Below are 60,205 nucleotides of genomic sequence, written 5' to 3' on the forward strand. Positions count from 1 at the left end.
GAAAAAATATTGAATAATTCATGTGGAATTAACAACCAAGGAACGTCTTTATGCTTTGCAAAATCATAAACTGAAAACCAAAACATTCTACACTTCAAGTAGTTAGCAAACAAAACTATTTTTCTTTCCTTCCTATAAATCATTAAATATGTTTTCTGTACTCACACGCTGACATCTCAATTCCCTTTGACAGCCAAAAGTGACAGAATTAGGTCACTACTTTAGGAATATAAATGAGAGTAGCTAGATTAGGGGAACTCAGGCTCACAAACTTGCTTTTTAGGGGAATGGAAGAGAAAGCCATCGGTATGCCATTAGTTTGAGCATTCTGACCATATATCAGGCAGTTATCCTTGTTGAATGGCTCTGGATTCCAAATGACACATTCTTCCTCAACGTACTCACTCCATCACTGGCTGAGCAGTCCACTCTGGAGACCATTTAAAAACATGCTGTTTGTAATAACCATTATCTATCTTAGCAGCTAGAAAGGCAAAACAAAAGTTAGCATATAAAACTATCTTTAGGGACTAGGGCAGAATACTAATTCATGAATGAGAAATATAATGACCAGAGTAATTTCTCAAAAAGTATAATGAACACATCTGGTACTAAGGAGTTGGCTTTGTTTTTAAGAAATAAAAAAAATTTCTAAATGTCTTTTATTCAAAGTATGGTCCAAGTACCCTCTTTCCTCCTCACAACTTCTATGTTTGAAGTGGCATTCCAGAAGTGTAAGGAATATAAAATATCATGGTTAGGTGTTCGCTAAACAGGAAGGCGAGCCAGTGAATTTATTTACACTGCCCAATTAAATAATAAACGTTGGAATCAATATGCCTTCCATCCCAGAAAAGAAAAGTTCATGGATGAAAATCAGACACAGCAACAATTGCTTCTGATGCCAGATTCTAACTGCCAAGGGCAAGAGGGACTCGTGTTACCTACTCTTAACTTTACAAAGAAAAAGCAAAATTCAGTTTAAAAAAGAAAAGGCTTTGATATAAAGCAGAAACTAACACACCACTGTAAAGCAATTATACTCCAATAAAGATGTTTAAAAAAAAAAAAGAAATGACCATTTAGAATGATCTGAAAAAAGCTGAGAAATTTTCATAAAACAGAGTTTGAGAACAAGCTGTGTGAATGCTAGGCTCAATGCTTCTTAGTTTGCAGTTAAAAAGTAGTATTCAAAGGGAAGACAAAATGTACATGTAAGTTTCTTTTCAAAGTAGGACACTGCTCAAAGCGAAGCAATGGGGCGAGCACTTGTGTTAAACTGGTATCTGGAAATAAGGCAAAAATAAAATACGGTTTGTTGCAGGGTTGAGATGCATCCTGGATTAGATTCGTTAAACTAAGAGCCATGAGTTGGCAACAGCAGACTTCTGCTCTTAAAGACATCCTAGTTTGTAGTATTTTGTTCTTGTTAACAGTCAACAATTTAAGTTTCAGGGTTTGTATTTTGAAGCTGGTTATTCTGACATCTATACTACAAAACACTTCTACTGTTTATATTTCAAATCCTCTAATATAATCTAATATACACAGCTTCACTGACATCACAACTGCTCCTACAGACTTAAGAGGGGAGGGGTGGGGGGAAACTGAGAAATGTAATCATTATACCTGTTCCATTGTATCAGTTGAAGAGACTAAAGCTCAAGATATGGAGAACTAATTATTTTTTGTTTCTCTTCATGCCTGGTTTATAATAAGTTGACCACTGGACCTAAGAAAAAGTGGAGGTCCTAGCACCAAGTTTTCATCACTCATTTGAAGTAAACACCAAGGATATTGGCTATCTCACATAGAAAGGTGCTTATAATCCCTCACTTCAAAGTTAAATTACCTGGAGCTATGCATATTTGTGTTCTCCTGTAATAGTGTAAATAATCAAGAACCACATGAGTCATACCCTAGTGATAACAGCCATATTTTTTGGCCCACAACAAATGCAACTACACTTTTAAGTGTTTACATGTTTCTTTAAAATACTAATTTCGAACATATAAAATGAGTAACATTCTTGTTTTATTTAAACCCAATATTCAGTGTCCCTGACTGAGGTGGGCTCAATAACTGGTCTTTCAAAAACCGTACAGTTGATTCATATATATTTTAAGTATAGCTGCTAGCTTGGTCCCAACACTTCCACTTGGTTCTCTCAACTTGGTTCTCTACTCAAGGACAAAGCCAAAAGCAAAACTGAACCTGTAGACTAGGCCTTGTTAACACTGAGCCAAGATGGCCACCAACTTTAAAGAGGCAATCTCTCCCAATTTGGGGATGCTCTGTACGTAACTATAAACAAAGGGTCAAGTGTTAATTATGCCCACGAAATGGAGATTTCCGTAGCCTCAGCTCATGAAAATTCATTTTAAAAGATAACAAGGCGTTACGAATATTTTAGTTGTGAAATGTGAAATATCAAGAGAATAAGAAACCAAAAAAAGAAGTCTTGAGCATAGTTTCAACTTTTTTTCTATATAAAATTTCCTGATAATCAAAAGCCATCAAAGTGCCTTTCAAGAAGCCTTATCCTCTCCATTGGCTGATGATGGTGAAGGTGATCACATTCGTGAATATTTATAGATTTTTCCGTTGGAGATGCTGTTGGTCTTGGACTGAATGCCATCAGAGCCACTGCTACCTGGATAGAGAGCATCTGCTGTAGATCTGTGTCTCCAGCCTGGCTTCCTGTTTTTCCCAAAGTGCATACTTAAGGAATGAAACACTCATTTCATGTTAGTTATAAGTAAACCACATAGGAAGCAAATCAGACTACAGATTACTTAATAGTTACTCATGTCATCTCCTGCCTTCCTAATGCTGACCCCACTACTCCATTTCCTGCAACCTCCTCTCTATTTTCTTTTTTTTTTTTTTTAATTTAAGAAAAAAATTTTCCCCGTGTAATTCTCTTCTCCCAACATTTGTGGGCTTTGCCCACTCCCCTTTCTTCGAAAAAGACATTGAGCTAAGTTCTTGGAAATTTCAGGAAAAAAATCAGTGTTAAAACTAAAGGCAGAGTAAAGAGTAAGTACTACTTTTCATGTAAATTATTAACAAGAGTCAAATTAAAAAGGTGGCAGTTAACCACTTCTAACTCAAACTTCAAAGAATAAGAAATCCTAAATGTGTCACTATCTTAATCATTGGCCAATCAGTTATTACACTCTCCCCCTTTCATGAAAATACTAACATGGGCACTCTAATACCATCATACACAACTCCATTAATCAAGCCCTTATTTTCCTATCTAAATTAAACTTTCAAGTCACTTTTTAAAAAATGCTAAGGCAAAGAAAACTAGAAAATCTGTATTTGAATGAACTTTGCCAGTGACTGTGATGTAACCTGGAGTGTCACTTTTAAAAATAAACGGACATAATATTTCTAAGCGTCAATAGCCACACTTTTATTAAGTTTCTCCTTGCTTTATGAAATGGGTCAATTTCTAGAAAATCCCATGAATAAACATAAAATTTTGGGGAATTCCCTGGCGGTCCAGTGATTAGGACTCCCCGCTTTCACTGCCAAGGGCCTGGGTTCAATCCCTGGTCGGGCAAACTAGGATCCCACACGCCACGTGGCATGGCCAAAAATAAATAAACAAACATAAAATTTTTATATACCACATAAATTTCCCACTTACAACAAACTAACTCCAAAGATGCTTTAAACATTTATTTCTGATTGCTATCAACCAGCACCTTCTCCTTCCCTCCACTAGTTTTTTTTCCCAAGTAAATTCTCCAACAGACTAATGGTTCTACCTGATACCTTGGGTGAAATTCCCAATTTGATCTTGCTAAATTAGGTTACTATAAATAAGATGTAAAATGTGGAATTTTAAAAAATGTATTATTGGGAGTTCCCTGGTAGCCCAGTGGTTAGGATTCCGGGCTCTCACTGCCGTGTCCCACGTTCAGTCTCTGGTCAGGGAACTGAGATCCCTCAAGCCGCGCGGCCAAAAAAAAAAAAAAAAAAAAAAAAAAAGAAAGTATTCTTTTTCTATAGCTTTTTAAAAGACTGCTATCAGAGCCTGGTTCTCAGAGATTCGATTATCAAGACAAAGAAGAAAAAGAGAGAATGTGTATTATCCATACGTAGAAACTCATGTTCTCACTGACTTTGCGGAAGAACCTAGTCCTTTTCATTCACTGCGAAGTTCTACTTCAAGTAAATGGAGTTTAAGCAAACTTCAAGTAACTCCAAGTAAACAAATAATTGCAGACATTTAGTTTTCAAAGAACACCTGTTTGACAGAAAAATGTGTTAAAATTTTTGGTGTCACTAAATTAAAAATTTTAAATGTGTAGCATACCTTGTTTCTAAATTAAAATAAAGGATGTTTTAAAACAACTTTATGAGCAGATAAATGACTATGACAATTCCAAGGTTTTTTGCTCTTCCACAACTTCTAGTCATAGAAAAGAACTTGCAGGGTTCACTTTGGCACACCTGGCTCAGATATGTGAGAGATACGATATGGGGTTTATATCCACTGAGGCTTCTGGGGAAGAAAGCATTTCGGACAGAACAGCAGTAAGGCCTGATTCCAATAAATCTAAAATGTTAGTTTTAGATTAGTATTTGCTATTCACTTTACAATTAAGTAGCTCAAGTACTGCATAAAATTTCTCACAGAGGGGAAATAAATTTCTAAGTACTTCCTAATATAACATGAGACCACCTTTTTTGACCTGAAGGATTGAGAACTGATATATGTTTATAAAATTAAGAGAATCAAAATATCCATAATCGTTTTGGCAAAACCTATACCACTTAAATTGTTACGTAAATATTTTTCAGATTGAACACAGCAAGTATGCAACTAAAGGAAAAAGACTTCATAACCCTAATGTAGAAAATGTTCCATATTATACTTTTTACCTATGTCCTTCTTCAAGTCTGAGGGCTCCAATACATGCTAGTGAAAAAAAAGATCAAAATTAGCATTAGTGTAAGGATTTTCAGTCAATACTACAAACAGAATCACCAGGAGAAAAAAGTCAGAATAAAGAAAACTCAATTATGTGACTTAATGAGAAACTCTTGAGACATACAAAATCAAACTGTATTACTTACCAAACCTCTACACCATCTCCTGACAAATATCCAGGGAAAAAATGTGGGAGATCTAAAATGTATCATAAACATGCAGAGAAAACACTTTAATAGCTCTCCCCCTAAAAAACATAGTTCAAAATGAAAAATTTCAAGACAAGACATAGGTCAATGAAGTATAATTATTTTGAAGTCTTTTATAAAATTTCTAAACTTATGAATAAACTTCCAGTTTACTGCTCCTGATGATGCTGAAATAGTTTGAAAAGGGAGGGGAAAAAAAGTTTAAAATGTGGGGGGGGGAAAATTTACACAGAACATGGGGTAGAGGTAAGTTGCAGGGAGGAAAGGAAGAGAGAAAACACCAAAATTAAAAATAAAATAAAAACCTTTCTCTACAACATGATGGAGCTCTATTTTTTTTTTTTTTTTCTTCTAGTTTATTGAGACGCAGGGCTCTATTTCTGAACAGATCAGTTATTCAGTATTTGAATCATGGCTCTACTACAAACATTCCTGCCTCTCAATGTCCTCATCTGTAAAAGTGAAGCTGTGAAGAGAACACCTGAAAAGCACTTTGAACAGTACCTGACACACAGTAAGCACTTAACAAATGCTAGCCATCAGCATGAAACAGAGCACAGATTCACCTAAATTTTATTTCCTTATCAACTATTATTTTTATTTTTCCAAGGGCAAACGCAGGGATCTCCCCGATGGGCTCCCTTAATGGCTGGAATTTGAGTCCAGGTCTTGCCAGTGTATCTAATGATACTTAACTTTCAGAACAGCTTCAGGCAAATTCTTTCAAACGTTCTTTACGTAGAAATAGCTGATCCAAATATGAGGTAACACTCTTCTTGCCTGGCATCAATTATTATTATTGATATTAGGAGGATGAAGGCAGTATGCCCTTATATATATAGTGTTATACGTATGTTAAATGTGGTGAACTAAATGTTCAAGTTTGCTGGGAGGATAATCAAAGTGGTCGGACTCTACTTGCAAGTATAAAACCAACTTAACCTCTGGGTATCCCTTTCCCCTACAAAACTAAAGCTTTTGTGTATATATATATATAAAGAAGCAAACATGTATCAATCACAAAATGTAGAAAAGAAAATATTCTATGAGGCTAAGAGCAGGGCAATAGAAGCACACAATAGCAAATTAAATTTTACAAATTTAAACCTTATATTCTAGAATAAACCTTGTTTTTAGCTTGTAATTCGAAACTCCCCACAATAAATCTAACCTAAGAAACTGCTTTGTCTCTAGCTCTAAAAAGCAAAATATATTTCCAGAGAAAGATAAAAGTGAAAGTTTTTAGCTCGAATACTTGCCTTATTACAAACTAGCTGTACAACCCTGGCGATGTCATTCAGTCCCTCTGGGCCTAAGTTTTCCCACTAGAAATAGGGATACTAGTGCCTAACATGGGAGTTATTATGAATATTAAAGATAATATAAAGCGCCTAGCTGCACGTGACTGGCACACAGCAGGAACTCAAAGAATGGGAGCTACTGCTTGACTACTGTGAGAAGGGTTGGATATCAAGTCAAAAATTAAAAATATCAAGAAGTCTTTCTTTTTGTACTTTAATTTCCCCAGGAAGAGACAGCTAGAGCATGGAACATAGGAAACAGGTCTAACAGGCTTTGTCTAAGGGAGTCTATCACCATGATTAAAGTACAGATTTAAACAGTCTCACTCACAGTATGGATGACTACCGCAATATGGACATGTACTGCAATAATATAACAGTACCTTTGCTTTCAGAAAATACAACAGCATGTGAAATTCGATGTACCCACCTATGTAATTTTTAGGCCAAGAATGGCCAACTAGGCTGTTTTTCTGTTTGGTCTGTGTACTTTTAAGAAGTGGAATTCTGAAAACTGTAAAGCAAAAGATTGCTCTTTACCTGTCAAGAGAATTTTAAGTTCCCTGTGAGTCACTAGGTTCATCCTCAAAACCTGATGCAAACTCTCATATCCATATTGACTAAATCTAACCCTTCTGCATTTTCTACTTAGATTTTGTTACCCACTGCATCTAGATAATAAGTTTCAGTACAATTTTGTTGTCAAATTGCCACTTAAGTGATTCCAAGTGCTCCCGGAAGTGGGCCACTGGTTGGAGTCTAGAAATCATTTTGTATATAGCAATTTTCATAGTATAACCATATATTCCTGTTATTTCATGAATGATAACACATTCCAATCCATGTCTTTAAAAAATGGAATAATCTCCAAAGTAATTGCTAGGAAGTAATGAGTTAAAAGCAAGGTGGACAAAGGCAGTCTAACTTTCCTAAGGTTAACAGTAAAGGTTTAACTAGAATGTCAGAATGGGAAAGGAATAAAAAGGTTGGAAAGGAAAGATGCCTGGGAAGTATATAAGAGGTCTCAAATTTCAAGAATTCAGATCTGACACCATGATGTGATGGGAATATTGGTATTTGTATGACAATTATTATGGCAACTGTATAGGACAAATAGAATAGTGAGAGAGATCAGGTAGGAAAATTAGGAGAAGAGTTGTAATAATCTAGAAATTGACTTGTAAGACACAAAGCAATGCCTCCTAACCTGTAAGTCTTAGATTTGGGGGTACATCAAGCCAACTTAATGTGAATTTTCTCCCTTAATAGAATATTAGCTCCATAATGGGAGAAGACTGCCTTATACCCACAGTGTATTTTCAGACCCTAGTACATTATTTAGCATAAAGGTGGCTCTCTAAAAGTACAGTCTAAATCTGAATGTAAATGTTGTTGTAATTAATAAAATAATTCACTTAAAAAGTATTGCTGAATTCCTAGAACCTTTTAATACAAAATTTCCAATCAACAGAAGTAGTGAAGTACAACTGTCAGTTCTTTTTTCAGCCGCCCTCGTGTGGAGTGCGGCATGTGGGATCTTAAGTTCCCCAACCAGGGATCCAACCCGCGCCCCCTGCATTGGAAGCACAGAGTCTTAACCACTGGACAGCCAGGGAAGTCCCACAACTGTCAGTTCTTATGGTTGGTCCGATATTTTTTCCTACACTGGTTCCAAGTCATTTTCCTGCAAGGTTAAGAACTCCCACCCTAGGATAGTAGATTAACTAGAGAAAGTAAGGAAAAGCCGTTGTAGAAGAATCAGTATGACTTAGCAGAAAATCCAACAGGAGAACTATTAAGATTGCAACCCACAGGATCAAAATGTGCTCCCAAAACACGTAATTCTTTCATGGCTATGTCTGTAAGGTTTTGTTCCCTTTGCCACATGCTGCTCCTTGTATCCCCAGTGCCAGGAACACATGTACTCACTAAACGTTTGTTAAATGACTGGTAACTATTTTTCAGCATTATCAGGTTTCATGTGATCTGGAGGTACATATGAGATTAGAGACTGAAAGAGTGGGGTTAGAGATATAAAATTCAGTAGGCTTAATAGTGGTTGAAGTCCCTACAGAGGGACAAAAGACACAGGAAGAGGGCATTACAAGGGACAAGGAAATACACATACTGTGGACCACAGCCAGCCAAAGCCAGAAAAGCTTTGAAGGTTTACTCAATTGTGTCAAAAATAACAAGACGATCAAGGATAATGATTGGGAAAAAGGGCAATTGAAATGGCCTGAAGATCATTGCTGTCATTAGCAATGCTGGCTTTAACTGAGCAGCAATTAAAATGATCTGTAATTATGAATCTCCTAGACAGGACACAGCTGGATGGAACCTCAAAGCAACCCAGGGCACCTTGGTTTGTCAGATACCTACCTACTTGGAATTCTGAACCTGGTCTTGGTGCTAAGTATAACTAGAGCCAGCCTGACTTTGATTAATACCTTCCAGGTCACAAGTCCCAACTCTGATATTGCGAAACTGTTTATTCACCAGCCACATATACATATATGTATATACATATACATATCAGTTACTATCTGAGAACTGATTTTCCCGAAGTTCACAGGCAATCAGGATGCCATTCAACTTTGCTTATGCATACTACACACAGGCTTCTTTCTCCAGGAATCAAAGTGAGTGGAAAACAATAAGGCAGTAAGTTCTGGTTCTGCTCTATCTTTAGTCTATGACCCTAGCCTAGGCAAACCATGAGTTAAACAATAATGCCCTACTTCGAAAACACACACAAACAAACAGAACGATAACAATTGCAGGTGATCAGAAAGATGTTAAAAAAGAAAAAAAAAAAAAAGATAATCAACACTACACAAAGCCGGGTTATATATGCACCCATACTTCATGACCTTCCTGCAGCCACTTCAAAGACATGAAAGAAAGCCAGGGAACGTACAAAACAGGGCAGCTAAGAAGTGTTTATAAAAATAAAGTAGCTTTTACCTTCAAAGAGTAAGAACTCCAATCTGGAAAGAAAATTAAGATGATAAAATTGAATTCCATGTAAAATCGTAGTGGTTGCAGATAAGATACCACAGCCTGGCTCCATTTTATTCAAAGTAATTTAAAACAAATCCTGAAACACTAACTAGGAAACGTTTTACAATTGGTAAAAAGAAAAATCACAAGATGATTAGTAAACTTGTGACAAAAGCCACAAATACAAAAAAAAGTTTAAAAAGAGAGTAGTTAACCATAAATAGGTTTAAGAAGGTTCAATTAATGAAGGCTACACTGATAGCAGTATTTATTTACAAAAGGGAAGCTTCTCAGCTATTCAGAGGCTATCATTAGTCTTACCATCACAACACAAAATAATTCTTACGCTGTCATTTCTATGGAACTAGTCTTTGGCCCCACCTATAGTTCTGAGCTGGGGAAACTAACAGTCTAACCAACTAGTTAGTAATACCCCAGTTATTCAATATTTCAAAGAAGCCTAGTGACATTTACCAGATAAGACTGCACACAGCAAGTAAAACCCAGAAGGCAGTACAAAGAGTGGTGGTTAAAATGCGAGCTCTGGCATCAGACCAGCCTGGGGTCAACTCAGGATTGGCCACTTCTAGTCAGGAGGACCTTGGACCAAAATGTCTCCGTCTCAGGTTTCACATTTACACTTATTTACGACAATGACAGCCCATCGGAAGGAAGCATTCAGTATTAGTTCTTCTGCCAAGTTTGTCTTTGACTGAAATTATAACCACTTCAACGTGTTAACCTCAGTTCTCTCTCGTTGACTAAAAGTTCTGGCTAACAATTATAGGTCTTAGAACTTCTTAAAAGAGAAACTGTGCATAGGTGAAACACAGAAATAACAGTGTGTATTATCAGACACTAACCAGTTTTGTTAAGCCATCATGGAGTTTGAAACAGCCTGACCTCATGAGGGGCCCTCATGAATTACAGGGAACGGAGAAACAAATTAGTTTTAGTTAATCTACTCCATGTGAACAAAGCAACATCTGTAGGTCTGTTTCTCTTCAGGGAGGTAAGAAATATCTCAAAGAACTGCCCGTTGTTTCAACCCCGACCAGGGATTTCTCACTTAAAGGCGCAGTTTTCAGTAAGGGAAAAGTAGATACAAACATAAGGAAAGCTACCTTCACATTTGTTCTTTCAAATTCATATGGTCACTCCATCTTTACATTTTAAACTTTGAGCTGTACAGTGAAAATTCCTAAAATCAAGTTACTTTGATCATATCCAGTGGATACTAAACAATTTTAGTTTAAAAAATTCATGATATATACATTTTACAAGCTCTTCTCTCTAGGAGTAATCCAAATCATACACGTTATTCAGGTACTCCAATTATAAGCTGAATATTTTATTATGAGCACAGAACCCCTTTCAAATTTCCAATGGTGTTTTTTCTGGAAGATTTGGTTTGATGATCCCTACTATTTATAAATCTATTATTGCCTCCTGGAATCTCTTCTAAATTCTTTGAGGATAATGATGACTTACTATTTTGTATTTCTAACTCCTGAAAGGTAAAACACTCAATGGTTGTAAAATGAAGGACAACATATCAATTATCAATGTTAGGTATAGACTAGACTTACTAACCTTTTCAATAAATAACTGACTTTTAGTTGATTATCTAGATTTGGTTGATAATATACAAGATGAATCTATTTGATTATATCCCTTCCTACGCATTAACAGGTTGATCAAGACGTTACTGTACTTTCTGAAAAGAAAAAGAAAAGTTAATTACTGTTATAATACTTCTCAAGGACAAAATCCAGTATGGGGAATTTTTGGTAGTTCTTACTGTCATACTGAAAGCCCGCACTATGGAGAAAACGACTGTATATTTTGCAATCTTGTTAAGGTGAAAAACATGTTACATTAATAAAAATAAGAGTAAAGTTAATAATTTTCAACACCATATGTCATGATGAAGCCTCAATTTGACTTTGCTATTTATTAGAACTATTTAAACATTTTTCCCAAATATTTATTGGTAAGCAAGATCACATAAATTATATGCTGAGAATTCATGTCAGTGTTCAGCTGCTGGAATACAGTTAGTCAAACTTCTTTCTTCAAGACTACTATACTATACATCTATAGACTTAAATATTCTGCCCCAGACAGAATCTTTGGGTAAATTTTAAGAAGCACTCATCATTGCTTTGACCTACTTTGCAGATTTAAATATAAAGCAACGCTAAAGCTGATATAAAAATATTATTTTTAAAACAGCAATGATAGTGACTTTTCAGAAAATACTGGCCAGATCCTTTATTAATGTAATATTTCAAATCATTAATCATCTCCTTCTGGGAAACATTTAGTCTACACCAAACAAAACTAATCATGTGAAAATCCGTTAAGGAGAGAGCTGGTTTTCTTAGAGCCAGATCAACTGATCAGTTATAAACTCAAAGAAATGACTTAAGTTTAGGTATCATAAATAAAAAGTCTTCAGCTAATCCCTTACAGCATCACGTTACCATCACGGTGACTTAAATTCAGGACTGCTGAGTACTGGGAATCCCTGAATCTATTCTGAAATACCCAATTATTTTAACCAATGGACCAAATTACATAGAATTCTAGAAGCAAGACATTACAGTCCTTAAGAATTAATAGGCTTTTAACAAAAATATTGATATCTGTTTACCTATATACCATTTTTATATAGCTCAGATTTTCATGAAATAGAACAGTAGAGAAAACCCTGAATCATCTAAAGCCATAATTTTTTTTATTTAAAAAAATTTTTTTACAGACCACCTTTCTTTCTGCATCAGGGAAGGAAAATAGGTTCTCTACATGACCAATTTTACGGCTGAGTATACTAGTTCCTTTTATATGCTAATTCTGTATCTTGCGTGTGTGTGTGTGTGTGTGTGTGTGTGTGCGCGTGTGCGCGCGCGCACACGCACACACACACTCACTGAGGTTTGGTTTAAGTGAAGGCCTTTAACAAACTTTTCTACCATGTCCTTGAAAAATGTAGAAGAACTGAAACCAAATGTTAGATAGATGATGGGGATGGCTTAATACAACAACACTTTAAAAAATACTTAGGACTTCCCTGCTGGAGCAGTGGTTAAGAATCCGCCTGCCAATGCAGGGGACACGGGTTTGATCCCTGGTCCGGGAAGATCCCACACGCCGCCGGAACAACTAAGCCCGTGTGCCACAACTACTGAGCCTGCGCTCTAGAGCCCGCGAGCCACAACTACTGAGCCCCCGAGCCACAACTACTCAAGCCTGCGCCTAGAGCCCGTGCTCTGCAACAAGAAAGCCACCACAATGAGAAGCCCACGCACCGCAACGAAGAGTAGCCCCTGCTCGCCGCAACTAGAGAAAAAAAGCCCATATGCGCAGCAACGAAGACCCAACACAGCCAAAAATTTTTTTTAAATTAAAAGAATTCAATTTAAAAAAACCCAATACTTTAAACGCTAGTACAGACTAAACTCAGGGATGAAGATTAATTTGGATTTTGTGAATAAAATAAGTGAAATTTTAAAATTTTAAGTAAAAAAAAAATTTTGTTTAAGTCAATCGGAAAGTGGCATTCCCTTTCCAAATCAACTGTAAGTTTGCTTAGTTAAAAATGGCTTTTCTGGAGACCAAAGTCCAATATGATATTTTGGCCTAAACTTTTATAAATGAATAATGGAAGAAAAACAACACAAATGGCAACTGAACTATCAACATCACACAACACACACACAACACACACACACACACACACACACACACACACACTCCTTTTAGCAATCCATTTTAATCTAGGACTTTACAGTTGACCCTTGAACAACACAGGTTTGAACTGTATTGGTCTACTTACATGTGAATTTTTTTCAATAGTAAATACTATATAGTACTATATGATCTGTGGTTGGTTGAATCCGAGAATGTGGAATGGCATACACAGAGGAACTGTGCATAAGGAGGGCCAACTGTAAGTTATATGTGAATTTTCCACTACAAGGAGGGCCGGTCCCTGTAAACCCTGTGTTGTTCAAGGATCAAAGCTACTCTAAATTCAAATTAGTGTGACTTTATTTTAGGCATGAGTTAAAGAGCTTTAAAGTAAACATAAAATTAAACATTTAAGTCTAACCTGACTTACTAGGCCTATTCCTAACCTAGTAGTTATGAGTGTATACTCAGTCAGGCAGAACAGGGTTTGAATCCTGGCTTTGCCACTTTATGGAACCACTAGCTATGCAAAAAATATTACTTAAATCTCAATCTCTGAGTTCCTCATATTTAAAGTAGGGACAATACCACCTACCTTAAAGGGTTGTTGATTACATAATACACAAAATATAAAGTGATTCCTTCAGCACAGTGCCTGGTAACACAATACCCACACAGTAGTTAGTATTATTAACCTACCATTAAAAAAAAATGCTTGGCATAAGGAAACAGCAGAATATTTCTTTTCCATACTTCATCTATAATATTTTTTTATTTTTCAAAATAAAGTTTTAGAGTTGAAAGTAAGATATTTTATCAGTTCCCAGGGACTACATCCTAGTCCCTCTTTATATAAAAATGGATACCATTTTTGATATGGATCCTGCCATTTCTATTCTTTACATTTCCCATCTCTTGACCTTAATCCATATAAATTATTTTTAAACTCATCTTTAATGATTTTCTTCCTTAATCTGCTTTAATTTTTCACCACCAAAGGCTTACTTTGATCTGATTAATGAATGTTAACTTTTTTTTTTAAAGTCAGAGATTTCAAGAAAAATACCACATGGCTATTTTTTGTTACCTATTAGCCTTCCCTTCCTGAGCTGTCAGAAGTTATTTTTATTTTATCTTCTATGACTTTTTGTATCTGGTTTCTGATGTAATTCCTAAATAAACATGCCATGACACTTTCTCAGCCACCTAGTCTTTTTTGCTTTTTCCTTCTTATCTTCCATCAGTTCCCTAAAACTATTAATGCCTAATTTTCTAAACTCATTTCATTTTCTTGCAGATTATGCTCTTAACCTTTCCTTGGGATCTAAACACAATTAACATTTGTGGTGGCCATTACCAAAGTTTGTAATCTCCAACTAGATCCCCCTAGACCAACCATCCTACAAACCACTGTAAACATCTGTTGTTGGTATCTTTTCTACTAAGGTCTACTCTCTAAAAAACCCCCAAATGTGATATAATCTATGACCATGTTATTTATTCAAAGTGTAATTAGGGACATTGACATCACCTATGAGCACGTTAGAAGTGAAGATTCTTGCTCCGTCTCAAATTATTGAATCAGAATCTGCATTTTTAAAAAATCCCCAGGGATTCCCATCCACATTAAAGTTTGAGAAACACTGTTGAATGGTGAATTGTGACCTAAACAGTTTAACTAAAAAGTTAAAATAATCACCAGAAGTTCTTGCAAAATTATTTTGATAAATGCAACAAATGGTCTCATTTATCTTTTTCCCACCTTTGAAAAGTCAAGTAAAAATGACATTACAACTAACAAGCATACTTACATTACTCTTCAGGATTTAAAAAGACATTTCAATAACAATATTTATTGTTGGTTATATTTAAATAGATCAAATTGTTTTCCACACCAATTCTACATAGATGATACTTAAATATTATTAATCGGATAAGGTTATATACTTCTTAACAGGAAGCATGGAAAGAAAGTTTCAATATGATAAGCCAATGCTAAACATGTACCATCTAACCAAAATATTTAGTTATACCTAACTTGCCAGAAGTATGCCCAAGTCGTTCTGACCAAAGCAATTGAGGTACTTGAACATAACAAAATATATAAACACATACCATTATAATCAATAGGTTCAAATAAAAACAAGATTTGTCTTGATAATATTTTTCACTTTTTTTCCCACAAAATTTCAAAATAGTGATTTAGCTGATAAACAGTAATGGCCTTTTAGAATATATTAACCTCTGCTTAATCTACTTAAAAACCTAGGCAACTGAAATTTGCAGATTTAAAGGATTCCTGGCGGAAGCTTGAAATTAACACCCCGAGAACCACCTGTATAGATGTCTCCGTCTCCAGATTCTATTAAAAAGTGCTCAATATAGTACACGAGATCTCTAATTATGCAATATTTTCATATTTAAGGAAATGTCTTCCCCTTTACATGTTTGAAAACTGAGGCTGAGCTCCTTTTTCACCAGTCTTACTATACTTAACAATATTGGTCCTCACCTTTAACCCTGTGGGAAAAAACTTTTAAGTGATCAAACCTCGCATTATTTTAAAAGGCATGACTAAGTTGTACAATTTTATGACTACTTTAACCTCCTGTCCTCTTAATAAATGGACAGCTAGGCCTAAAATCACCCTTAGGGAATTTTAAGTAAATAGGTGAATAAAACACTACTCCTGCCTATTAGTTTTTTGAGGAAATGTCTATACATGATTGTGATTTCAGTCACAGATTTCAAGTCTAAATAAACAGAAATGTGATTTCTTTCACAGCAACAGGAAGATATTCCCCTATGTGAATAAAATATACTCCATAGGGAAAATACTTAATAAAATCTTATTTCTAAAAATAAATAAATTTAGGGCTTTAGGTAGAGCCAAAAGACACCAATAGAGCCTAAGCCTAAAATGATCATGAAAAATCAACCTCCTTTTATTTTTGGAAAACATACACCATGAACCTGTGAGCTGCACCACCCCTGCCCCAATCCGCCCCCATCCCCAGCTCTGCCAACTCCTAAAGGTGTCCAAGTTTAGATATTTTTGCTGTCAGAACATTCCTTACTGTCTCAGTGAGTGACCTCTTGATTTGGGGGAAAAGGAAAATAAAAACAGTAAACTCTTTCTGGAAAATACTGACCAAAGAATTTTGTCTACTCTTTCTCAAACAATAGGGTACACTTTTTATTCCCCATAGCTCACATTTACTTAACAGTCTTCATTTAAAAGAGACAAGGCAGAATGTATTACTACTCCTTCTGAATGGCTTCTTACTCGATTTATTTACAAATCATTAGGTCACTTTCCTACTAAATCCTTATTGTTATTAATGGTACAGTATTCAGAGGAATGAGCACATTACTTCCAGTAAATTTCCATTCTGAGTTGCAGAGCTTCTACCTTTTTGACTGGTAAGGAACTAAGTACACCTTCAAGGAAAAGAAGTCACAAGAAATACTACTAGATTAGGGCTATCTTTCAGACAATGGGATCAGTATGAAACAGAGAGCCCTCTATATGGTATTTCTTACACACTGGAGATATTTCCCAGTGATGCACCTAAATCCTCCAACATAGCCTTTCTCAAATATTCCCTCACTTCTCCTCCACTTGCTGAAATGTCATGTCAAGGGGTCAAGGACACTGGGAGAATAAAATGCCTACTGAAAGCACTGTACAAGTGTTTCCCTTTGCCCAACTCTATGTTTTCTAGGATCATCTCCAATGTGGATATGCCACAATTTCATCAGAGAAGCTTTATAAGTAGCCTATTATGCCAAAGACAACAATCCCATCTGACACCTGTAGACCCAGTTCTAACCCCAGTAAAGCTACTTCTTGATACTCTAACAAACCCACTAGAGTTCATTCGGTACTTTTATTTTTACTATCCCACTCCTTCACTACCTTCACTTGAACAGGTGCCCAATATCTAGTACTAAATTTGAGGAAAAGAACTCCATTTGACTACAAAAGTCTCAATTATAGTATTATTGAATCTTTTTTGCACAATTGAACCCATCACACCCCACCCAAAATCACCAACACAACACTTTGAACATGTTAGATTTTATTAAAAATATTTAACATTGTACAAATATTCCAACACAGTTATGATACCTGAACACTGTACCAAAAGCATTAATTTTTATTAAACTGCTGATTAAATGGTCTTGCAAATGTTCCTATTTTAATATTCTCATGTTACTGTATGCGTATCAGCAATGTAATGTTTGCAGGAGCTTTCAGCTCAATTATAGAAATAGCCTTATAACAGTACTAAACATCATAATAAGACTCATTAAAGTACAATTCTATCTATGTTACTGAACAGGGTAGAGAAGTCCCCTTTGTCCAACCATCATAAATAAGACATCAAGATACGCAATGTTCATGGGATCCTGACAAAGTTACTACAGAAAATGAAAGCCCTTTTTTATATTTGAGGAATTTAAGTTTTCCCCCATAATGCTTCCTTCTTTTTTGGTCCCATGAAATGTATTTTATTGTTAGTGTATAAAAGCCAGCAAGTTTACACTGCATTTTCCTTAAGTTATATGAACCCCTCAGCACTACTTGAGTGTTCCTATTGCTAATTATAAAACTTCCCTAGGATAACACGGTATTAAGTGCAATCTAAAAGTTCAACACCCAAATCTTTTCTATCACTGATACATGCATAAAATGTGTCAGAAGAGAAACAAGTACTTTAACACAATGATACAATCACTGCAGTTCTTAAAGTATAATTTCATTGTAGTAATATACAGCTACTCTATAGCAAGCTTACAGATAAAGGTTTACATTCATGACACTGACTAGCCCATTAATACCTAGGAGATTCTCCCTAGACTGATATGCCCAACCAACAAAGAAGGCATTAAGAATACTGAGGAGGTTCTAGGCATGAAAATTCATAATTACTTTTAACCAGTGCTTATGTTATATACAATTACTTTTTATGTGGTAAATAGTCAGAAATGCCTAATTATTACATTTAATTTCCTCAATTTATACTTTACCATCATAGAATCCCCTGAGTACGAGATTTTGCTCTTCAGTAATGACCTAAAAATCTACTCTAATTCTATCAATATCTACTAATCCCATCAGCTGTCCTGGGTTTCAGACGAAACACAAGTTGATAGATTTGTGTTACGGCTATATTCAAGGCCCTAATATTTCAGTTATGTAATTTCCTCTTGACCTAAAGTCATCATATCAAATGTACCTTTAAACTGAGCCCACTCTTGTTTGTCAAGTTGCTAAAACTTTTAAGTTTCATTTTATAATATTAGTATCTCTTTTGGAGGACTTTAAAAAATAATTTATCCTGGTGTTTAAACCTTCCATTCTATTAACACCTTCCTATTTTTTACTAACATTCGTGTGCAATAAATATTTTTAAAGGTGCATTATATGCTCATCTACCCCATAAAAATGTAAATATAAGGAAAATATTAGAGGGATTGAAATCACATAAAACAAAGCAAATTTACTGTTTCTCCAAGAGATTTATTTAGAGTCTATCTTGACCACTTAAAATATACCCTGAATATTTCATTACTTCATACTTGCAGGCCTTTCCTGCTAATCTACGAATTTGAGAATAAAGAGTATGAAGTACTTATTATATGTTCCTATTAAGAACCAAATTACCTAATATTAAAGCCTTATTTTTCTACAAGGCTGACATAAATGCCCACTTACAGAATATGGGCATTCTCCCAAACTTAATGACCCACTACTGACAAAAAAAAAAAAAAAAAATAGGAAAAAAAAAAGTTCTTACCAATAATTCCACTGGTTATCGTCCCCAGCGAACCCCACCTAGCAAGTCGACATCATGACATGTCAGGTCAGGGCAGCCTCAACCTCGCTTCCCTGATAGTCAGGTGATAAAAGGAAGGAGTTAAAACAGGAAAAGTACACTTGCAGATTTCTGGATAACATCTGAAAATGATTAAAAAACAGAAACAAAACAAAAAACCCAGAGCTTCTGGTAACCTCTAAATAAAAAGTATATATATATATATATATATTTAAAAGGAAAAAAAACTTTCCTAGAAAGATTAATAATGATCACTTCCAATTAAATATTTCAATTACTGACCAATACATTAAATATGCAATATTTTTAAAGTTTAGTGTTTGCATTTCAAAAATAAAAACTAATCAACAAACTTCTAATGCAAAAGTAAACATGCCTGGTCAATGGATTTGTCATTCTGGATTCTCTAGTCAGTCACCCAGTCCACTGTCTTAGAACAACTAAGTTAACAGAAGCTCCCATTCTCAGAGAAACATAAACACACTTATAAATCCAGTGCACTCTTTCTATAAGGCTTTTTCTTAGCTGCTCACTTAAGTGGCTTCACATAATAAAGGACAACATTAACAATTCTTCTATATACTTTGGTTGGTTTTAAGAATACTGGATAGTTCAATATAATAAAATTCTCTTTGGAAAAGTCAAAATGGTAAATTTTAACATCTTCAGAAGTCTTTTTAATTGACAAGCGATAGCCTTATAGCAAGTATTTACTGGAAGGGTTTGATTTTACAAATAATACACAATTAATAAAACGTAGGTATGATTATCCAAATGGGCAGGAGGCAAATGATGCAATGAGTTTCAAGAATATTATATGGCTTTATGCTAGGAATGGAATTTTACGTCCCTTCTCTTCTGGAATTTAATATATATAATTTATTTTGATGCATGCTGACCTTTTTAAAAAGAGGGTTCAACTCCTAAATCACATTTCAAAGTCAAATGAGAGAAAAATTATCTACTAACAGAAAGCATTGGGCTTTCTTATGCAGAATAACCCCAGTAACTAGAATAACTGAAAAACAATTATGCTGAACTCTTTTGCTTAAAAAAACTACCTACAGAACCATAGTAACTCAATTTCCACATCAATTAATCAAATAAACTTGGAATTATTAAAAATCTGGCTACTTATTAGAACTTTTTTGCTTTTAAAAAATTAAAACACCGTCATATAAATACATACATTTAAGCAACTGCTATAAATGAGTGATCAAATAAAAATTAGTATTTCATTATGGGGAGGGGGCGCATATATGTCAATCTCAGGAGGGTACCTACAAAGAAGAGGTCATCCTCAACATAAAGTAAAAATCTTTCCCAACACACACGTTACTGTAGCAGGCTCAGAAATAAAACCAAATGAATTAGGTTGGGGAACAAAAAAGATGGCAGAAGAGTCGGAAATCAGATTTCCCAGAACTCATAATTTGTGCCTATTTAAGAAAAAACCTCATGCAAATCTAGAATAAAAATCTCCTCAACTGACATTTTTCAGGTTTGTATATTATTTAGATTGTTAAATTTACTTCTGTGAAAATTTCAGCTCTGAAGCTATTTTCTCATAATAGCTTACAAGAAGACATCAACAAGGGAAAAGCTCTAGAGTGAGATTTAATGCTTATAAAGTTTTGTCTGTCTGTTAAAAAACCTATAAGGCAATATTAGAGGGACACCTCTATAGATATATTTTTAATTGGTGAGAGCGAAATATAATTTGTAATTAAAGAAAAGGATTTTGACAGGGAACCTAGGTTTGATTCTTATGTTCTTGCTAGGGTTTATATTTTAGGATGGGCGGGGGAAGCACATATATTACTTTTTCAGAATCACTTCTATTTCCCATTCCTAATTTTGTTCCTAAGAACTTTGTAGCTGGTAACATCTAAATTGTAAGAAATACAAACAATTCAAATTTTATTTCTAGATCCTCTCTTCTTTCCAAGAAAAATCAAGGTTTTACTTAAGTCTAATTTAGATTTATAGTTATAGCTTCAAATTGTATTTTCAAAGTTTAAAGGCAGAATTTAAAGAATGTTTGGTGTCTTTACTTGCATACATGGGCATAAGAAAAACAACCAGATCTAAGCTTCATCGAATAGATACCCATGTTAACTAGACACTACTATACACAGCAATTATATATAATTCCTTTATCAGCTTCCAAAACACAAAAGGAATATTAACAAGGTCTGTTAACTTACTGTACTATGTAATAAGTGTACTTTTAAAGAGAAATCAGATATATTGACTTTCATCAGCAAATATTCATTTTCCTCCTCAAAGTCAAAAGAGAAGCCATGAAACCCAAAATATGATCTACCTGAGCTCACAAGGAATTAAGTGGCTTATAATTTTGAAATCTAATACTCCTGTCATAAAAGACACCAAACAAGAACAAAACACAAAATAAAGGTGTGCCCACTTTAATTATTCTCCAATGGCTTACTTTTATAATTTAAAAACATTTTAGATCCACCTAAGAATAGAATAGAAGGGAAAATTTTATTGGTAATTTGAAAGTGATAAGAGTTTTCTGCACTGTTAGGGTCAGATTCTTTTGTTCCTTTTATTCTCAAGCAAAAAAAAGTAGTTACAATAAATCAGAATTTCTAAAGGAAATGGAAATAGATGCTATGACTTGGCCAACAAAACTTTAGCCATTCGAGTAGTAAAAAAAATTAAAATAAGAGGTTATTAACAGAAAGCAGAAGTAGGACTACTGGATATTTTTAAGCCTCTCTTAATAAGGCATGAGTGTTTCTCAGAGTAAATTTACATAGCAATAGGAAATTATATTCCTAAACCAGTAACTGAAGTGGTAGTCACAATCATGTATACTAAAAGTTTACATGAAGTTTAGTCCGCAGAGCAATTGACGCCACAGTACTAACATTTTTTCCTGTTATGTACATTCACTCCAGCAAATAAGGTCTTCAGACAACAAATTATCCTTTATAGAAAGAATGTGGGTCAAAATAAATTGCAGTCTGCTTCCCCAACCCCATTTTATTTAACGCAAATTATCCAATGCCTGCAAGAATGTTCAAAAGCCTTTGAACCTGTTTTTAATAAAAATAAAGGATAAAATTGCCAAATCAGAAAAGACTATGAGAGAACATCAATCAGTGCAGTGCTATTTGGAATAAATACTAGAATTTAGTCTAATTCTCAGTCTGATATCCACGATACATACTGGAATAGACAAGAAATTTTGCATGAATTTGATCACTCACATAGGCAGTTATAGTTTGAAAACAATATTCCTTGCAAGGATTACGAATAAAATAATGTTTTAGGACACAATTGAATTTGAAATAGGTAATGTTTTGAATAGATTTTTGAGTTTTATTGAAATCTTACATGAACAAGAAATTGGAAATACAATCACATCAAAGAACAAATTGTCACGGCTTTGACGTTTAAGCCAAACAAATTTTGTAGGGCAGATTTCAAAAAGGTGTGAAGTTATAACAATTTAAAAACACAGTTGACCTACTTCTAGGAATGCAAAACATACAATCATAGGTTATTTTCAATACAAGAAAACTTAAATTTGTTTGCTTTAATTTCTTAAAACTACTAAGACAAAGCACTAGCTTGTATTTTTATTTACAGCATACTCCATACTGCTAGGTAATCTATCCCAAATCCAAAAAATGAAGCTGTCCAAAACCAAAGGTTCTGCAAAATCATGATTTAACAGTGTGCTCAGCTTGTTTTGAAGCTAAAATGAAGCCTGAAAGGATAAAAGCATTGTAACTCCCAGAATAAGGGAACTCTGCAAGCCCAATAATGTCCAAGAGCATTTATGAAAAGAGGAAAAAATAAAAAGACTTGAGTATATACACAATAGTGATTTCTTCAGCCCAATACAAATGGCAGCAAATTGCTACTTAAAGATGAAACAGATAAGCCAATTTTTTTTTTGAAGGATGTAGATCTAGAGCCAATCGTATCTTGCCAGTATCATTTTCAAGCCCTCACTTGTCTATTTCCACTGTTGCCCATAAGTATCCTGATAAAATTCCTGGTTGTCATTATTGTAACCATAGTTACCAGAATAGTCACCACCTTGCTGAAGCGGCTGTTGAGCGATGGGCTGGGAACCCCAGTTCTGTTGGTTGTTGGTCTGACGGCGCTTGGAATCAGGTTGGTTGTACCCATCTGCCTTTCTCTTGCCTCCTACATTGCCCCCACGGTTGCCCCGAGATCCACGGGAACCACGGCCTCTCTGCTGTTGTGCAGGACCCCCTCTGCCACCCCTAGAGCCTCTTGGTGGTCCCAAAGGTGCCCCCCTTTGTGAATAGCCAGCTCTACCTCTTGGAGGTGGTGCTCCCCGCCCCCTTGGTGGTGGTGGAGCACCTCGCCCTCCCCTTCCTCCTCCTCTTCCTCTTACTGCATAGCCATCATCATAGCCGTAGTAGGGATCTTCATAGCCTCCACGATAGTCGTGATAATCATAACCATAGTAATCATCATAGTAATCTTCATAGCCATAGTAATCTGGAGGGTAGCCATATCCACCTCTCCCCCCACCACGACCCCGACCTCTAATTGGAGGTGGCATACGAGGAGGAGGGTGATAGTAATAATCTTCATACCTAGCAATGGAGGGAAGGGAGAAAAGAAAAAACAAGTTAGTTTGCTTCAAGACTCTTCCTGACTTTTTAAATTACCTGATCTCTGTTATCAAGTTATTCTCTGTTCAAAGATGTATTTACTAAAATGTAGACTCACGCAGTGCTTCTGGAGGCCTGTCTAGCAGCTTGGCGCTCTTTCCTTTTCTTGTCTGGTGGCTTGGCTAAGACTATTTCAATTTCTTCCCCTTCTATTTCTTTGCCATTCATTTCATCCATGGCCTATACAAAATTAGGAAATAAATTTACTTTACACATAACAGTACTTTAAACGTAACAAACATATCTGTGCCATTAATACACTTGATAAGCAATTTACTTCACAACTATTTTAATTTGCAAGATGAATATACCCACCAAGTTAAAAAAAAATACACAAAGAAAGTACTTGTTCCCCTCAATCTTACATTCTTATGTGTAAATTATGTTGAGAACAAAACTGATGTCCCACCATTATATTTAAAAAGATAAAAGATTGGGGCTTCCCTGGTGGCGCAGTGGTTAAGAATCCGCCTGCCAATGCAGGGGACACGGGTTCGAGCCCTGGTCGGGGAAGATCCCACATGCCGCGGAGCAACTAAGCCCGTGCGCCACAACTACTGAGCCTGCGCTCTAGAGCCCGCGAGCCACAACTACTGAAGCCTGTGTGCCACAACTACTGAAGCCCAGGCGCCTAGAGCCTGTGCTCTGCAACAAGAGAAGCCACCGCAATGAGAAGCCCGCACACCACAACGAAGAGTAGCCCCCACTCTCAGCAACCAGAGAAAACCCGCGTGCAGCAGCGAAGACCCAATGCAGCCAAAAATTAAATAAATGAATAAATAATTTAAAATTAAAATAAATAAAAATTAAAAAAAGATAAAAGATTGCCAGAGAGCTGCCTGTTGCTGCTACTTAAATCCAAAAACTTAACTCCAAATAACTTCCAAGCTTAGCCAAACCAAAGCAGCAAATTCACATCTGGAAAAAGTGCCAGTAGTAACAAACTTTTCAGGATTCAAATTTTTAAACAAACATGTGGCACTCAACATGTAGGTCTTAAACTGTTGTTCTATAAAAATTTTAAGGATTTGAAACATAAATGAGGTTATCAGTGAAATTCAATAAGATACTGACCAAGAAAAGCGCCACAATGCTTAACCTGGAACATACTTTGCCTGAATAGTTAAAAGCACAAAGCCTAGCAAAGGCCTGAACTAATGAAGATTCAAGTACTCACCTGGAAAGCAGTAATCAAAAGTATTCTAGGCTCTAGTTTTTTATTTATGTAGTTCCACCTAACAGCCTCTGCCATAGGGTTCAGGGTTCAGGTAACTCAGTAACAAAGTCTCACCTCCTCACCACAGCTTTTCTGTTCCCTATACAACCTTTTCCTCTCTGGATATACATAATAAAATGCTCTATCCATAAAGAACATTTAGCGCTTTACACGTATCTAGACAAAGATTAAATCAGTATCTTCCTCTAACTAGTTTTTCCCCTTTACCACCTTGGCTTTTGGCTGCTTCAACTGAAGCAACTAGATGAGTCTATAAAAGCTTCCTGGTATAAACAAAAGAATGGAGCATCTGTCTACTCTCCCCTCTGGCCATCCTCTGATTTCCAGTTACTGAGCTAGAAATCTTACAATTTCAGAGACTTCTTTGGCAAACCACCCTTGAAAATTATTTTAAATTAATTAGTTATTTAATACCAACTGATTCAAAAGGAGTATTTAGAAGGTATATAAATGTATTAGTTATCTGTCCTTCGTACCACTGGCAATTCAGAAGCCACACATTAAATTCTGTATTAAGCTGTGAATTTTATAAGCAATATTGTCTCACTAATTAGCTTCCATGAAAAAGCAAACCAATAAATTCTAACTCGTCAAAGATTCTGTAAGGCACATTTTAAAGCAGTACCCTGAGCAGGAAACAAAAACTGCTCAAATTAGAGGTGGCATCGCTTTAACCGACAGAACACGTAGAAAAAGAACCAGGCCTGAGTCACCAAGGATTTCAGATCTATCTCCCCAATTACATAAAAAAGCTTTTATTTTGCCTTGTCTTTTGTTTTGTCATCCCCCTCCCCTCCACCCCTCCCCCGCCTTCCCCCAGAAAGGAGAGAGGAACAAGAGGAAGAAGAAACCTGAAATTTCACCCACTAAGGATGGTGCTCATCCATTATCATCAGAAAGCAGCAGAGTATTCGGGTTATATGTTCTAGACACCGTATGAAAAGACTTTTTGCACACTTTTCAACACTATCATCAACAAATAAATTAACTATTCCATGCAAGAAATATTTCTAAAAACTACTGAAACTGGCAAAACACAGTCAATACTATGAGAATTCTAAAATGACTAAAGAAAGGCAAAACTATGAAGAACTAACCATTCCCTCAGAGCACAGCTACTGAATTAAATGTGCTGTACTCGGTATGAAGCCATGTACACTGCTCAGTTCCATTCATAGGTCCACAAACCAAGGTAAACAAAGTAGTGACAGTACACTCATTACCATTTTAGTATTTACACCAGCTAATTACTATTCCTTGTAACATTTCCAAGGTATCATGCTATCAAACCTTAGGCTTACAAAAATAATACAGAGATTAAAAATAACTTGCCTGAGATCACAAACCCAGTTAGTAATAATCAGGCTTTGAAATATGGAGTCTTACCTGTTATACTACTACCACTTCACAGAGATTATTAAAAGAAAGTTCCAGAGTTCGGTAAAAGCTGAAAACAATTTTATTTGTTTTTAAAGTCACTTTATGTGTTTAGCAAGTTTCAACAAAATTCAAGTATCAAAAAACAAAATTTTAAATTTTCTACCTTAACAGCTGCTCCTCTGTCTTCGAAATGAACAAATGCATAATCTTTCAACTTCTTCACTCTTTCAAGTTTTCCAAATTCAGAAAACGACTTTTCCAATATTTCTTCTGTCACTGTAGTAGCCAAGTTTCTCACAAATAAAACTTTCACCTAATATAACAAATATACAAAATGGCATTGGCTACTTAATTTTAGCTGAAGTCCTATATTAAAGTATTTCTTCTTATCTTCATGGCATAGGCTCTTCTTCTCTAAAACATTAAGTGTTAAAAGTGCTGTGATCTGGTAACTGACTATACTGCTAAACTGAATAAATAAGCATTTTCAGAACTCTAATGGAAAACTGATGAATTCATAAAAGTGCTAACAAAAGATCAAGATGAAAAATAAATTAATTACATGGGACTGAGCGAACTGATGAGGATGATTATAATTTTTGTGACTTTCTGTTTAAATAAAAAAAAAAGAAAAAAAAATCCCACGAGGACTGAGAGGCAAAAAGTATACAAATCAATTTTCACTGCAAAGTAAAGGAGCTGTTACAGTGGAGGATTACTGGGGACTGAATGTCAATATTATGACATAGTATGAGTGTGTTTCGTGTTTGGTAATTGCAATCATTGTTGCTTTTGTTGTGGTCATCCATTTACAATGCTTCGTGTCAGTTTATCTCTTGTAAAAATAAAATACAGTGTGTGTGTGTGTGTGTGTGTGTGTGTGAAAAAAAAGAAGTATATTGTAACTTGGAGGCTAATGATACTGTGCTACTGTATTTCTGTACACTATTTTTAGTAAGGTAAATGGTATATAGATTAATGCTTAAAAAAAAAAAAGTATACAAAACTGTTCAACGGTATTGTAAATCTACTAAAATGTTAAGATTATAAAGAAAATAAATGGCAATTTATGGAAGTGTTAAAAAAAAAAAAAAGTGCTGTGATATAGACGTGAAGAACAGACTTGTGCTTGCCAAGGCTGGGGTCGGGGGGCGGGGGGAAGGGATGGACTGGCAGTTTGGGGTTGGTAGGTGCAAACTATCACATGTAGAATGGATAAACAAGGTCCTACTGTATAGCACAGGGAACTATATTCAATATCCTGTGATAAACCATAATACAAAAGAATATTTTAAAAATTGTATATATGTGTATAACCGAGTCACTCTGCTGTACAGCAGAGACTGGCAAAACATTGTAAATCAACTATACTTCAATAAAAAAAAAAAGTGCTATGATAGAAAGTATGAAAAGTACCAAGAAAATGATTCTATTAGTTACCAATTTATATAAATTATCAGTTCCTTCTCCTGCCATGTCGTTAAAAGTAACTAATACTGTGAACAGGACCTTCAAGGAACCAAAATATATTTATTACTAAGTCAATTTACAAATTTAATATGGTCCCTAAGTCCCCCTAAAACAACAAGTTTTTGTTTTTACCCCCCAGAACTGGTTGTGCTGGTTCTAAAGTTCATATGAAAAACTGAACAAGCAGGAAGAGCCAGGAAAAAAATAAGAACAAAATTTAGAGACTAGCCCTACTAGACATAACAAACTCTATCAATTCAATGCTTAAATCATTTAATCAGTATAGTGTTAATCTGAATAAAGATGAAAATTGGATTCATACCTCACATTATACACCGGGATAAAGTCCAAATAGATAAAAAATTTAAAAGGGGGAGATGTTGAAAGCATTAGAAGAAAATAAAGGCAATTCCTTTATGTAACACTGCACTTGGAGAAGGCTTTGTGACTTAAAATCTATAAACTACGAAGGACTGAAAAATTCAACTACTGAAAAGAAATGACTTCTACACAGTAGAAAAATACCATAAGCAAAGTCAGAAAACAACTTATATCACAAAGAGTTAATCTCTTTCATATCAGAGCTCCAGAAAATAAGAAAAAGATCAACAGAAAAACAAAATGAATGGAAAGACAGGCAAAATTCATGAATATATGGTTCATACAAAGAAACATAAAATGGTCCTTAAATGTATAAAAAAGTAAACTCACGCATGCTTAGTAAAGAGAAGCAAATCATAACAGCTTTGAGGTACCATTTGTTATGAGATTTGGCAAAACCCAGAAGTTTGATCCTATCCTCTTTTGACAAGGATGAGGAACATCAGCCTGTTGTATTCTGCTGGTGGGGAGCAGAATACAAGTACACCTCCTACAGAGAATATGGTCAATATCTTAATAATTACAGATGCATTTACCCTTTGGCCCACAATTCTATCCTCAACAATCTATCCTACAGATATATTTGCTCTTGAATTTAACTGAAACGATATAAGCTTACTCATTGGAGTACTATAATAACAAAAGATTAGAAACATCCAATGCCCAGCTGGTTGAATATACTATGGTACACCTACAAAACGGAAAATTACGTAGTCAAAAAATTAAGAAGAGCTCTAAGAGCTACTTTGAAAAAAATGCGAGGATACACTGTTGCTAAGATTTTTTTCCCCATTTTTATACCTCCAAATAGGGATCCAATTTACAGTCAATGTGACAGATAAGCACTTGTCATAGTTTAATTGGCAGCATTTTATAATTTCTTAGTGGTACATAAAATAACGGTATACTTCCTTAGAGATGAAATATGACAGTGAATAAAGCAAACATAGATCATTAATACAGCTACCTGTAGCCATTTGTGCAAGAAGTAGGGAAGGAAAGAATATATACTAATATTTGCCTGTGTTTGTCCAAGGAAGCACTAAAAGGACAAACCAGAGACCATTAACACTGGATGTCTACAAGGGACAAGGAGGACATGGTAGATGGGGCTAGAGGTGGAGGTAGGACTTCCTACTTAGGATTTAGGATGAATTTCTATGTATAATTTTGATTTGTGAACTAAGGAAATACATTACTCATTCAAAAAAAAAAAATTAACACACCTACCAAACAAATTGTCGCCTCAGATAAAGGGCTATCTGAGTAAAAAGGATTTGGGGAGAAGACATTAATTCAAGGGAGGAAAGTTTTCCACCTCTATCATTACACCCTTTATCTTTCTCAATGTTGTCATACTGAAGTCTAATTCTACATTAGACAGGCTTCCAATTGGTTTATTTACCTTTTTTTTTAAACTCAACATGGATCTTTTATTCTTTTCTGAGATGAAACCAAAGCATCCTATATAAAAATTACTAGTTACTAGTTGAAACTGTGTTTAAAACATTCAATAGGAAAAAGGTCCCTTTAAGAAAGATATATTTATGTACACCTGAAACTAACATAACACTGTAAATCAAACTATAATCCAATATAAAAATAAAAATTAAAAAAAAAAGAAAGATACATCTAGGCTCTTTGGTTCTGGTTGATTATAGAAATGACCCAACTTGGCAAAAAAATCTTCAATGAATGATAACACTGATACAGTGAATCAACAGCAGAAGCTTTATACTATTGGGTATACTCCCCCTTGCCCAACCCCGGAATAGAAAACAATAAAGGAGCATTATTCAGTCAAGTTTATTCAAATCGGCATTGTTCAAGTTTATAGAGGCTTCCTTTTCATTCTGAAACTTGTTTTTGATCCAGGAAGAATAGTTACTAGAATAAAATCATGAGGTTTTTCTAATCTTATAAAAAGATTTAGGATGAATTTCAATCTGAAAGGTTACCAGAGGTATGTGAAAAGTGGTCGAATAAGCAAATTACTGGCTATACTTCAGATATTCTGGGGATGTCATTCCCCTCTCAATCTATAAGCTATTTTTAAAATGTTTTTATAGGAAATGCAATACAGGCTACAGTCAGTTTCTACAAGGTAGATTCAAAGTTGTAAGAGATCTTGTAAAGAGATTTATCCAACTCCAATAAAATAGATAACATCCAAATTCAGTAAGTTTGCTCAAAGTCACAATTGTATTAGGAGAAGAAACAAGTGGAATTAAAATCAAGCTAGTAATAAATAAAAATAAAAAATCAGGGCTCTTTAGATTCCCAGTCCCTTTCCTTGACACCTATCTACTCAAAGAATATGAGAAAAAGAGTGAGCGACACATCTGAGTCTCTCCAGTTCATTCTCAATGAATCTTCTTTGCTTAATCCAAAAATGCTTTACTTTTACCATGCTAGTATAAACCAGGGCTCTCCTCCAAACTAATCAAGAGTGAGGACTGTCTCCTCAGAATCTGGAATAAAAAGCTTGAGGAAAAAGACTTCTCAGTCCAGAATAATCCAACCACTCATTTATCACCATCCATAGAGTTGCTGCCTCCGAAAAGGAAAGAGACACACACCAAAATACTCGAAAACTCACTAAAAGCAGCAGAGATGCAACTTCAGATGTGTCCCTTCAACCCCAGGAGTCTCCCAGAGGAAAGCCTAAGAACCAGAACCCTTGGAACCATCCTTTACCAGGCAAAGATCCTGGCAATGCAAGTACAGGACTTAGGAGGAAAGTGAGGGCCCACTACAGGACTTGCCATGCATATTTTGCCACTACTGTATAACAGCAAACGTGATAACCCTTTGCCTGTCTTCATGGAGACAATACTCTAAGGGAGCTTGATCATTAAAAAAGAAAAGCTTTAAAAAAAGAAAAAGGAAAGTAAACTATAAATCTCAATGAAATATAGTTCACGGCCATGTAATAAAAGTCATAGTATGGTCAATGAAGATTATAACTCATAATCACCAGAACATTACTTCTCTCTTTATTCAGTAAGACCTTGTCTTTTTTCTTTTCTTCTTAACTTTTTTACCTTGTATCTCTCATAGTGCCTAGCACTAAACAAACACTTAATTGAAGGGATTTTATTTCAGTTCCTTTTACACATTTAATCTGCAGAAAAAGGAATGGTTAATGGAAATTGCTGGATACCAAGACAGACTGTTAAATTTGGTGTCTAAATGGTTAAGATCAAGGGCTACAATTTGTATTTACTGTAAAATTTGAAATATTCGAGCATTATTCTGAGTACAAAATTTAAATGACAACCGCACCCCCAACCCAAGCAATTGCATTTACCTTAGCCATGACTTCTGGATCTGGTTCTTCCACAGGGTCAGCCCATTCAACTGTAACTACATTTCCCCATACTTTTACTTTTCCACTCATCAGCCGGCGTCTGGCTTGTGCTGCTGACTTGTGATCCTCATACTCAAGGAAGCAGAACCCCCGATTCTTCTTTTTGTCATCGGGTTGATGATAGAGAATAACGTCCACCAAACCCTCTGTTAAACCAACAGCCAGATATATAAGCCAAAAGCATCCACCACACATTTAGCGATTAGGCAGACCTAAATCCACTTGCCGAAGAGCAAAAAATAACTGAAGAAGCCTCAAAATGATTTGCTAATTACCTAGTAGACAATTAAATCAGCGTTATTAGATATGGAGCTAGGGACAGTATTTTATGTTCCCTTTTAAATTTTAGGGATCCTGAAGGTACAGCCATGAACAAATCCAACTACTGTATTCTGACATACAACGTTTTAGAGTGTTTGACATAACGTGAGCTTAAAATTTATGAAAATACTACCAAGGAACTTAAAAACCAAATTATAATATAAATCCAAGAGAACACTCAACAACTAATCATGACCAAAAATCATCCTTGAATCTAACTTTTTAAAAGTTACTATTTTTACCAAGAATAAAAGTAATTGCTTAAAACTGGTGTACCTCTGGTCTTAGTCCTGTACCCTCATCTTTCCATATATGTTCTTTCTAGGTGGTCCCTACTTTTAAATACCATCCATATCCTTAAGAGTGCTTAGATTTTACTCCTAGCAGCAAGATCCAGAATGTGATTTGGATGTGGGAGAGCTGAAGTGAAGGACCAGAGATGAGGCAGTCATAAAACTAGGAGGTTACAGCATTGGATGGTTCATCCACATAGATGTTAAAAGTCCTAACAATAAGTCAATTTCGGGCAGAAGAGAAAGACTGTGAACCAGAAAAAATCTTCAATTAATGCAAGACTGAAACCAGAAGAGCAATAGGTGACAGCTTGAAGGAGGGGGAAAGGATTGTTTATCTGTAGCATATGTCTGGATGACAAAAATGTAAAGAAATAATGGTTTTTATATGGGATGGAGAAGTAATGGTCTAAAAGTGTTTTTTTAAATGCAGCTAGCATTAGTGGATCTCCATTAGCATTTAAAACAATGAAATGGAATAGGAAATGTCAGACTAAATCATATGCAGTAAGCGAAAATATAATTTTGTTAAATTTTGTTTCAGTTATATATAAATGTATATAAATCTGTGATATAAAATGTTCTTTTCAATCACTTCCATGGATTTAGAATTGGAAATCTGGAAAAATCTGACCTAGACAAGGTAAGAGGAAGAAGGAGGATTAAGAACTCTCACCCCCTTAGCCCTAAAGCACACTGAATGTCAAGGGGGAAAAGCCTTCCTTCACTTGAGGGCTACCAGGGCAAAGACTGTGTCAAAAGCTAGGGTTCAATTAAGGCAAAGTAAAGAGGACATTCCAAGAAATTGAGGCTATGAGGGAAGCTGCTTAGTCCAAACCACTAAAAAGAAGAAAGGAGGCAATTTAGACACTGAATAGACATGTGAATTCTTAGATTAAGATACACCTCATTTTTTTGCACTTATAAATAGTACCACAGATTTCCCAAAACTAATTTCTAAATACATTTTTGTTTTACCTGTGACTTTACTGAATTCTTCCAGAATGTTTTCTTTAGTCTTATTCTTCGGAATTGATCCAACAAAAAGCCTGTTGTTTGCCACAGAAATGCACACTCCAAGGTGTTTACCAGGGCGAATTTCATAGCTGTCACACTGAAAGGAAGAAAAGAACCAGACACCCCACAACCACCCCAAACTCAGAACAACTGATCTCAATCTAAAAAACTGAACAATTTAAGGTCAAACACTCCCTGCTTAATGAACTCACTGAGCTCCCTCATGCTTGCCGTAACATAAAATGTGTATTTTTAAACTTGTTACAGCCACTCGTTTTAGTTTTAACCTTCACTGCTATTCACTTTATCTTTAAAAAGATCTGATTTCATATTTCAGTATTATCTATCTGAAGATTTTCTCCCAGAGAATTTCAGAAAAAATACCTGAGACTGATCATTCATCTGCCCTCGGAGATGAAATTAGATATAGATAAGCCACAGGCAAAATAACAATATATAAAGAACACCAGCTATGTTTAATCAATGTAAAGAAATTTAGAAGAATTTCACATTTTACATAAAACACAGAATTCCAACATCTGAAACTACATATCAAACACAATACTTATAAAATTATATGAAATGATAGGAATAAAAAATGTTTCATTTAAATGGCTATGGTGATGATTTCCTTGATAAACTTTAGCTTTTTAATGGCTTAACATTACTTACCTATTAGTTTACTAAAAGATATGTAATTTTTTCAAAAAAATCATCCATATGTTGTCAGAAACAAGGAAATAAAGCTTTGAAAACTTCTCGGTACTGAATAAACAAACTGGAAGGAAAAGTCCATAATAAAAACTAAAATCTGGGTCAAGCTAGAAGTAGAACTAATTTTGAGGCAACTAATAAAACCAAAAGCCTTGGTGAAAGAGGTTACCATTCTAGAAGAACTAGAACTAGACTAAGTGAGGCCTTTAGCTGTCTGGCAAGAGTATGCCAAGGAACAATGATATTGCTATTTTGGGTTACTGAGAGGGTTGTATCTTAACAGAACAGGAGCAAAGATATAGTTAATTGGCATAACTGCTAATAGTACTACTACTACTCTGAAATAAGTACAAAGGGTAAAAGGCCCTACAGAAAGGAAATTACTAGATTGGTTATAAAACAGTAGAAAAAGAGAGAAAGATTAAAGACAGAGAGAACTGGAGGGCTTGGAAACAAAAAGATAGAAAAGAACAAGAATATACTTAGAAAATAAACTGTATGATTAGGCTATGACAAAAACAAGAGAGATTCACAGCCATTTCCTGAATTGTGTCCTAAAAGTCACTGTTGCCCAGTTATGTTCCCCAGAACCCATCCCAGACTTCATCACACTTTAAGAATCCTACCCTAAAGTTTAACAGCAAGAATTGACATTTTTGTCTAAGATCAAAAGAGAGACCTGCAGGAGCCAAATATTCAATGAAATTTTAGATACTAATCACTCTAATAAATAACTTCTTAGAATTATGGGAGACTTTCTCTAACACCTTATTTCTTGGGTATTTTCATTTCTTTTTTACTTTTATAATCAGAAAAAAGTAGCCAATGGTCACATACCAACTCAGTCAATATAAAAACTTTCAAAGCAAAAACTAAACAAAGTGAAACAATGTTAACTGCAAATGTTTTTAATTGAGGTATTTCTCTCAAATAATGACTTGCTAGACAGTGGGCATTTGCTTATCACATACCAGTTTAACAGCTTCCTGTGCAGCTTCCTTTCCACAGAAGGTGATAAATGCATACCCTCTGTTCTGACCAGACAGTGGATCCATCATAAGACGTAGATCCCAAATGGGACCAGCCTTTTCAAAAAGGGGCACCAACTCATCCTCATATAAATCTCTTGGTATTTTACCTACAAAGACCTGAAATAAAACCTCTGTGTTAGAATCCCAATGTAAGCATTTGATTTTAGAGCCACAAAGCCTAGCTGCCTTTTTTTTAGGGGGTGGGGACAGAAAGATGGTTAAGGAAAAATGGGGACAATTTGAATCTTGCAAAGCTAACCTTAGTTTTTATTATAATGACTTTCAGGGCATCAACACAGAACAATATTCTATATTGAAAAATGGAAAATGATTAATAAAAGTGTGCAAAATTTGTAGTAACAACTCTAAATTTTGAATTTTTATAATTTGTCTTTTTCTCACAAAAAAACAGAATAAAAGGCATGTATGAATCTTCATGGAAACACCTCTTCATTTTTATAAAAACAATAATTGAAAAGAAAGATTGATGAGGTCTTCCTCATATTTTCTCCTCAACTCCAAATTCTTTACTACTTAGAACTCCAGTGCTGGGACTTCCCTGGCGGTCCAGTGGTTAAGACTCGGCCCTTCCAATGCAGGGGGCGCGGGTTCAATCCCTGGTCAGGGAACTAAGATCCCACATGCTGCGCGGCTTAAAAAAAAAAAAACTCCAGTGCTTCAATCTATCCCTTTCTCTATCAGGATATTACATTTTAAGTAAGTATGAAAAAAATTTTTCAACATTTGAAGATTTTGTGTGCTTAGTTAAAATTATATAGTAAGTAGGATTAAGTTATATAAGAATGATAAATTAAATGATAAATTAGAACAATCAAAAACCCTCTCAGTATTTAGTATCAGACTACAATTTTCTTCAAATTTCCACCATGTCAACAACGTTGAAAATAATCTTTTATGTTAAAACATTTGCAATCCACACACAAAGTCTTAAAGAGTAAATTAGTGTTTGCATGAGATGAATTTTCTAGTGAAACTCATCTACATCAACATTTCATATTCTGAAATGACCTGATTAATGAAGTAATAATAATAGCAATCCAAAAGATGCCAATATTATTACTAGAGATTAAGTTTCTGGTGTTAAGCTCTACTACAGTTGTGCTATCTTAAGACAATCCATGTCAAAATAATCAGATTCACCTTCACTGCTAGCTACCTGGTAAAACCTGAGGTCTTCTTCTAAATCTCTAGCACAGTTCTCACACGACAGCTATTCTCATTTGTCTACCTCCTTAAAGTCTCCAATCCTCGTTCACTAAACCTCATTCTAAGGAGATCACCTGAAAAGCCATTGGTTTCCTAACATTCTTTCCTCTCAGTGCTAAAAGCCTTTCTCAACATCTATTTTCACTTCTTTCCTTTATACCTCAGAAATTTACCTCCTTTCCAAAAAAAGGTTAGCTCCTTAACCCTAATAAATAAGCCCATTTCTTCTCACTACCTTCTTCTGGAAATAATCGCAAATCTTCATCTCTTCAACCGTCCTATTTTGCTCAGTGCATTCTTTCCTTCCCAGTGGCTCCTCCATCTTCAAACATGCCAAATCTCCCATAACAAAACAAAATACAAACAAAAAAACCCTTCTTTAGCCTATATCTTTCCTTTCACTTTTAAATGCTTTGAACACATGGCCCATATCTGTTTTATTTCACTCATGCAGTTATTCCTTTCAACACATCTACTGTATGCTTAGTACTGTGCAGCTACGAGAAGTATAAATAAGACATCAGGCATCATCTGAGTGACATCCCTACAGAACCATCTTTCTAATAAAAGCTCACTCTGAAAAGCACTTGCATCTACGCTCTCTTTAACTCTCTAAAAATTGGCTTCTTCTTCTATCACTAAACTGTATGCCCTAACGTCACTAATGGACTTCTAAGGACCAAATTCAGAAGTCTTTCTTTCCTCAGTCTCATCATCCTTGCCTTCTCAACAAGCATTAACACTGGTGATCTTATCTTCTGAAAATTCTCTTCCCTTAAGCTTTCAGAATCCTCCACTAACCTGGTCTTATCTTTAACTACTCCTCTATCCTTTCCATGGTGATTCGTCTATCCATCTAATAATAATCTGCATGTTTCCCAAAGTTATGGCCCTATTTCCCATAATTCACTGTATTTTCTTCACTCGTAAGGATCATATCCATTCCCAAAGGCTACAACTCTACAGTCATCTCTCAATACATCCCATACATCCCAAGACCTAATTCTAGATCTCCAACTACCTATTAAACATTTCCTCTGGTAGTCCTGATTTTACCCCAAATCATCAGTAAGTTTAGCAATGCCAATTTCTGTTTTTTGATTATAAATGTATGTATAGATAAGAATGACTATGTATCAGAATATTAAAAGTTGTTATCAATGCATGAAAAAAACTACTCTAATTTTATTTTCCTTATTATATTTTCTAAATATTTTACAATAAAGGTATAATATATTTGTAACAAACGTTTCCTTTATCCAAAAATCAAAATGACTAAAACCTACCCTTGTCAGTCGGCTCCTCTGATTTTCCCCACATTTCTCTTGGGAGAACCTAATTTCTGCTCCCCCCCTCCCCCCCAAGATGACTGAGGAAATAATACTCTCATAAATAAAAACCTCAGATATTTTTAATCCCTCCCATTCCCATCCATATCCAATTTATTTTTTAAATATAAGCTGAAGTCGCTCCAATGTATAATGCTACCCTATACAGATAACTGGCTCCCTTCCTATTCAGAGAACTTGTCCAGACCTCTCACGAGACGTGGACTCATAAGCCATGTATTTTTCTACATTCTAGAGATAAGAGTGAACACCACAGACAGGTCTAGGCATTAATGAGGCTTATATTCTACTGATAGACAAAAAAAATTTAAAAGAGAAACAATATGATTTCAGGAGGTGTTAAAGGCTAAGTAAAATAAAAGCAAAGGGACTTCCCTGGTGGTGCAGTGGTTAAGAATCCGCCTGCCAATGCAGGGGACATGGGTTCGAGCCCTGGTCCGGGACGATCCCACATGCCACAGAGCAACTAAGCTGGTGCGCCACAACTACTGAGCCCGCATGCCACAACTACTGAAGCCCGTGCGCCTCGAGCCCATGCTCCACAACAAGAGAAGCCACCACAATGAGAAGCCTGCACACCACAATGAAGAGTAGCCCCCGCCCGCCAAAACTAGAGAAAGCCCACACACAGCAACGAAGACCCAACACAGCCAAAAATAAATAAATTTATTTAAAAAAATTTTTTTAAAGAAAAGGGGGACTTCCCTGGTGGTCCAGTGGCTAAGACTCCATATTCCCAATGCAGGGGGCCCGGGTTCGATCCCTGGTCAGGGAACTAGATCTCACATGCATGTCGCAACTAAGAGTTCACATGCCACCACTAAAAGATCCCACATGCTGCAACTACAAAAAAAAAAAAGGTCCTGCGAGCCCCAACTAAGACCTGGCGCAGCCAAATAAATAAATAATTTTTTTTTTTTAAAAAGCAAAGAAAAGGGATAAAGAAAGAAGAGGCTGTATTTTAATAGAAGGGCCTCCCTGAGAAGGTGAATTTGAACTGAGACCTAAGAGAGAAAATTAAGTAAAAATCTGAGGAAAGAGCATTCCAAGATGATAGAACAAGTACAAAAAGATGGGGAGTACAACTGACATATCTGAAGAACAGCAAATAGGCCAGTGATTAAAATAAAAGATCTGGGACTTCCCTGGTGTCGCACTGGGTAAGACTCCACGCTCCCAATGCAGGGGGTCCAGGTTTGATCCCTGGTCAGCGAACTAGATCCCACATGCATGCCGCAACTAGGAGTTTGCATGCCACACCTAAGGAGCCCACCAGCTGCAACTAAGATCTGGTGCAACCAAATAAATAAATACTTATTTATTTTAAAAAATTAAAATAAAATAAAATGTCCACACAGGAGACAGTGATGGGAAAGGGAGAACAGGGGCCAGATTAAGTTAAACCATGGTTAGAAGTTTGAGTTTTATTTCTTAGGAAGACAGAGGATTTGAGCAGACAAATAACTGAGTATTACCTATGTTCTAAAAGGAATATTCTGCGGCTTCCCTGGTGGCGCAGTGGTTAAGAATCCGCCTGCTAATGCAGGGGACACGGGTTCGAGCCCTGGTCCGGGAAGATCCCACATGCCGCGGAGCAACGAAGCCTGTGCACCACAACTACTGAGCCTGCACTCTAGAGCCCGCGAGCCACAACTACTGAAGCCCGCGCACCTAGAGCCCATGCTCCACAGCAAGAGAAGCCACTGCAGTGAGAAGCCCACTCACCGCAATGAAGAGTAGCCCCCGCTCGCCGCAACTAGAGAAAAGCCCACGCACAGCAACCAAGACCCAACGCAGCCAAAAATAAAATTAATTAATTAAAAGAAAAAAAAAAAAGGAATATTCTGGCAGCTGGATAGAAAGTGGACTGTATGGAAAAACAGGCTGACCAGTCAGCTTAATAGGGCAAGGGATGATGGTGGCTTGGTGTAGTAGGATGATAGCTTAAAGGTAGGGAGAATTTGAGAAACAGTGAGTTTTTAGTTATGTGGGATTCAAATCTACATTTTAGTTACCTTGAGCAAGTTTCTCAATTAGTGAGTCTCAAGATCCTTATCTGGGAATAACATCAGCAAGAGGGTTCAATTTCCATGTGAGCAGACAGCCCACATCTTGATCCTCATTTTATTCCCAGCACTGAACACAGTGCCAGGGACACAACAGCTGCTCATCTTTGAAAGAATATACGAATGAACATCTACCTCATACTGTAACTTATGCGCTAGATCCCATCCTTTCTTTCTTACTCAAGGACACTTGGTCCGGCAACAATTTTATCATCAATTTCCCCCTTTATACGTGGATCATTCCTATCAGCACATAGTATGTTATAATTTCTCCCTTAAAATTTAAATTAAAATAAAAAATATATCTTGATTATAACACCTTCTAGCTATTGCCCCGTTTCTCTGCTACCCTTTGTAGCAAAATTGCTCAAAAGAGCCATATATACGTGCTGCCTCAAATTTCTCATCTCCTTAGTCTCTTGAATCTTCTCCAAATCTGGCTTTTACCACCATTCCAGTCAAAGTCATTAATGCCATCAATGCTGTCACAATCAAATGTCAATTCTTAGTCCTCATCTTACTTGGGAAGTTTGATATAATTAACCATTCTTCCTTCTATGAAAACTTTCTTCACTTGACTTCTGGGACACCCTACTCCTGGTTTTTCTTACCTCACTGGCTCTTTCTTCTCAGTCCCCTTTGCTAGTTCCTCCTTGTCTCCCCAAACTCTAAATGTTGAAGGGCTGCAGGAATCAGGTCTTAGACCTTTTCTCTAGCTACACACACTTCCTTGGTGACACATCCAAACTCATGGTTTTAAAATACCATCTAGAGACTTTCCTGGTAGTCCAGTGGTTAAGAATCCGCCTTCCAATGCAGGGGATGCAGGCTCGATCCCTGGTCGGGGAACTAAGATCCCACATGCCGCAGGGCAACTAAGCCCGTGCTGCAACTACTGAGCCCGCATGCTCTAGAGCCTGTGTGCCACAACTAGAGAGCCTGCGTGCCAGAATTACAGAGCCCACACACTCTGGAGCCTGCACACCACAACTAGAGAGAAGTCTGCACGTCACAACTAAGACCCAAGGCAGAAATAAATAAATAAACAAACAAATAAATAAATAACCCATCTAGATGCTTATGCCTCCCACATTTATAATCTCCAGCCAGAATTCTCCTATGAACTCCATGATATAAGCAACTGCTCACTCAACAGCTCCATCTGGATGTCTAAGAGACACCTAACTCATAACATGTCCAGAACTGAACTACTATCTTTCAGTCCTGCTAATTTGCTCTTCTTTATAGCCTTCCTCATTTCAACAAATGGCAATTCCATCCTTCCAGCCGCTCAGGTCGTAAGTCTTAAAGTCATCTTTGGCTCCTTTCTCTCATATCTCCATATCCAACTCATCAATAAATCCTGTTAGATATGCTTTCAAATTATCCAGAATCTGACCACTTCTCACTAGCTTCAGCCATATCACCCTACAACATTATCAACTCTATAAATCAGTATTCATTAACAGGGCACGGCACTTTAAAAAAAAAAAAAAAGCTACTGATAAAAGGTATCCTGAAACAAAAAATACACAAGAGTAATTGGTATTAATTTTGAAATGTATTTTTTGGTGTGGCTAGGTTCTCTGGCCACACTAGGCCTAGCCTGGTTTGAATATTTTTAAATTTGAGAAAATCTGTATTTGAGTATTTTAAAACTGTTCTGGGAAGTAAATTCTGCTTTATATTGTTTCTATTAACATAATGCAGTTGTGCTTCATAATTACATCATTCACCATCCATATTTTCTCCCTACCCATTACAAATACAGGCAAAAGCAAAGAAAGCACATGCAGTGGCACTGTGAAAATACAGTTGAGGGGCTTCCCTGGTGGCGCAGTGGTTAAGAATCCACCTCCCAATGCAGGAGACACGGGTTCGAGCCCTGGTCCAGGAAGATCCCACATGCCGCGGAGCAACTAAGCCCGTGCGCCACAACTACTGAGCCTGCGCTCTAGAGCCCGTGAGCCACAACTACTGAAGCCCGCGTGCCTAGAGCCCACGCTCCGCAACAAGAGAAGCCACCGCATGAGAAGCCCACACACCGCAACAAAGAGTAGCCCCCGCTCACCGCAACTAGGGAAAGCCCGCGGGCAGCAACAAAGACCCAACGCAGCCAAAAATAAATAAATTAAAAAAAAAAATAGTTGAACACACCTAAGTGAGGAAGCTAAGTGTCAGATTATTATACTTGTTTCGTAACACATGTCTATATTTTTAGAACCATTCAGGTTTGCTTCATTAAGCATACCTAAAATGAAAAAAATCTGTATTTTCAGGAAAAGCAATTTAATGATTACCTTACAGAAAGAATTCATAACAGCAAGCTCCTCATACTCTAAATTATCATTTGAATGTTAGAAGTCCAACTTATAGCTTTTCCATAAGAATACTGTTCTATTTTAAAAGAAACATCAGGGAATCCCCTGGTGGTTCAGTGGTTAGGACTCCATGCATTTACTGCAGGGGGCATGGGTTTGATCCCTGGTTGGGGAACTAAGATCCCACATGCCCCGTGGCACGGCCAAAACAAAACAAAAAACTAAAATTAAAAATATAAATAAATGAAAGAAACATCCACAAACCTATGGTTAACAAAGTGCCCAATATTATAATCACTGGGGTCCATGAAGAAACATGCCAAAAATACTGATTCGTTTGAGAAATAGGAGATGGTCTCATTTCAAGATCAATTTAACTTAGGACATTAAAAGAACTTAAAAAGGCTGAAAATAAATAGTATTCAAAAACTAAGATCACTCTTCTTAAAGTTTTTAAGCTCAATTTTTAATTAACTAAAATGTAACATAAATGTTTTCCTTTTATTAACTTGTTGAGCCATTCTGGCTCCATATGAGCTGTTCAGAGGAACCACTCAATCATGTGCAGGTTAATCCTCCCCCTCCAGGACCAACAGAATCTAGTGAATACCCTCACAACAGTTCTTCCTTTACTCACTAGGCATTAAGGCTTTGAAAGTTTTGGCTGTCTGTTATCTATCCACTCATTACTTCAAGAGTAATAGAGGAAGCCCTCTGAGACTCTGGAAGGAATCAACAGAAGTAACCAGACAGCTCAACAGTGTCTTTTTTGGGGGGCGGGGGGCTGCATAGGGTCCTAGTTGTAGCACACGGGGGGGGTCTTCGTTGAGGGGTACGGGATCTTTCGTTGCGGCACGGGCTCTTTGCTGTGGCACGCGGGCTCCAGGGTGCGTGGACTCTGTAGTTTGCGGCACTCGGGCTCTCTAGCTGAGGCGTGCGGGCTTAGCTGCCCCACTGCATGTGGGATCTTAGTTCCCCAAAAAGGGATCGAACCCGCGTCCCCTGCATTGGAAGGTGGATTCTTTATCACTGGACCACCAGAGAAGTCCCTCAACAGTGTCTTTTGATTATCTACTAGGGTTGTTCCATTATCCAGCTCCTATTCACTATTTTGCAAACAAAGCAGCTTTTCTTTATATGTAATTCAAGTCAGATGCTACAAAGTCATATACTTACAGGTCTGTTAAATACACTGGTTCTTTAACACTTCAGCTAGCTAATACACCAAAGAGTTAGATCCCAATCTACCATTTCCTTTGAATTCCTCCACAGATCATCAGTGCTATGCTCTTTAAACAAGAGTTTATTACATAGACGCGATCTCCACAGAGATTACATTTGTCAATGGAAACAAATTAAAACAGTTTTACAATACCAGCTGAAGAATACAAAGATACTGTGACACATGGTAACTAGACTTACCATGGTAATCATTTTGAAACTACAGAAATATCAATATATTTATCAATATTACTGTGTTGTGCACCTGGAACTAACATAGTGTTGAAAGTCAACTGTACTTCAAAAACAAACAAACAAACTCATAGAAAAAGAGATTAATCTGTGGTTACCAGAGGCAGGGTTGAGGAGAGGATGAACTAGATGAAGGTAGTCAAAAGGTACAAACTTCCAGTTATAAGTACTAGGGATGCAATGTACAACGTAATATAATTAGCACGGCTGTATGTTATATAAGAAAGTTGCTAAGAGAGTAAATCCTAAGAGTTCTCATCACAAGGAAAAATCATTTTTTTCTATTTCTTTAATTTTATGAGATGATGGACGCCCACTAAACTTAGTGTGGTCATCATTTCATGATGTATGTAAGTGAAACCATTATGCTGTACACCTTAAGTTTATATAGTGCTGTATGTGAAGTATTTCTCAATAAAACTGGAAGAAAAAGGAAAAAAAAAAGGATACAAAGACACTATAACCAGACTAAGTCTGAGAGCCAAGGCACACTAAAAAAAAAAACGCATTTCAAAATTGATACTTATCATTCTTGTGTATTTCTCATCTCAAGGTCAACGCTTAGCAACTATGTCCATTAATGAGTACTCACTTATAGGGTTAATTTACAGTAGATTTTCATTTATTTATTTATTTATGGCTGCACTGGGTCTTCGTTGCTGCGCTTGGGCTTTCTTTAGTTGCGGTGAGCAGGGGCTATTCTTCGTTGCAGTGCGCGGGCTTACTGTGGTGGCTTCTCTTGTTGCAGAACACGGGCTCTAGGTACGCGGGCTTCAGTAGTTGTGGCTCTTGGGCTCTGGAGTTGCTCCACGGCATGTGGAATCTTCCCGGACCAGGGCTTGAACCCGTGTCCCCTGCACTGGCAGGCAGATTCTTAACCAATGCACCACCAGGGAAGCCCTTTACAGTAGCTTTTATCCAAAGATAAAACCTCGTAGTCTTCTCATAGCTTAATTTTAATAATGTCAGTCTCATGCACTGACCCTAATTTCAACTTCCTCAGTCAAGAGCTAATAATAATTTTGGGGGACTTCCCTGGTGGTCCAGTGGTTAAGAATCCGCCTTCAGCAGTGGTTAAGAATCTGCCTGCCAATACAGGGGACACGGGTTCGAGCCCTGGTCTGGGAAGATCCCACATGCCGCGGAGCAACTAAGCCCGTGAGCCACAACTACTGAGCCTGCGCGTCTGGAGCCTGTGCTCCGCAACGGGAGAGGCCACGACAGTGAGAGGCCCGCGCACCGCGATGAAGAGTGGCCCCTGCTTGCCGCAACTAGAGAAAGCCCTCGCACAGAAACGAAGACCCAACACAGCCAAAAATAAATAAATAAATTAAAAAAAAAAAAAAGAATCCACCTTCCGATGCAGGGGACGTGGGTTCGATACCTGGTCGGGAAACTAAGATCTCACGTGCTGTGGAGCAACTAAGCCCGTGCGCCTCAACTAGAGAGCCCAAGTGCCGCAAACTACAGAGTCCACACGCTCTGGAGCCCGCGCACCACAACTAGGAACAGAAAACCCACACGCCACACCTAGAGAGAAGCCCACGCACTGCAACGAAGAGCCTGAGTGCTGCAACGAAGACCCGACGCAGCCAAAAATAAAAATAAATAAATAAATAAACTAAAACATTAGAAGAAAGAGCTAATAATAATTTTTAGTAACTGTAATGAACCATAAAAGAACAAAAACCCAAACCTTAGAGCATCAATATGACACCAATTAAAACCAATTATGTACTAAACCTATCATCAACCCAGTATGTTAAAAACTTTAATTTTCAAAACATATAGGCCAAATCTCATGAAATCTAAATTTAAGGGAGAAATCCAAACTTTTACACTGCACTCTTATTGCAACAAACTGCTTGACAAGAGTGGCTTAGGCTGGTGATCTCATATAGGGATTTTTGCTGCAACCATATCTGCTGTATGTAATGATATCTAACATACAGAAAAACGTATCTTTCTGCTAAAGAGGGAGTGCAATATAAGAGAATGTATACATATTTTACAATTAGCATACTATTTGTTTCTAACTGGATACTCAAAAGTTTACTCTATTAAATTATTCAAATACTTTCAGTGAAATCTTAAAGTACTAGCAAACTCCTTCCTTATCTACATAAAGCAAAGATAAAACAAGTTTCCATTAAAGAGCTCATTAATGAAACCAATCTAATAAAAAAAGTTTATTTCTATAATTATGAGATAGATACAACCAACTAATTTTACACCAGGCTATATTCGACATTGTGAAGAACAGAACCATATGATACAAACAATTTTTACTCCTAAGGATTTTATAATTAGTCAAAGAAACAAAACTAAGAAAATGTAGCAATAATTGATAAGGATATCACATGGTATACTACAGATAACTTTTTCAAAATGTATTCTCCTCTTGGAGGTGTTTCAAGCTGCCTCAAGAACAAGAAAAAAGGCAAAGCATCAATTCCATTTTTATTCATTTTATATGAGGGCTTAAGGTAAGGGAAAAAAAAATCCTGATGCCAGGAACAAAATTTAAAACCATTAGAAAAAAATACATATGGTGTAGGAGTCCCTGTAAGAAAGCTGAACTATATTTCCATATTGTTTAAAAATAAAATATAAATGTAGATTTTAAAGGGTTCACAACATAAATAGAACATTAAAGATAAAGGATGGTGGAGGGGGATTAATGAGAGGACAAAAGTGAGTGAAAGGCTAAAGATATCATTCACTTGTATATTGTTTCAATGACACTTGCTCCTGTAAGGAATGTAGATGGTTTAGAGTCCCAATCCCAACTCTATCAATAATTATATAGCATTAAGTAATTTACAGTAGTTTTTTGAGACTCAAAACAAACATATGTAGCTGATACAGGTATCAAAAAAACCAAAAATGCTTAGAGCCCTTTTAATAATGTTAAATATCAAGAAACAGAACATTAACTGTAATAACGTATAAAAGAAGTTCAGGGAACAAAGACCAGTAACTGTAAACATTTACATACAGAGAACATTCTACATACAGAGAACATAATTAGAATTAGCTCTGATATACATCTAAAGTGTTATGTTAAATGGTGATGTCTTTATCTATTCACAAACCAGAATTAATAATCTTTGCTTTTGGCTACCTGAAAAGTTAAGTTTCAGCTTTTAGAAGGGTGCCATTGACAACGTTTGAGTAAAGTTTTAAGATTTCTTAGAATTCTAATATAAGTAGGAGATACATAACAATACCACCTAAATATTTTAACTGACATCATCACCTAAGGAAGCTACCGCCATCACTTTGTTTTAAAGAAAATCCTATAAGATTATCATTTAACCTAGTTTAAATTTTAAGTTACGAAGTCAGGATTACAGTACTCAAAGAAAAATACCATAACCAATTATTTGTCAAATACTATGTGCCTACTATACTCCCGGCATTATGCTAGGTACTAAATAGACACCAAACAGAAAAGGTCCGTGCAATAACAGGGCTTACCTTTTGGCACACAGTTTTTTCCATTTAAAGGATGAGAATAGGCTAGCACAAAGGTATATGAAGAGACCTTCATGAAAACACAGATGGAGGACGGATTCCTTCTTTGTTCAAGTATAGACCAATGTGCTCAACCTTTTATCTGATTCTACATCCTTCCCTTGTGCAACCCACTCCCTTCAATAAATCTTTCTGTAAACACTGAGTATCTTCTATGTGATGAAGGGGAGGGTCAAGGAGGGAGGACAAGCACCATTCAAAATTACTGACATAAAACAAAAACAAAAACAAAATAAAGCAATTGTTTCTCCTTAATAACCTCACCCCAAGGACCTAAAATGGTGTGTTGTTAGTTGCATAGTTTTAGTAGCCAGTTCCAAAAACTCTACATTCCTTTACAAAGTGTCTGGGTATCTACCAGTCACATGATTATCCCTACTTATGATGGCAGCAAAATACAGATGGATATCCAAAAAAATAATAATAGCTACTCTTTGAAAAAAATCAATTTTTTCCCCCATCATACAATAGGCAGAATTATTTACAAACTGGAAAGATTTCAGCAAACAGCTGAAGAACACTTACTTCTGTTCCAATTCCAGGTTGCATGCCAGAGTACACACTGTCTGGTGGAGGACCACCATACTTCCTCTGTCCTGTGGTTACATCCAGGGTATAACCAGTCCTCTCAAGCAAGGCCTAAAGATAATTATACATAATTATTTATAGTTGAATATTAAATATCATACACACACATCAAAATATAAATCTTTTCCAAAAGGTTCCCTAACATCTTAGGTTATGTATTTTAGTTAGGGGAAAAAAATCACAAAGTTCACACTGGTTCCTCTCACACGTGTTGACTTTTACTTCTCCTTTCCATACACTTAATGGAAGGAGTTGCAGGCAAGTTAAGTCTCCAAGCACACATCACTTTTTTGTTATGAGAACAGAAAAAAGGGGAAAGGATTACTAAAACTTTGACATAAGCTGACCCCAGGCTACCTATTCATACTTATGTACCACAGTATTCCTCATTTTGCACCCCCTCTATGTCAATTAGATTTTTTCCTTATTTGCTCCCTTTATGTAGCATACTTACATCCAGTGACTCTTTTCAAATGAAATGTTCTCTATCCCCTTTAAAGAACATTATGGAAAGGTTGTATTAATTCCAGTGAGGATGCTGGCATTAAAGGATATCAAAGTGATTTGAGTGTCCATATCATACTGACAATAATAAATTCATAATACAACTAACAAAAAAAAAGTTCTCTATCCTTAAAAAAATCAAGTCCTAGCTCTTTTATGCAGCTTCTCTAATTTACTATTTCTCACATCGTCCTACTCTTTCTACTGTACTCAAATAACTTAACCTTTATTTTGTTTAATCCTGTTGTTTTGTACTCCTACTATACCATAAGCTCCATAAAAACCAGACCATTTCTCATACAGCACAGACTCAAAACATCTGGCAATTACCAAATGAATATACTCTCAGGTTTCAAAAAACAAACTATGTTTCCTGATTTCCAACCTTCCTCACAACATTATATTAGGTATTAAGAGGAATCATAGAAAAGAAGATAATGTCCTTGCCCTTAAGGGTTTGTGTTCATACGAAAGGCCTACAGAACAAAGACACATGGAAAAAAAGAAATGGAATCTACCTAGAAAGGAGAATTTTACACTTCAGGTTTTTAAAATCACAGCATGTCAGAGCAGCAAGAGACTTCAGACATCACCAAGTTCAATATTTTCTAAAAATATCTCTGGAGGAACCCCGGGATTCCAGTTACCTTAGATTCTCCATTCTTCTACCTTTGACTATTTCAACCACAGAAATACACGTAATATAGAATACACACAAAACATATTACATATTATACATTACTTGTATAATATGTAATATACACATATTACATATATAATATGCACCTTCTCAAGAGCAAATAGCCAGCTTTAGGGAAATAATACAGATCTATCCAATGAACAGCAATAAGTTTTTTAAAAAACAACCATTACAGCAAATAGAGTTTTCATCTATTAGTTAAAAGTTATAAGAATGGGATTGTGCCATTTTACAGATGAGGGAAAAAAGGTACAAAGGAGCTTTATATAAGCTAGTTACATGATAAAAACTATGTTATATTTCTTGTCTAAAACATAGAATTGTACAAACTTCAACATTAAATAAATTAACTATTTCAAACCCAAAAGTCCATCACTGCAGCAAAACATCAATATCCATTTAATTCTTTTACTAAAAGCCCTATATTCACCTTTTAGTTTATCTAAATAATAATAGTAATAATAATAATGGCTCATAGTTACACTGTTCTCGCTACATTCCAGGCATTACTCTAAGCACTTTACCTATCTTAATTCCTTTAACCTTCACACTTCATGAGGTAGGTACTATTACTGTTCCCAGTTTACAAACAAAGAAACTGAAGTAAATAAAAACTGAGAAGGAGGAAAGCAGTTATTAAAACACCTCTTCAGCAAGAGAAAAGACACAAAATACTTGGAAAGAAACTGAAGAGACATGATTGAATCAATCTAAAAAACTATTATTGGAAGTATCAATAAATATGTCATTCATAGCCAAAAGAACAAGGAATAAGGGAGAGTATGTTTAGGAATTTTCACCAAATATATAATTAAATGTCTGCCCCCAAAATTCTTCTTACTTAATTTTCCCTAAATTATCTCATTTCCAAACATTAGTTTTTCTTTTTCTTTTTTTTTTTTACGTGCAATAAAAGCTGTTTCTAGGAAACATGAAAAGAAGCATTTGATCTCATAATTAAATTTAATTTCATTACAACTATCCAAGTCAAGTTTTACCTTGATCTTTGCTTCATCGGGTCCCTTTGTAGACTCTTGCACCTTGCTCCCCTGTTTCTCCCTTTGCCTGTAGGTCTTCATAACTCCACATAAAAATGCACTTTTGTTCTAGAACAGCCAAGTAATTCAATGAAAAAGAATCACCAGGAATTGATGAAGGGTCAAATACATAATTAACTTTAAATTTCAGAAGACCAGAATTTTAACAAAATATTTACTCATTTATTCACTCAACAAATATTTGCAGAGTGGTTGTTACATGCCAAACTGGAGCAGACAGCAGTTAAGACACACAAGACCTCTAGGGAGCTTACCTGCTACACTGGCACAACAGTCTTCCATTGGTTGATATTTAAATGTATCTGGGCTATTTTGCCAGGTATCCTGAATCTATTCCTCCCACCAACATTATTTCCCTCCAAGATAATAAAACAGGATCACATAATCCAAAAATATTACAAAGGAGTGGGGGACTTTTACTTTATGCTTGTGTTTCTGAAAACTCTCTGCCATGTAGATCTTTTTTTCTTTAAGCTAATTTTTTAAAAGAAGCAGAGGTAGTCAGAAACAAAAATACCACTCCTCCACAGGAAAAAAAGTAACAGTAAAATAATTTCAGATCATTAGTTGTTCAAAGACATTTCTGAATAATGACCTTACCTGAACATGTGATAAGTCACTTTCCTTGAACTGCTGTAGTACAGACAGAGCTCCTTCTTCATTAAATTCCCTGAGAGCATCAATGGCTCTTTCATCAAGATCGACATAAGCTACCAATCCTAAAAATTAAATTGAAAAGGGGTAACATTATTGCAACAAAGGGGAAAATCTAAACTGTGTTATCAGTGTTTAATCAAGAATTGTTATATTCAATACTATCACTAACTAAATTTTCATTTAACTATATGCATATAGGCAGCTATACAAATACTATACAGAAAGGTCAAGAGTACAAGTATGAAAACAAAAGATAAAATGTCAACACTTGTAAACATAAATTTCAATCCCCGTATCCCCCAAAAAACCAAAAAAATCCTAACCCCATTTCCCACTCCCCAAAACGTTTAAGTTCCGGAACTTAAATCTGATGTACACACTGTACTACAGATTAAGCATTAATATAACAAGTTATGTTAGGGTGATAAGAACACACTGTATTTCCCAAGGAGCAACCTTCAAATTACATGCACTGTTGGAGTTATTGCTAACCACACAAGAAGTGGGGAGAAAAATAAGAGAGAACCTCTTTTACTAAATAATTCTTTCCACTCTCCAAAAAGTGTCACAGGTTTTCCCTCCTTAACACCTAAGATAAAATGAAATTCATCTGTTTATCTGAACATCTACTTTGCTGCAGTCAGAATGTGGAAAGGCATAATTTTAAACTTTTCTATAAATGCCAGTGCAGCTTGATTAATCAATTCTGAAAGTCATATTTTAAGGCATTTTTTTGTTCTTCAGAAGTGTCACAATGAGATTTTAAAAGATGCTGTGGCATTCACAACACTGTCAACAATGACAATTTTTGCAAATGGCATTAAAAGGACTTTACTGTGGACTTAACGAGCAAACTATACAGAAAATATATGCACTGCATTCTATATATATACAGTATATTTAACTGCACACAGAACATTTACTAAGTTTAAGTATAATTTCTTAAGTTTGTTAAATTTTATATTTCTCAATATATTTCAGAATTGATCCAAAGTAAAATGGAAATATTTGGCAGATTAAAACCCCCAAATCCATATGAACTAACATCAAAAGTGACTCCATTTTGGTAAAGCCAAAAAGAACTTTACTCCATAATATATACTGTCACTTGCGAAGTTACTTTTAAAAAAATGTTGCCATGATTTAAGAGCTCAAAATGAGCATGCCTAAATAATTGGAGTTTTCTTACTTGAATATTCCGTATCACCACCTAAAGCCACAACTCAGGATACCCATCAGTCCGTTCTGTCAATCCAACCCTACACCCAAACCATCAGCCTCTTACCAGTAACAGAACACTCTACAAGAGAGTATCTCGAAGCAGATCACTGCCAATTCTCTATGGCAGAATGTCACAGAAAGTTCCTGAGGACTGATTTTCAAATGGGACCATCACCCAGGAGTCATTTTGAGAAGTCACTTTAATGTCTAAAATTATCTTGAGCTTCTCAGATTAAAAAAAAAAAAAAATGTTTTAAGGACAAAAAAACCCCAGAAATTTGTTACTACGGTACTTAAGACACATTTGTGAGACAGTTCAATTCTCTCTCCCAGAATCTGGATAGGCACACAAAACACAGAGGAAGAAAGTTTCCATCTATGGTCCCAAAGGGGGAGGACACATTTGTTTATGAACAACACTTCCTAAGGGGATATATTTCTCTCCCTCTTTAGAACTTCAAACCACTTACAACCACCATATTAAAATGTTCAAATTTCCTTAAGCACTTAAGCATGGGACTCCTAGATTTAAAAAAAAAAAAAAAAAAAAGAAAGAAAAAAAAAAAGCAGCTGTTACAAACCAAACACTTCCAAATTACTGAGAGTTGGGGATTTCTGTCTGTTAGAAACTAGACAGGCCACAAACTCTCAAGGAGTCTGACATTTATTATCATTTCAGACAATACACTCTAACTAGTCCTCTTATTATGCCACCTAATCAGACCTAAGCTGTTTTAACAATCACTTTAAGAAGCTAAAGTAGAAAAGTAAAAGCAAAATGATGACTGATTTAGATTAAGAAAAAATGTAAAATTTGATATGCTGAAACATATATTAATTGATGGTAAATCTAAGACAAATTGATGTACTGTTCTGAAACAACTAAGACTGCATATTCAACACTAAGAAGGCTTTGAAATAATGAAATAAGAATATCAAAGTCAAACCCAATATGCCCTCAATGAAGGGAAAGTAACATTCAGCTCTATATAGATCAGAAACAATAATATTTAACCTTAAAAAAAGTCTATAAAATTCAAAGTGGTTTGCCCTCACTTTCATAACCAGTCAGAAACAAGAAATGTATATTATACCTGTCTGAAATATTTCATCAAGTCTTTCTGCCACCTTCTGTGGGAGGCCTGCCTCTATCAGTGTCTTGTAGTGTTCTGTGTGAGTTACACTGGAAGTATCCATTGGTTCTTCCTCTTCTTTTAACTGTACCGCATTACCATTCACCTGATTAGCCATTTTATTATGCTGCTGGAAAAAATTCAGGAGCTATATTACATTAAGCCAGAAATAACTAGTTTGTAGGACAATGCATGATTTATCTAAACTAATTTGTATACATGCTGCTAATAACTTCTATCAAAATATTATTTTATGATGCCTTTTCTGATGTATCTGACCTAAATTTGCATAATAATTCTGTAAAACCATGGAAAATGTACATGGAAGTGTCATTTAAGGAACTTCATGTACACTAGGTTAAATAAAGCCTTGAATTTACTTAAGGTAGAATCACTGATTAACAAAAGCAGCTGTTGTGTCCTGACGAGCTTATCAACAAATCACCACAAAATCCTAAAAAGCCCCTCAAGCTCTCAATTCTTACACAGTTTTAAAAAGTTTGGTTTAAAAACAGAATGAACACCCACAGACAACTTAAGGTTCAAGGACTTTCAAATTTTCCTAGCTCTGCTTCAAATCCAAGATAGGTGTGAAATAAATGCCCTGCTGTCTCTAGTTCAACATTCTGGTGATTTGGGTTTTCTCCGCCTCAAAACAAAACAAAAAACACAACTTGACATTAATTTTTGTTCTAAAATTAATTTGCTATTCCCATTCACAGATTTAAAAGAAAAAATGACCAGGTTTAAAAGCTAAATGATTGTTTTAAGTCCACATAAAATAAAAAGTGAGCTATAGTTAAGGCTGCTTCTTAAAAAAAAAAAATCATGAGTGTATACTGAATTTTTCATATCAGTAAAATAAACCTAAAAAACATATTTTAGAACGGATAACTAATTCCTTCCAAATAGTTTCAACAAACATTACCTAATTAGGATAATCTTAGGTCAGATGTCTCAGATTACCCTACCCAAATCATTTTGGGTGTTCAACCTGTATGTAATGCTGAAATGGATCAACTCCCCGAAGAGAGAGATTAAATAATAAAACCATACAAGGCCAGTCTCTATACTACCTCTTCAAAAGACGGAATTAAAGTTAAAGTGCATTTGTCTGTGGTGAAATTATAATGTGATGAAGATAATAAGCACCAGAATAAAGACATTGCAACGAATACTGAAATAAAGGACATGAAGGTGGATTTCAAGGAAAAGCCTACTTTTCTTGATGAAACTCAAGATACCTAGTCAGGTATAAAGAAAATACAAGTTTCCTAAAAAGCATTAAAACCCTTACGTAAGATAACCACACCTCCAGACTGCTTATCAAAACACTGTGCAAATGCACCAGGTACAGTTTTCCGACTTAAAACAACTTCATTTCAAAGTCCACCGAAATTTAGCTGAAGTTAATGAAAAAGGGAAGAAGACCGAGAAGGAGGTAATACAGCGTAGGAAGAGAGGAAAATGCAGAAAGGGTTACTTTGAAAATGGGATAAACAATATCATGACTTCTTATGATTACAAAACATTATTAAGACTTAGTAACCCTCTAATGTCTATACAGACGCAGACTCCGTGGTTAATCGCTGGGTGGATAAATGTTTCTCAAGGCAAGCCTCAAATTCTGATGAACTTGCAAAAACAAAAACATTCAAAACTGGCACTTTTCATCAAGAAACTACTTATAGTGTAAGATGAACAGTTTACTGATTAATACAACCTACTTCTATAAAGATGCATCCTAAAGTCCAAAACATCTTTGTGAACATAGAGTTTTCCATGCTCTCCCACCCCCAAATACGACCATAATATCATCAGAACTCAAAAGTTCTCCGTATCACAAGACCCTTGCAGTATTGCACCTTGGAATACTAGTAGTCACGGAAAGAAAGCAAATTTTTAACAGAAAAGTTCAACGAACATCTGTTAAGGTGGTATTTTTTTTAAGTATGTGTAAAGCAAAAGGACAAGTTGCATATTAAGCACAAGACAGAAATATTTATGACTACCATTCATTGCAAAGGCTCTCTACAAGTTGATTCTGAAATTGTTTGAAATTTACCAAAAAAAAGTCTGTAAACTTTAACAACAACAAAAAAGTACAACTATTAGAGTCCAGAAAATAAAACCTTTCGGATCAAGGAACAAGCTCTCTTCAAGCCAAATACAATGTGCTCATTTAAAAAAAGACTTTCATGTCATATGAGACCATTTAAAACTCTTGTGTGTATTCAATATGATGCCACACAGCCAAACCATATTTCTGGATGCAGCAAATACACTAATGTGACTTAAGTCATTTGATCTAAACTTTTTTGCGAAAAGTAGAAATTTAAATAAGGGCTGCTGGGAGATTTGGGAAGTCTGACACTAGCCCCTCTCTGATTTTTTCTGAACATCTCGTGAAAATTCTTCACATTTAAGAGACCGGCTTTAAAAGAACCAACGCAATGAAGACTAATGGTTATCTCATGGCTTAGGAGTGTCAAGCCCTTAACCTACAACTGACTCATGAGACATAAATTCAGCCTCCGGAGGACAGCAAAAATCTGAAACAGGTAGTGTGAAAGGACTGAACCCTTCAAAAGCCCCGTGGCTTCAAGTTTTAAATTTTGGCAATTACGGTTTCTACCGCAGAAAAAAAAGAATCGCCTTTCCAATTTCGTGCGCCTATGACAGTCTTAGAATTAGGTATCTCAGGCGCCGCTCGAAGGCTAAGTTTCATGGCCTCTAGTAGTCATTTTTTCCTTCAAATCTCAACTCGCAGCATGCAGAATGGGGGAGGGGAGGGAGGCTTCCTACACAAACCAGCCTTTTGGCCTCTGCTTCACACAAAAGTTTTCTCCCGGCTCAGGTCACCCGGGGTTTGCATCCCGCCCTCTGCCCACTCCCTCCCCGTGCCGGTCCGGATCATCAACACATCCCACTCGTGGCTAGGCCGGATGAGACGGGAGCGAGACGGCTCCGGCGGGGAGAGGCAATGGGGCCGCGGGCGCCCCAGGCCGACGGCCCGGCCCGGCCGCGTGGAGCAGCGGGCGGAGGCGGGAAAAGCGCGCCCGGACCGGCAGCCTGCGCGGAGGGCGCCGGGCCAGCCGGACCGCGGGCCGGTGGTTGGAGGGGCGGGGGGAGGATGAGCGAAGGCGAGGAGGCGCCTCGGCTGGGCCAGGCCCTCAACTGAGCGGCCGGACGAGGCTGAAGCCACCACCAGCCCATCCCCACCCCCACCCCGGGGCCTCGGAGCGAAAACGAAACTGGGGACAAGGCGCCGTGCCCCGGCCGGGCCCAGTAGGGTCGGATCGGGGCTCCCGGCCCCTCCCCCCGCGGGCCGGCGCGAGACTCACCGGGGCAGAGCTGGGGCCGGAGGCCGGGCCCGTGAGAATCAGCGCGAGGCGCTTTGAAAACGACTAGAAATGGCGCGCGCGCCACCCCCTCCCCCCCTCATGGACAGAGACGCGATCCCGGCAGCACGCGGGGTTTCCCGGAACTGCTTCCAGGGACTCCGAGCGGCCGGGCAATCACCGCGCGCGGCGGCCTGAGGAGCAGCTCAGACGACCAATAGTAGCGAGAAGAGGTGCACCACGCAGGACGACTTGGGAGCCAATCGATGAAGCCGTCGACTGAGCCAATGAGGGAACTCAGCGCCGCCGGCTGGGGCGCCTCCGGGGCGGGGGCAGGAACACAAAGGGGTCTGTGGCGAAGCCTCGGGTGGAGGCGAGGTTACGGTGCTCCAGTCCCAGGGTGCCGAGGCTCCTCCCTCTTCGTCTGCCGCCGGCGCGAGGCCGAAAAAGTAGGCCGCCTCCGGAGCCCCGCCCCCTACCGTCCGCACCGGCTTGTTCGGCCGCGGCCCTCCCGCCCCTTGGCTGGCGCCACAGCGCCGGTAATCCCCCCGGGAGCCGCCGCCGCCGGCTTTCGCCCCAAACACGCCCACCGCCACGCGGTCCGGCCTCCCTCTAGGTCGTCTTTTGGGCTCTAGTTAGAACACGGTTTAAGGATTTGGCTCGTCTGTTTTGTTGGAGAACTTCTTCGTGTAGAAAGTCGTCCCTTGGAACGCTCGGAAAGCTGACTCCCGGGCTCCCTTCCACACATCGTTGGGAGCAGCTCAGAATGTGAGGGAAATCGCTGAAGTGGGCGTTTCTCAAGAGCAATGTTACCTACAAATGACAGAGCAGAGACCTTTCTTCACGGGGTTTGGAGCTAATGAATATTCACAAGGTAGATAGGGCAGATGTATGCATCTACGAAACCAAAGGAGCCGTGCAAGGAAAAGGGCTCATTCCCAAAGGAGACTTAATTCCCGTTATTCCTAAGCATTTCTCACCTTCCACCCCTTACTGGCTTGTTCCCTGTCTTGCCTTAGTCCAAACCTATCTCATCCCACGGCCCTTCCTTCCCGACCCCATCTCCACTGCCCCATCCTTCTCGGGAAGTGGAGGAAGCCAAGCGGTGGTCTGCAAGATTTCCAGATAACTTCGAGGATCGTTTAAATTTCCCAGAAGCTATCAACCAAAAATTAATTATGGAAAACCTATGTGCCCGGTACTGGGCTAAACGTCACGGTGAATCCAACTTCTGTATTATGGGGTGTGAAACTTATACCAATGCTGGGATCCTTTAGAAAAATAATATAAAATGATGAATACAAATTTAGGAACAGAGTCTTGGAAGGGCATGGTAAAGGGACTTTGAAGCTTAACCTTTATTTGCTTCACATAAATCTGCTTCTAGCTCGAAGGTTCTTAACCTATTTTGTGCCATTCGACAGTCTGGTAAAAGCTATGAATCTTTTAGGTTTTTAAATGCGTGAAATACGTAGCATTACAAATGTTGAAATACAATCAGGAAATACATTTTTAAAACTCTTGTGACATAGTAATCTTTTTCTTTAAATATTAAATATCAAGATTGTGAAGCAGGTCAAAGAACTATTGAAATGTAAGCAATGAGGAGATATTTCAAGAAATCCCACAACTATAATGTGTATGAAAATATCTGTGATTCCTATTGGTGACAGAGTGAAAAGTACTGCTAATTCTCTGGTTTGTTGCCTACATTCACAATGGGGAAAATGCTTAATTTTGGCAGTATATTAGTGAAAATAAAGTTATTTTTTTCCCTTCCAAGTTGAAGGGCCAGTGAATTCCATTCAGAGATTCTTTTAAGTCCATTTAACACAGGATAAGAACCCCTGGACTGGATACTGTAATTAAAGTGATTCTAGCACCCAATATTTTCTGAGATAATATTTCAAATATTCACCCATATGGTCCTCCTAAGTATACTCCACCTTTTCAGACCATATATCTTGATTTTTTTGATTTGGAAAATATGGTCATCTGAGCTTTGCATTTCAAAAACAATTGTGTGTGTGTGCATTCGTGAATGCAATATTATACAGTTATTTGTTGTACACCCTCTACATATAAATCACTGTGTTGAAAGCAGGAAATATAAAATGAATAAAACAATCTCTGTCCTCTGAGAGCTTACATTCTAGCTGACAAGTCAGGACAAGTATACAAATAGATATAATAAAAATGAGTTGCTAGGGAGAGCTCCAGCTATATCTTTTTTTTTTTTTAATTTATTTATTTATTTATTTATTTTTGGCTGTGTTGGGTCTTCGTTTCTGTGTGAGGGCTTTCTCTAGTTGCGGCAGGCGGGGGCCACTCTTCATCGCGGTGCGCGGGCCTCTCACTATCGTGGCCTCTCTTGTTGCGGAGCACAGGCTCCAGACACGCGGGCTCAGTAGTTGTGGCACACGGGCCTAGTTGCTCCGCGGCATGTGGGATCTTCCCAGACCAGGGCTCGAACCCGCGTGCCCTGCGTCCCCTGCATTAGCAGGCAGATTCTCAACCACTGCGCCACCAGGGAAGCCCCAGCTATATCTCTTAACCTTTTTTTTTTTTTTTACTAGCTGTACTTTTTTAGTAGATGTTCTTTATTACTTTGAATAATTTCCCTTTTATTCCTAATTTGTTGAGAGTTTTTTAGAATGGATGTTGGATTTTCCCAAATGTTTTTTGTCTATTGATCATGTGGTTTTTGTCCTTTATTAGTACAGTAAATGATTTTGGATTTTAAACAAATCTTGTATCCAATTTGTTTTTGAGCTTCTTAGATGTGTAGATTAGTGTTTTCTATTAATTTGGGGATTTTTTTTTTGGCCATTATTATTTTTTCTTCTTTTTTTTATTTTTATACAGCAGGTTCTTATTAGTCATCAATTTTATACACATCACTGTATACATGTCAATCCCAATCGCCCAATTCAGCACACCCCCACCCCACCCCCGGCTTTCCCCCCTTGGTGTCCATACGTTTGTTCTCTACATCTGTGTCTCTATTTCTGCCCTGCAAACCGGTTCATCTGTACCATTTTTCTAGGTTCCACATATATGCATTAATATACGATATTTGTTTTTCTCTTTCTGACTTACTTCACTCTGTATGACAGTCTCTAGATCCATCCACATCTCAACAAATGACCCAATTTCATTCCTTTTTATGGCTGAGTAATATTCCATTGTATATATGTACCACAACTTCTTTATCCATTCGTCTGTCGATGGGCATTTAGGTTGCTTCCATGACCTGGCTATTGTAAATAGCGCTGCAATGAACACTGGGGTGCATGTGTCTTTTTGAATTGTGGTTTTCTCTGGGTATATGCCCAGTAGTGGGATTGCTGGATCATCTGGTAATTTTATTCTTAGTTTTTTAAGGAACCTCCATACTGTTCTCCATGGTGGCTGTATCAGTTTACATTCGCACCAACAGTGCAAGAGGGTTCCCTTTTCTCCACACCCTCTCCAGCATTTGTTGTTTGTAGATTTTCTGATGAAGCCCATTCTAACTGGTGTGAGGTGATACCTGATTGTAGTTTTGATTTGCATTTCTCTAATAATTAGTGATGTTGAGCAGCTTTTCATGTGCTTCTTGGCCATCTGTATGTCTTCTTTGGAGAAATGTCTATTTAGGTCTTCTGCCCATTTTTGGATTGGGTTGTTTGTTTTTTTAATATCAAGCTGCATGAGCTGTTTATATATTTTGGAGATTAATCCTTTGTCCGTTGATTCGTTTGCAAATATTTTCTCCCATTCTGAGGGTTGTCTTTTCGTCTTGTTTATGGTTTCCTTTGCTGTGCAAAAGCTTTTAAGTTTCATTAGGTCCCATTTGTTTATTTTTGTTTTTATTTCCACTAATCTAGGAGGTGGATCAAAAAAGATCTTGCTGTGATTTATGTCAAAGAGTGTTCTTCCTATGTTTTCCTCTAAGAGTTTCATAGTGTCCGGTCTTACATTTAGGTCTCGAATCCATTTTGAGTTTATTTTTGTGTATGGTGTTAGGGAGTGTTCTAATTTCATTCTTTTACATGTAGCTGTCCAGTTTTCCCAGCACCACTTACTGAAGAGACTGTCTTTTCTCCATTGTATATCTTTGCCTCCTTTGTCATAGACTAGTTGACCATAGGT

At 36.8% G+C, this 60,205-nt stretch overlaps 1 protein-coding gene across 3 annotated transcripts; it reads right to left on the reverse strand.

Moving 5' to 3' along the window:
* Positions 1–22,377: 22,377 nt before the first annotated feature.
* On the reverse strand, positions 22,378–56,208 carry HNRNPR (heterogeneous nuclear ribonucleoprotein R). Of its 3 annotated transcripts, none has more exons than XM_068539128.1 (11): positions 56,075–56,208; positions 52,692–52,857; positions 50,320–50,438; positions 49,660–49,767; positions 47,395–47,508; positions 34,837–35,013; positions 33,113–33,248; positions 31,461–31,666; positions 26,463–26,612; positions 23,741–23,862; positions 22,378–23,604 (listed from the first exon to the last, which is right to left on the reverse strand). In XM_068539128.1, the coding sequence occupies exons 2-11, from the start codon at positions 52,846–52,848 to the stop codon at positions 22,992–22,994; spliced, it is 1,902 nt and encodes a 633-aa protein (XP_068395229.1). In that variant the 5' UTR covers positions 52,849–52,857; positions 56,075–56,208; the 3' UTR covers positions 22,378–22,991. The 3 variants fall into 3 exon arrangements, with proteins under 3 accessions (XP_068395229.1, XP_068395230.1, XP_068395231.1); XM_068539129.1 differs by having other exon boundaries at positions 52,692–52,860; XM_068539130.1 differs by lacking the exon at positions 52,692–52,857 and having other exon boundaries at positions 56,075–56,170.
* Positions 56,209–60,205: the final 3,997 nt, after the last annotated feature.

This window comes from Eschrichtius robustus, chromosome 3 (assembly GCF_028021215.1).
Source record: "Eschrichtius robustus isolate mEscRob2 chromosome 3, mEscRob2.pri, whole genome shotgun sequence".
NCBI classification, from domain to species: Eukaryota; Metazoa; Chordata; class Mammalia; order Artiodactyla; family Eschrichtiidae; genus Eschrichtius; species Eschrichtius robustus.

What these genes read in the sequence shown, in the direction of transcription:
- HNRNPR (XM_068539128.1), bottom strand. Translation starts at nt 52,848, where the DNA reads ATGGCTAATCAGGTGAATGGTAATGCGGTACAGTTAAAAGAAGAGGAA. An exon ending in TGATGAAATATTTCAGACAG is followed by an intron (nt 50,439 to 52,691) that starts GTATAATATACA and finishes TTTAATTTTTAG; the next exon opens with GATTGGTAGCTTATGTCGAT. An exon ending in AACCTGGAATTGGAACAGAA is followed by an intron (nt 35,014 to 47,394) that starts GTAAGTGTTCTT and finishes GTTTTATTTCAG; the next exon opens with GTCTTTGTAGGTAAAATACC.